We start from the raw sequence: 72,089 nt of genomic DNA, 5'->3' as shown, positions 1-72,089 counted from the left end.
TTTAGTCTGCTTTTCCCTTTCGAGGGAATATACATTGACTGTGCCCGAAAAACCTATTCTTGGAATTCGTCCAATTTCCAGGTTCTGTTTTCCCGCCAATGTATCTATTCAGGCGCGTTATTATCCAGTTGAATTGGCATTTTCGTTAATCATTCTTCTCTGGATTGTGATTTGTGCTTCTCCATATCCAACATAAAGCTAATGGTACAATGACCACTGCCCCCTTAATGTTCTCCCACTGATGCTTGATACACTTGTCATGAAGCACTTGTAGCATTGCCTCCTTTCTCCTTGGATAGGGAACATCCCGCTTTAGAGAAAAAAAATAATCTCAACAAAGTCTAGGAACTCTTTACCCTCTCTGCCCTTTATATGACTGGGGAAGGAGTCATTGGAAGGGATAAAGAGCGACGAATGGGGAGGGACTTTATAATTGGTCCGTATTCTGATGGGGGCGAGGGTGAACAGGTTGGAAACATATTTCAGCGCGGGATGGATCGCGGCATCATCAAGAGTTGGGGTGAGGCTCATTGATCCATATCTGGGATGGGGGTTGGATCGGTCCATACTGACAAGCAGAAGCGGGGTAATGCTTCGGTCCATACCCAGTGCTTACAGGGGTGGGGAACATGAACAGTCTGTTGTCTAGCCTGGGGGAACTGAGTCGTCTCATGCGTCAGTCGATATGATTGCAAACAGTTTGTGTTTCCTTGAAGGGGAAAGGATATTTTGGACAAGGCCAGATTCCGTTCAGTGCGGAGTACGTTTGGACAGGTCTATTATCAGGGGAAATGGTGGCTTCTAACTTCGTGAATGGGAACTGCACATTGAGGGGAAGGGGAGAATTTGGGTGGGACCCTCATGAGTCCATTTCCTCGGGATTCGGGGCGGGGGAGAATGGGGCCAGGCCATTTACCTGGGTGTTGGGTGGCTCTGGGCAGATGCATTTTCCAAAGGCTTGACCCCATTCAGACGGGACGGGGGCCATTTTGACCCATGGGGGTAAGTGGTTTGGAAGGGGTGGAAATCTGCCTGGGGAATCTCACCCGGTGTATCTTTCCCTCCACTCTCCCTGTCCCGCCCCGCTCAGGCCTGTCCCCGATGTATCACAGGGAGGAAGGACACTGTGCTGACCAAGTGTTTCCACCTCTTCTGCTTCGAGCGGGTCAAGACACCGGGTTGACCCGCGGCGGCGCAGGTGTCCTGAGTGTATCACTACCATTGGGGCCAATGGCTCCCAGCGTATCGACACCCGATGAGGCTGAGGTGTCCCCCCATCCAGGGGGAGCAATTGGAGGGGGTGATGTTTCCGGGCAGCACGGCTCCCAAAGCCAAGGGCAGGTCCGAGGGTGACCAATCCCCTGGCTCCTCCTTCTCTGGACCAGTTGGAGGGTCTCTATATGTGTGAGGGTCAATATTAGTTGGAGGCTCCCTGTCAGTTTAAAGTTCTGTATCAGTTCAGGGGTGTGAATCATGTAGAGCCTCTCGATCAGTTGGAGATTCTGTATCATAGAATCACAGAATCACAGAATCACACAGTGCAGGAGAGGCCCTTCGGCCCATCGAGTCTGCACCGACACGTGAGAAACACCTGACCTACCTACCTAACCCCATTGACCAGCACTTGGCCCGTAGCCTTGAACGTTATGACGTGTCAAGTGCTCATCCAGGTACTTTTTAAAGGATGTGAGGCAACCCGCCTCCACCACCTTCCCAGGCAGCTCATTCCAGACCCTCACCACCCTCTGGGTACAGAAGTTTTTCCTATCATCCCCCCCTAAACCTCCTGCCCCTCACCTTGAAATAATGTCCCCTCGTGACTGACCCTACAACTAAGGGGAACAGCTGCTCCCTTTACACCCTGTCCATGTCCCTCATAATCTTCTGCACCTCGATCAGGTCACCCCTCAGTCTTCTCTGCTCCAACGAAAACAACCCAAGTCTATCCAACCTCTTTTCATAACTTAAATGTTTCATCCCAGGCAACATCCTGGTGAATCTCCTCCGCAACCCCTCCAGTGCAATCACATGCTTCCTATAATGTAGCGACCCGAACTGCATACAGTACTCCAGCTGTGGCCTCACCAAGGTTCTGTACAACTCCAACATGACCTCCCTACTTTTGTAATCTATGCCTTGATTGATAAAGGCAACTGTCAAATATGCCTTTTTCACCACCCCACTAACATGCCCCTCCGCCTTCAGAGATCTATGGACACAGACGCCAAGTTGCTTTTTTTCCTCAGAACTTCCTAGTGTCATGCCGTTCATTGAATACTTCCTTGTCAAATTATTCCTTCCAAAGTGTATCACCTCACACTTTTCAGGGTTAAATTCCATCTGCCACTTATCTGCCCATTTGACCTTCCCGTCAATATCTTCCTGTAGCCCAAGACACTCAACCTCACTGTTAACCACCCGTCCAACCTTTGTGTCACCCGCAAACTTACTAATCCTACTCCCCACATAGTCATCTATGTCGTTTATATAAATGACAAATAATAGGGGACCGAGCACAGATCCCTGTGATAAGCCACTGGACACTGGCTTCCAGACACTAAAGCAGCCTTCTGTCATCATCCTTTGCCTCCCACAACTAAGCCAATTTTGAATCCACCTTATCAAATTACCCTGTATCCCATGTCAGATTCATCAGTTGGAGATTCTGTATCAGTTGGTGATTCTGTATCAGTCGGACATTCCGTATCAGTTGGTGAATCTGTATCAGGTGGAGATTGTGTATCATTTGGAGATTCTGTATCAGTTGGAGATTCTTTATTAGTTGGTGATTCTGTATCAGTCGGACATTCTGTATCAGTTTGTGATTCTGTATCAGTCGGAGATTCTGTATCAGTCGGTGATTCCACTTTAATCACTGAGCATCATGTCCACATTTAAAGAGTGCAGCTACATTCCAGAGTGCAGGATAACAGCTCAGTTATGTGTGCGTGTGTATGTATATGATATTTATATATATACATATATATATATATATATATATATATTGGTCAGCCGTGTGAAGGACATCAGTGAAACATTAGGAGATCTCGAGATGGAACTGATGGTCTTTGTGTGTTGAACACCATCGCAGCAGAATACAACTTCTAATTTTAAAGGTTCACTAAATGTGAACAGAATTGTCCACATTTTGAAGATTTCTAATTTAACCTCTGAAATAAATTTTAAAAATATCACTTCACGGATTGAAGCCAATGTCGTAATCTGTTCACTTTAAAATAAAATCTAAGTTGCACAATGATGCATTCTCAATATCCCCAGAGGTGATCCCACAGGGTATAAATTAAGGGCTTTGGGAATGTGTCACCTCACAGTTTAATACAGAAAGATTGTGCACAGCATGAAGGGACACATCACTGCTCAGTGAAAATGTGGGAGACTTTTGAAATTTTGAATAAAACGTTCTATTTGATTCTTGCCATCATTGGTGTACCTGGTAAGTGACAGTAACATTGAAGCTGCATAAATCTGTGTGTGAGCTTCTCTCTGGTTTCATTCTGTGACTGATAATATTGTATCACCTTATTAAGTAGAATTCCTTGCAGTGTCTCAGCAGCTATTTCCGAGTTCCTCAGATCGCAATAAAACTGTTTTTGTAACTCACAGTGTCTCTGAATTATTAAGTTATTGCATTCAGTGAAATGTCGTACAATTTGAATCAGACCTCTGTAAAGACAAACTCTCTGAAGGCAGGTATTAGTGCCTGTCAGGATACAATCACACTGAGCGTGGGCCACTACACAGAGTGACCGTGTATCACTGGGAGTATCTGTCAGTGTAAAATTATACTGAATGTGGGTCATTGACCAGAGTGGAATTCTTGACCCTAGTGACCTTGTATCATTGGGAGTATTTGTGAGTGTAAAATTGTACTGAATGTTGATCATTAACCAGAGTGGAATAACTCATTCTAGTGACCATGTATCATTGGGAGTATCTGTCAGTGTAGAACTGTACTGAGTGTGGGCCACTACACAGAGTGACCATGTATCACTGGGAGTATCTGTTGGTGTAAAATTATACTGAATGTGGGTCATTGACCAGAGTGGAATACTTGACCCTAGTGATCTTGTATCATTGGGAGTATTTGTCAGTGTGAAATTGTACTGAATGTTGGTCATTGACCAGAGTGGAATACTTGACCCTAGTGACCATGTATCACTGGGTAATCTGTCAGTGAAGAACGGTACTGAGTGTGGGGCATTGAACCAGAGTTGAATACGTGACCCCAGTGAACATGTATTACTGGGAGCATTCGGCAGTGTAGAATTGTACTGACTGTGGGTCACCAACTGGAATGAAATAAGTTTGTTCTATTTGAAATCATGCTTTATTTGCTGTGTGATCTCTCCGTTCCATGAAGCCTCTGTGTTTTACCAATGTAATAAATGGAAGAAATGAATAGTTTTGCTGTTTGTTCTAGGTGTTTGGTAATGAGTGTGCAAAGAGCACTGTCGCAATAATTCTCACTTCCCTATTGAACTGCTCCAACAGGAATATATATCAACCAGGCACTGCCATTTTAACAACCCAGCAACACTGTTACGTTATTTGGATCCTCTTCACAATGACTGATTCTTAAACTGTGTATATTTACAGTAAATACTTTACTTTTTCGCATTATTTGATGTCTTTTCCCCTAAATGGTGCTGACAATCTCTGGATTCAAATTTGGCTCAGGTCATTGAATCACCCACTTCTAGGATTGATTGAGGTTTTCCAGATCAGTTCTTCTCAATGTTTCAGAGTGTTTACATGTATCACCTGTACCAATATCTCTCCTTATCTCAGTGAGGTGTGCCCTTGTGAGGACACAAGCCTATAACTGAGGAACAGATATAACGGATTTTCAGAATAGAGAGATCAGACCGAGTGCAGTAATTAATAAGCTCGGTCATTTTCTAATGATGAAATAAACTGTTCAATTGTCTCAATTATGAAGTCATCCTGGGTAAAATAATTGCACCCTCTCCAGTGTATCGATTCCATTTTTTTAATGTAATACAGAGAATGCGCTCTGAGCAGTAATCTCAATTTTGCATAACCAAGATTCTATGTCAGTCAGTCACAGAGCATCGATTTCTTTTCAATCTCATTGATCTAGAAATGGACCCAATTCTTTGTTTGAGTTGTTGAGAGTCTTGATTTGACGTGTGAATGATTCACCTGTTCCCCTGAACCCCGAAGCCCTTGACCCGAATCAGATCTTTATTTTCCATGAAATATTTTAAGAACTTATGTTTCCAGCCGCAATGCATCTGGTGTTGCTTAGCTATATTGAAATTATTGAGCCATTATTTAAAATAATTTTGAAAATTATTAATCTTCCATAATAAATTCAACTTCCTATTAACGTTTCAAGTACACATGACTCTTCTTGAGAGCTAAAGAGAAGTGGAAATGTGATGGCTTTAAACCATAAGAGAGGATGGAACAGGTGGAGTGGGGTTAGGTGACAGCCAAGGAGAGATTGACAAAGATGTGATGGGCACAAGACAAAGGGAATGTTAATGGTAGCGGTAAAGATTAAAGGAGGTGCTGAAAGTGGCATAAAAGTAAGATAGCAGAAGGTGTTAAAAGTAGAACAAGGGGCAGTTCTCTGTGAAAGCACAACTTAGAAACACGAGACAGATGGCCCTGTGTGGGAGGGGATGTGTGGGGAGGAGGGATTAAAAAATGCAAAACATCAAATACAATTAAAAAACCATAAAAAGTAATTGAATAAATAAATAAAAGTTGGATTAAAAAATGGGGTCAGGATGGGGGAGAGAGTTCATGGTCTGAAGTTGTTGAACTCAATATTCAGTCCGGAAGGCTGTAAAGTGCCTAGTCGGAAGATGAGGTGCTGTTCCTCCAGTTTGCTTTGGGCTTCACTGGAACAATGCAGCAGGCCAAGGACGGACATGTGGGCAAGAGAGCAGGGCGGAGTGTTAAAATGGCAAGCGACAGGGAGGTCTGGGTGATGCTTGCGGACAGACCGAAGGTGTTCTGCAAAGTGGTCACCCAGTCTGCGTTTGGTCTCTCCAATGTAGAGGAAACTGCATTGGGAGCAATGAATGCAGTAGACTAGACTGAGAGAAGTGCAAGTGAAATGCTGCTTCACTTGAAAGGAGTGTTTGGGCCCTTGGACAGTGAGGAGAGGGGAGGTAAATGGGCTGGTGCAGCACCTTCTGCGATAGCATGGGAAGGTGCCGTGGGTGGAGGTGGGGAGTAGGGGGTGATGGAGGAGTGGCCCAGAGTGTTAAGGAGCGAGTGGTCTCTATGGAATGCAGACGGGGGCGGTGGTGAGGGAGACATGTGTTGGTGGTGACATCATGCTGGATTTGATGGAAATGGGGAAGGATGATCTTTTGAATGCGGAGGCTGGTGGGGTGAAAAGTGAGGACAAGGGGGACCCTATCATGGTTCCGGGAGAGAGAGGAAGGTCTGAGAGCAGAAGTGATGGAGGAACTGAACCTGAGCTATCTAAAATCATGGCCGATTTCTGATTCTGCACGGGATCCAGTCCTGGGTGGGAACAAATCCAAGGGAATATCTGAATCTGGGAATGGGTCGGGCAATGCAGAACAAGTTAGATCAAATCCTATGGCGTGGTCTTAACCTGGTGATGTTCCGAACGTAGTGAGGGTCTGGATCTGGGGAGGGTCTGAACCCGGGGATGGTCAGCCTCGGGGATGGTCCAAACCCAACCTCATTACAGCCTTGGTTCAAACATGGCCAAAACAGCTGAATTCCCGAGGTGAGGTGACTGTGACTGCACTTGACATCATGGCAGCATTTGACCGAAAATGGCATCAAGGAGCCCTAGCAAAACTGGGGTCTATGGGAATCAGGGGGGACACTCTCCGCTGGTTGGAGTCATACTGAGCACAAAGGAAGATGTGGGTAGGTGCTATGGTTCTGAACACCAATCGCAGATGGCTCTGGATGGGTTGGAGGGTCCGATGAGGAAACACAGAGAGTCAGAGTTAAACCCGAAAAGCAACCTCAATAAAATATTTACATTGGCATCAGGTCACGGCTGTGATTTTAAATTTCAAACTCTGATAATCCATTCCCCCACCCCCACCCTCTCCTCCCTCTCCCATACACATACACACACACGCGCGCAGGCACACAGAGATACACAGACACACAAACACACACACACACAGACTCACACACACACAGACTCACAGACATACACAGACACAGAATCACACAAACACACACACACAAACACACTCAAAGACGTACACACAGGATTATACAGACCCTCATACACACACACACACACACACACAGACTCACAGACATACACAGGAACAGAATCACACAAACACAAACACACAAACAACCTCAAAGACGTACACACAGGATTATACAGACCCACATACACACACACACACACACACAGACTCACAGACACACACACATACACACACACAGACACATACCGAAACACTAATACTCACATAAACACACAAACACTCACAGACAGACACACACACAGACCACCCATATTACACGTTATGTGACGCTAAATTCCTGCCCTTAATGTCTGGGTCTGATGCAAAGTATGGTGGATCAATAATTTCCTGTATCCTTTACCTTCTCTCTCTTACAGTTAATTTACTGGCAATTCTGATACTTTCCCGGGGAAAGTGTGGTCTCTCCACCTGCACCACTCGCTACCTGGTGGCCATGGCAACGGCGGATCTACTGGTCATCGTCACTGAGGTCATACTGGGACACCTCAATTTTTATTATTTCCCACTTTCGTTCCTGGACATCACCCCTGTGTGTAGTGTTCACACTGCCCTGCTTCATGCAGCCACAGACTGTTCTGTCTGGTTCACCGTCACTTTCTCCTTTGACCGATTTGTGGCCATTTGTTGCCAGAAACTGAAAAGAAAATATTGTACTGAGAAAACCGCGGCTGTGGTTCTAGCAACAACCGGCGTTCTGCTCTGTTTAAAAAACATTCCACACTACTTTCCACAGGGACCTGGAGAGATAGTCGACAATGTACCCTGGTTCTGTTCAACAAAACCAAGCTATTTTACTGACCCCAGATGGGTGGGATTTCACTGGTTTGGTACGGTTTTAACCCCACTGCTCCCGTTCGCTTTAATCCTGTCGCTCAACGCTCTGACAGTCAGACACATTTTAGTGGCCAGTCGGGTACGTCAGGGACTGAGGGGTCAGAGGCAGGGAGAGAATCGCAGTGACCCAGAGATGGAGAGCAGGAGGAGGTCTGCGATTTTACTCTTCACCATCTCCGGCAGCTTCATTCTCCTGTGGTCGGTGTATGTTATAGATTTCTTATATTACACCATCGCAGGAAGAAAACCCACTGATTACTCCGAGTCTGAATATATATTTGGTCAAGCCGGATTTGTGCTGAATAATCTCAGTTGCTGCACAAACACATTTATTTATGGGGTGACTCAGTCCAAGTTCAGAGTGCAGGTCAAGAATTTGGTGAAATATCCACTTACACCCATTATTCAATTAATGAAGAAACAAAACAACTGAGAAGGTCAGCGATAGATGGAGGCAAAGGAGAGATCGTCAATGACGTCATGGACAAAAGGACAGAGGGGGTGTTAATGGTGGCGGTAAGGACTAGAGGAGGTGCTGATAGCGACCTCAAGGTAAGAAAGCAGAATGTGGTCATAGCAGGACAAGGGTAAACACCATGTGAAAGAACGACATGAACCAATGACAGGCGGGCCTTGTGGGCGGTGGGGTGGGATGGGGGGGGGTGGGGACTGTTGGCGGGGGGAAAAAGATCGAAAATAGGATAAAATGTGGGAATAAAACAATGAATGAATGAATAAAAATTCAAAAAAATGAAAATAAAAATAAGTGGATTATAGACAAAAACAAAATGAGAGTGAATATTGCAATACGGGATAAAACGAGGGTGAGGATGGAGGAGAGTTAGTTCATGGTCTGAAGCTGTTGAACTCAATGTTAAGCCCGGAAGGCTGTGCCTAATCGAAACAGGTTATAAATGCAGTAAAGGTCCGTCTGCACCATCCCCAGAGCACGAGCAGAGTGGGTGCAGCACGGGGTTAGGTACCAAGTCAATCTCTCTCTCCACAAAGACCCCATCAAACCACCATTCTTCATCAATGTGTTTGCCAGACTTTCATTAGCTTTTTACAGATTTGCTTAAAAATATTTTCAGAAGTTTTATTTCTAAGCACTTCCCTAATTAACTTACACTTCTTACTACGATTTCCGTAAAACACTGATCACCTCTCTATCTTCGCACTGAACTGTGTTGATGTTCCTGTCATATTGATGGACGCTGTGTGATGTTCTCACCTCCCTGATGGAATATTTGTCGAATTTCCCACTCCGCATGTGTAGGCGCGTCCATCAGCCAGCACAGGGTCACGTTGTATCACTAAAATAACAACATAGAGGAAAAGGTTTCAGAGAGAGAGGCTTTGACAGATTTTTGTTTTTAAATATATTCGCCCCCCACCCCCACCCCAGATATAAGATCTCGCATTGCACAGAGAGATATATACACCGAGACAAACACACAGAGAGATATACACAGAGACAAAGACACATAGAGATATACACAGAGACAGACACACAGAGAGATATACACAGAGCCAAACACACAGAGATATACACAGAGACAGACACACAGAGAGATATACACAGAGACAAACACACAGAGAGATATACAGAGACAGACACACAGAGAGATATACACAGAGACAAACACACAGAGAGATATACACAGAGACAAACACACAGAGAGATATACACAGAGAGAAACACACAGAGAGATATACACAGAGACAGACACACAGAGAGACATACACAGAGACAGACACACAGAGAGATATACACAGAGACAAACACACAGAGAGATATACACAGAGACAAACACACAGAGAGATATACACAGAGACAAACGCACATAGAGATATACACAGAGACAAACACACAGAGAGATATACACAGAGACAAACACACAGAGAGATATACACAGAGACAAACACACAGAGAGATATACACAGAGACAGTCACACAGAGAGATATACACAGAGACAGACAGACAGAGAGATGTACACAGAGACAAACACACATAGAGATATACACAGAGACAGACACAGAGAGATAAACACAGAGACAGGCACACATGGAGATATAAACAGAGACAGACACACATAGAGATATACACAGAGACAAACACACAGAGAGATATACACAGAGACAAACACACATAGAGATATACACAGAGACAAACACACAGAGAGATATACACAGAGACAGACACACATGGAGATATAAACAGAGACAGACACACATAGAGATATACACAGAGACAAACACACAGATAGATATACACAGAGACAGACACACAGAGAGATATACACAGAGACAGACACACATAGAGAGATACACAGAGAGAAACACACATAGAGAGATACACAGAGAGAAACACACAGAGATATACACAGAGACAAACACACATAGAGATATACAAAGAGACAGGCACACACATAGAGATATACACAGAGACAAACACACAGAGATATACACAGAGACAAACATACAGAGATATACACAGAGACAAACACACAGAGAGATATACACAGACACAAACACACACAGAGATATACACAGAGACAGACACACATAGAGATATATACCAAATGATAGGGAGTGATACAGAGACAAGAACACACACAGATATATACCGAGTAATAGAGAGATACACAGAGACAGACACAAAGATACAGAGATGCACTCAGGGAGATACAAGATGCACACACATACACACAAACACACACACACACACACACAGATGTACCAAGTGACACAGAGAGATACAGAAACACAAACAAAGATACAGAGATACACACAAAGACACACACACACACTGACATACGGAGTGATACAGAGACATACACAGAGACATACACAGAGATATAGAGATTCACACAGAGAAATACGCAGAGACAAACACACAGAGGTATACGGAGTGATACAGAGATACACAGGCACGGAGATACAAAGATACACACAGAGAGGTACACATTGACAAACGCACACAAAACTATACTGAGAGATGCAGAGAGACAGACACAGAGGTACAGAGATACAAACAGATTTACACTGAGACACGCACACACACACACACATACACACACAGATATACAGAGTGATACAGAGAGATACACAGAGACAGACACACACACAGATATACGGAGCGATACAGAGAGATACACAGAGACAGACACACACACAGATATACGGAGTGATACAGAGAGATACACAGAGGCAGACACACACAGAGATATACAGAGTGATACAGAGAGATACACAGAGATAGACACACACACAGATATACAGAGTGATACAGAGAGATACACAGAGTCAGACACACACACAGATATACGGAGTGATACAGAGAGGTACACAGAGGCAGACACACACACAGATATACGGAGTGATACAGAGAGGTACACAGAGGCAGACACACACAGATATACAGAGTGATACAGAGAGATACACAGAGACAGACACACACACAGATATACGGAGCGATACAGAGAGATACACAGAGACAGACACACACACAGATATACGGAGTGATACAGAGAGATACACAGAGACAGACACACACACAGATATACGGAGTGATACAGAGAGATACACAGAGACAGACACACACACAGATATACAGAGTGATACAGAGAGATACACAGAGATAGACACAGAGGGCAGAGTTTTCCATTTGTGAGATTAAGTGAGATATTGGGTGGTTTTGGCGGTACCCACCAGGCTAGCCAGAATGACGAGCACTCGTGCCCGATTCCCTGCTTGGAAGCTCATTAATTCTGCCTGGGCGAGTATCGGACCCATTCACCCGATGGGGTTAGAGCTGAAACGTCAGCTGATGGGGTCAAAGGTCCAGGTGCCATATTTAAATGCCAGCCCAACAAATACTGGGTCTAAATCATGGAACGCCCCTCCTAACAGCACTGTGGCTGAACTACTCTCCACACCCTTGTGCGATGCCAGGGAGATGTGTTTAAATCTTTATTGGAAGTGTGTGGTGTAAGTGTCTCTTCCCTTCTTCCTCAAGGAACACTACTGAGTGAGGGCAGCTCATCAGGATTGATATTCTAGCGACATGTGTGCCTTCTCAGTGGTAGTGGCACAAGGGAAGACATGCACGGGAGGAGGAGATCCCTAGGCATGTCCACATCTCAGTTGCAGTAGTGTTTGCATCATTAGATAGCGGTGAAGACTTCAAGTCTTCTCTCGCATCGATCTTGTTCCTCAGGGGACTCTCAGATCCCAGTTCTCACTCACAGGGCCCCACGGACCAAAGCAAAGCCCATGGCCTGGCCATTCCTAAGCTCAGAACGTGCAAGTGTGAATGCGGGGCTCGTTCTGACTGAAAGTGGGCAGGGACAGGCCCTGAGTTGAATGAAAGTGGCATTGAGGGCGAAGAGAGATGTGCCCCTTTGCCCTCACTTAACTTCACCATTCCTGGGACCTGTCAGCGATCAATGTATCACGGGCACGTCTCCCACATCTTCCCTCCTCCATGGTGTGATGGCACTCACACTGACCCTCAGCAGCCCCCTGAAGTTCCTGGACCTCCGGGTCATCATCCTCTGATCAGCTCCCATCCTCCTCCAGGTCATCCTCTGGCAGGGAGTCACCTCTTTGCATAGCCAGATTGTGAAGGGAGCACCACACCTGCGATGATGCGGGGGACCCTGTCGGGAGTGTATTGGAGTGAGCCACCTGAGCGGTCCAAGTATCTGAAACTGCATCTTCAGGCGCCCTCTGGCCTGCTCTGTAAGGGAGTGTGTGGAGCTGTGAGCAGCGTTGCACCTCTCCTCGGGACGACTATGAGGGCGACACACTGGTCTCACCCGCCAGCTCTTCAGTGGGTACCCCTTAACCCAAAGCCTCCTTCCTTGTAGACATAATGGTCCCTCGAAAATCTCAGGCACCTGGGAGTGACTCAGGATGTAGGAGTCTTGGCAACGCCCAGGGCACCGTGCACAAACGTGCTGTACGTTCTTCCGGTGACCACCTGACAGTTGTTCACTGATGGAATGATAGCTCTTGCGGTCTATAAAAATTAGGGGCTGCTGCCATGAAGCCTGTATAGCCACATTTGTACAGTCTGTTGCACCCTGCACTCTTGGGAAGCCTGAGATGGTGGTGAAGCTGGTGAATCTCGCAGCCTGGCTGTCTTCATCCAGAGCAAATCTGGCATAATGATGGGCCTTCCTGCAAAGCCTGCACAACCCTCCCTATCTCTGTAACTTCCTCCAGCCCCTACAACCCTCCCTATCTCTCTAATCTCCTCCAGCACCTACAACCCTCCCTATCTCTGTAACCTCCACCAGCCCCTAAAACCTTCCCTATATCTGTAGCCTCCTCCAGCCCCTAAAACCCTCCCTATCTGTGTAACCGCCTCCAGCCCCTACAACCCTCCCTATCTCTGTAACCTCTTCCAGCCGCCGCTAAAAACCTCACTATTTCTGTAGCGTCCTACAGACCTGACAGCGATCCTTAACTCTCTAACCTCCGCCAGCCCCTAAACTCCCCCTTTCTCTCAAACCTCCTCCAGCCCCTACTATCCTCCCTATCTCTGTAGCCTCCTGCAGCCCTTACAACCATCCCTATCTCTGTAGCCTCCTCCAGCCCCTACAACTCTCCCTATCTCTGTAACCACGTCCAGCCCCTACAACCCTCCCTATCTCTGTCACCTCCTCCAGCCTATACAACCCTCCCTATCTCTGTAGCCTCCTCCAGCCCATGCAACGCTCCCTATCTCTGTAAACTCCTCCAGCCCCTACAAACCTCGCTATCTCTGTAGCCTCCTCCAGCCACTGCAACGCTCCCTATCTCTGTAGCCTCCTCCAGCCCCTACAACACTCCCTATCTCTGTAACCTCCTCCAGCCCTGGCAACACTCCTTAACTCTGTAACCTCCTCCAGCCCTATACTCCTCCCTATCTCTGTAACATCCTCCAGCCCCTACACCCCTCTCTATCTCAGTAACCTCCTCCAGCCCCTACAGACCTATATATTTCTGTAACCTCCTCCAGCCCCTACAACCCTCCCTATCACTGTAACCTCCTCCAGCCCCTAGACCCCTCCCTAAGACTGTAAAATGCCCGAGCACCTAAACCATTCTCTATCCCTGTAACCTCCTCCAGCCCCTACACCCTTCCTTATCCCTGTAACCTCCTCCAGCCCCTACAACCCTCCCTATCTCTGTAACTTACTCCAGTCATTACAACCCTCCCTATTTCTGTAACCTCCTCCTGCCCCTACTACCCTCCCTGTCTCTATAACCTCCTCTAGCACCAACACCCCTCCCTGTCTCTGTAAGCTCCTCAAGCCCCTACATACCTCCCTATCTCTGTAACCACCTCCAGCCCCTACAACCCTCCCTATCTCTGTAACCTCCTCCAGCCCGCTACAACCCTCCCTATCTCTGTAACCTCCTCCAGCCCCTACAACCCTCCCTACTCTTTAACCTCCTCCAGTCACTACAACACTCACTATCTCTTTAACCTCCTCCAACCCACGAAAACCCTCCCTATATCTGTAACCTCCTCCAGCCCCTACAACCCTCACTATCTATGTAACCTCCTCCAGCCCCTACCACCATCCCTATCTCTGTAACCTCCTCCAGCCCCCTACAACCCTCCCTATCCCTGTAACCTCCTCCAGCACCCTACAACCCTCCCTATCTCTGTAACCTCCTGCAGCCCCTACAACCCTCCCTATCTCTGTAACATCCTCCAGCCCCCTACAACCCTCCCTATCTCTGTAACCTCCTCCAGCCACCTGCCGCCCTCCGAGATATCTTCACTTCTCCAATTCTGGCCTCTTGAACATCCCGAATCATTACCGCTCGCACATTGGTGGGTTGTGCGTCCAGTCGCCTGGGTCCTTCAGCTCTGGAATCCCCACCTCCCAAATCTCTCCACCTCTCTCTCCCTCACTTCCCTGCTTTGCGTCGATCCTTTAACCTACCTCTTTGAAACAAGGTTTCCTGTTGAATCCTGAGGCACTGGACAGGTTTCAACAAGAAACAGACAAACTTTATGCCAGAGGAGTTGTCATTTGCTACATTCTTGAGCTGGCTCCCTCGACAAGAAGCCCCGCCCTTGGATTACCCGCGCTTGGAGCTCATTGGTCACCAACCACATCACGTGATCCCTGATAAACAGGAGGTAGAGGCTGTACCTTCAGATGCCACAGGTCTGGTCACTGGAGCTCATTTCTCCTCATGGGGCTCCCTGGTTTAATTTGTTTTATAAAGTTCCTTTGCCGCGCCCTGGGACTTTTCCTGATGTTTAGGCTGATACGTAAATTGGAAGTTGTTGTTGCTATGAAACTCTTTGGGACATTCTGGCGCGGTGAAGGACTCTTTACCCAGGGGGAGTTCTGTCTTTCTGGTTGGCAGCTCAAGGTTGGGACATTTCCCAACTCAGTGGTGAGAGGGTGGGGGGTGGGGTGAGGGGGAAGATGTCACCTCCAAAGGCAACAGAAGAGCTGAACTTGGAAGAAAATTTGGCCACGTCTTATTTCTCGCCGGAGGGCAGATTGGGACAACATTTCGGCCAAGCCCCTCGAGGAACAGGTGGGAGGAACACGTTGTTTGGGGTAATTTTGGGATGAGTCCGGGGGCGCCTGGAGAGGGGAGTATCTCCCAGTTCCTGCGGGTCTGTGGCGAAGAGCACATGCCTGCGATAAACGCTTAGCCCATCGTGCACCTATGTCCGATTGGGCGATCGACGGGACTCAAAGGTACGGAGACATCACCAAATACAATGCTGAGCTTGAACTCAAGAGTTTTCACTATCCCCGAACCATTTCTCCATGGACACTGAGAGGTTAGTCCAGAGAATCCCGGGTTTTTCGGAGGATGGATGAATCCAACGGGCCAAAGAGACGAGATTCGGGAGATTCACTTCCAGGTCCCTCCATAGGGGAAAGGGCCTGGAAGTTTGTAAATAAGACATTCCTTGTGCCAATTATAACTTACGGTGTGGCCGTCTGCAAATACTCATTCAAGGAAAGGCAAGAGGGAGCCTTACTCCCTCATGATGACAACTGTGGGGTCAGGCGGGTGTTGCATCTTAACCCTCCACTCGAGAGGTAATGAAGGAGTTGAGGTGGGGCTGCGGTGGGGCGAGTTTGGTCCTTTGACAGTTCACCACCAGACATTTCCCTGGCGGGACTGTTTTCTGATCACCATGGAGACCATGGTCACTCTGGGTAGATCAGGATTATGTCTCTACAAGTGATGCTGCATGAAAAATTCACCCACCCGCCCCTTCTCAAGCTACCAAACCCTCAACCCCCATCCCATCTGCCGAACGCCCCCCTGACCCCATCCCCACACTCCCGCCTCCCCTTCACACACCACCAGCTCTCCTTGTTCCTAAAGATCAAAACACTGCCCTCACCAAAATCACCAAACCATCCCCTTTCCAAACCGACATAGAAAGCTGGAAGGGGTGAATGGCCTCCCCCAGTTCCTGTGTAACAGGCTGGTGATTGGGGTTGTGGTGGGTAAATGGCCTCCTACTCTTTGTGTGTAACACGCTGGTGAAAGGGATGAATGACCACCTCCTGTTCCTGTGTAAAAGACTCGAGGGGCTATATCACCTCCCGTTGATGTTTAACAAGCTCCAATAGAGGCCAGACCAGGTAAGGATGGCAGATTTCCTTTCCTAAAGGACATCTGGTCTTCCTGGTGGTGACAGGTGGACAGTAGAGCGGTAGTTGTCAGAGAAGAACACTGATTGACTTTGATGAATCTGACTGTGAATACTCGGGACTCAAACAGCAAGTCTATCCGGGAGTTGGACAATTCAGGCCACGTGACCAGGTGTATGTACACTGTGCTCCATCTACCATGACCAGGTGTATGTACACTGTGCTCCATCTACCATGACCAGGTGTATGTACAATGTGCTCCATCTACCGTGACCAGGTGTATGTACACTGTGCTCCATCTAATCTCAACAGGTGTATGTACACTGTGCTCCATCTACCATGACCAGGTGCATGTACACTGCGCTCCATCTACTACACCCAGTTGTATGTACACTGTGCTCCATCTACCGTGACCAGGTTTATGTACACTGTGCTCCATCTACCGTGACCAGGTGTATGTACACTGTGCTCCATCTACTACACCCAGTTGTATGTACACTGTGCTCCATCTACCGTGACCAGGTGTATGTACACTGTGCTCCATTTACCGTGACCAGGTGTATGTACACTGTGCTCCATTTACCGTGACCAGGTGCATGTACATTGTGCTCCATCAACCGTGACCACGTGTATGTACGTTGCCCTATGGCAACTACACAGATACTGACACACACACACACACACACACACACACACACACGCACGCTGGGTTTTAATTGAATTGCAGACAGTCCGCCTGGAACTTTGAGTTTTCAAAAGGGAAGCTGGGTTCGAAATGCTAAATACGTAAACATGGCTGCAGTTTTGGAATGTGAGGTGTAAGAAACATTACATTTTTAGATAAACCAGAGTAGTTTGAATTTCAAAGAAATGATAAGGTGTTACACTTATCCTAAACAAGTTAAGCCAAACAGCGTGATTATTTTTTCCATAGGTTACTGATAATATGAGTGCTATGGAAGATGTGTATTATGGGAAAAGTTAAGTTGCAAATGCATATTGGAACAATGGAATTTACATTAAAAAGGGAGAAACATGTATAAAGGAGGTGACATTATGTGTAAGGAGGAAGGAATTCTAAGATCTAACACAAGTGCGAAAATTCTCCAGCCTCTGTGCATTAAGTTGCTGTCTACAGGAACCGAAGCTAAGGAATCTCACTGGAAATATCTCTGTCCAGGGTATTGTGTGATGTGCCTGAGTCTGTTGAAATCTGTTTCGTTTTACTGCTGGTATAACTGGGAGCTAGGTTAATTAGATTTATGATTTATTATAGTAATGTTTTGTAGGCCTACGTATGTGCTTAAAATATTTTCTGCCATTAATAAATGGTTAATTTAGTTTTGTAAAAAAAAACTCTAAGACTGGGTGGCCTTGTTAATATTGAATTCAAGGCTTGCATCTCGAAATAAACATACAAATTGCAAAGCAGTTGCGGCAACTGGTTGAAGTATCCCACTAGGATTTGAACAGCTCGCTATTTTCCATCGGTTGCGCCATAACACACATACACACACACGCACGCACAGAGAAACACACACACATATAAACATGCACACAGACACAGGCATGCACACACACACACATGCACACACACAACCCTAATCTTCAGCAATCTCCCATTGCCCCTCGGGCCTTCTCCACCATCCAATAGGATCATGGCTGATCTGATTGCAATCTCCCCGCTAACTGCAACAAAACTCCGCCACCTTGTTTATCCAGACTCTTTCTAACTCCAACTTCAATCAGTCAAAGGCCCTGCTTCCACATCCCTTAGAGGAAGGGACTTCCAAAGACTCACTCACCTCGGAGTGAAAGAAAAATCTCCTAACTTCTGTTTTAAATGAGCGACCACCTTATTTTAAACAGTGACTCCCCTCGTTCCAGAATCTCCCACAAGAGGGAACACCCTCTCCACATCCCCCCCTGTCAAGGAACCCTCAGGATGTTTCATGTTTCAATCAAATCAATATTCAAAAAGTCATAATCACACACAATCACTACTCACCAGTGTATAAGCTGGTATTTAATTACTAAATGTGAATTGATAACCAATGCAGAGGAATAAAGTTGCAGTTCTATGCTTTATTGGACATGATAACTGATCCACAGGGTCTATACTTAGATCTTCCTTGTTAAAGTGAGCTTGGCAGCCAACACTCCGAGGGGTAAATTGACTGCGAATTGTGAATTGGACATTATGATCATTACACAGAATATAAACTTGCAGCTCATTGTTATAGGGGGCTTGAAAACACCACGTGGGGTGAAAACTGCAGGCAGTTCTGACTTGGAGCTTATATGCCAGTAACATTGCAAGCGCTGTGGACTGTGAGGAGGACTGTCCCGAATTTCAAAAGGACATCGGGAAAGTTGGTGCAATGAGCGGACAGTGGGCGGGTGAAGTACAACACAGAGAAATGTGAAGTGAATCAATTTGGTATAATCGTATAAAATAGAGGGTGCGACTGTAAAGGGGGTGCAGGATCAGAAGTACCTAGGGGTACATGTGCCAGAGTCATTGAAGGTGGCAGGGCTGGTTGACAGTGCGCCCAGTGAAGCTTACCTGGGTTTCATTAATATGTGCATGGAGTACAAGAACATGGGTTGTGGGTGAACTTGGAAAGACAGTAGCTCTTTTCCGATTTTTATTCTTTCATTGGATGTGGGCACTGCTGGCTATGGCTGCAGTTATTGCCCATTCTTATTTGCCCTTTGAGAAGGTGGTGGGTGAGCTGCGTTCTTGAACCGCTGCAGTCCCATGTGGTGTAGGTACACCCACAGTGCTGTTAGGGAGGGATCTCCAGAATTGTGACTCAGCGACATTGAAGGAACGGCCGATATATTCCCAAGTCGGGATGGTGAGTGGCTCGGAGGGGAACTTCCAGGTGGTGGTGTTCCCCATGTGTCTGCTGCCCTTGTCCTTCTACGCTGTAAAGGTTGTGGGTTTGGAAGTTGCTGTCTAAGGAGGCTTGGTGAGTTTGTGCAGTGCATCTTGTAGATGGTGCACACACTGCTGCTACTGTGGTGGATGGGGTGCCAAGCAAGCGGGGCTCCTTTGTCCTGGATGGTGTCGAGCTTCTCGAGTGTTGTTGGATCTGTACACATCCAGGCAAGTGGGGAGTATTCTATACGAAACTGTTCCCATCCGTGACAGGTTCGGGACCCAGAAGGTACAGATTGAATACAATTAGTAAAAGAGGCAAATACGCTGTGAGGAGAAACCTTTTCACACAGCGAGTGGTTAAGGAATGGAAATCACTGCCTGAAAGCGTGGTCGAGGCAGGTACAATTGAAGCATTTAAGGAGGGAATTAGACTGTTATCTGCCGGGTTACAAAGAGGAGGTGGGATAATGTCAACGAGGGAACTGCTCATCCGGAAGCCGGAAGCAGACAAGATGGGCTGAAAGGCATCTTTTTGCAACTTGTGATCAGCACGGATCATGGCCCCAACTTACTTACGGACATATTCAAGTTTAAAGTAAGGAATGTGCTTTTTAAGAAAGGAACTACAAGCAAAAGTTGTGCGAGACTGTAAAGTACCCATTCGCAGGGAAATTCCTGTGTGGATTACACTTGGCCAACTATCCAGAGAATGGAATGTCACAACGAAAATTCATCAAGGCCGACATCAGACAGAGGCACTTCAAAGGAAGAGATGCAAAGCAAATTTTTTTTTAAAAAATGGATCACTCTCTCAACATGAATGATCTCCTGTTGAGTTTTCTCCCAGACTGTGGAAGGGATCTGAGTTAAAACAAAGCAGTTTCTGGGCAAATGACGTGTTTGTTCTATTTGTTTCCCTTCCAGGAATACACAAGAAAAGGGGTTAAAAAACCAACTGCAACCCTGGTCGCTGTGTGCTAGTGTTGATGTTCCTGGCCTGGTGTGGGAGGATGTGCTGTGAAGGTCACAGCTGAAGAACACAAACTAGGCATCCCTGCACTTGTGGCTAAAGAAGTCCTTTCTCTCTGTTCGCAGGGACCAAGTCACAATCAGCAAAGCCACAGCGGAAACGGGGAGCAGGACAACCCCTTTCAGCCCACCTGCAGAACCGAGAATCCCCAAACCCACTGCATAACTGGCAAAGTCAACTCTACCGGAATCACCCAACTTAATGGCCGCAATGCTTCACCTCATGGACAAGACAAAGACTCATTCATATTGGAAGTTTGTGGATAAATATTCCATTCAGATGTTTTCCTTCTTCATTAATTGAACAATGGGTGTATTGGACATTTCACCACCTTCTTGACCTGTTCTCTGAACTTGGACTGAGTCACCACATAAATAAATGTGTTTGTGCAGCAACTTAGATTATTCAGCATATACCCGACTTGCCCAAATATATATTTGGGACCGGAGTAATCACTGGGATCTATTCCTGTAATGACGTAATATAAGAAATATATAACATACACCGACCACAGGAGTATGAAGCTGCCGGAGATGGTGAAGAGTAAAATCACAGACTTCCTCCTGCTCTCCATCTCTGGGTCACTGCGATTCTCTCCCTGGCTCTGACCCCTCAGTCCCTTACGTACAAGACTGGCCACTAAAATGTGTCTGACTGTCAGAGCGTTGAGTGACAGGATTAAAGCGAAGGGCAGCAGTGGGGTTAAAACCGTATCAAACCAGTCAAATCCCACCCATCCGGGATCAGTGTAATAACTTGGGTTTGGGTAACAGCCCCACGGTACATTGTCGATGATCTCTCCAGGTTCCTGTGGAAAGTAGTGTGGGGTGTTTTTTAAACAGAGGAGAACGCCGGTTGTTGCTAAAACCACAGCCGCAGTTTTCTCAGTGCAATATTTTGTTCTCAGCTTCTGGCAACAAATGGCCACAAATCGGTCAAAGGAGATCGTGACAGTGAACCAGACGGAACAGTCTGTGGCTGCACGAAGCAGGACCGTGACAACACTACACACAGGGGTGATGTTCAGGAAGCACCGTGGGAAATAGTAATAACTGAGCCTCCACGTTAGGACCTCAGAGAAAATGAGCAGTAGATACTCCGTTGCCATGGCCACAAGGTAGCGAGTGGTGCAGGTGGAGAGGCCACACTTTCCCCGGGACAGGTTCACAATCGCCAGGAAATTAACTGTAAGAGGGAGAAGGGAAAAGAGACTGGAAATTAAATGATCAAACATACCCTGTGTCTGACACGGACACTAGGGGATGGGCTGAAGCACCAAAAGAGGTCGGTTGGGAAAGTGTGAGAGGCTGATATTTGAAAATAAAAACCCTCACCTCGCACCAACCCATCACCATCCTGCACAATTCCGAGTTGAACAAATTCAGACCAGGAACCATTAAACATTATTATTTCAGACATACAGAACAGACTCAGGCTATTCGTCCTGACCAGCTCATTTCAGTGTTTTTGATCCACTGGAGTACCTGCCCATATTTCATCACGTAAATCTGACAAAATAAACCTCTATTCCTTTCCCCGCCACATCTTTGTCACGCTTCCCATAAACGAATTTAAACTATTCACATCAAACACTCTGTGTGATAGCCACTTGCACATTCTCACCGGTCCTGAGTGAAGCAGATCCCTCTGAACCACCTATCGGCTTCCCTGGTAACTATCTCTTATGGATGACCTCCGGTTATGCCCCTTCGCACAAGAAGAAATATTCCCTCTGTACCCACTCTATCAAAATCGTTCATCATTTTACATTTCTAATTACCGCACCCCTCAGACTTCTTATCCCAAGAGAAAAATGCAAAGCCTGTCAATCCGCTCCTGATATTTATACCCAGGCATATCTGATATGATCCAAGTAAATCATCTCTCACCCCTCTCCGGTGCCTGTATATCTTTTGTAGATATAATATCCGAGCAGAACTGTATCCACTGCTCAAAATGTAGTTTAACCAAGGTTCGATATAGGTATAGCATATCTGCTCAACTTTTCAATTCTTTCCCTCCGAAATTAATTCATGTGTATGGTCCTGCTAATCTGCCACACAACATTTAGTGATTCATCTATTTGTATTGCGAGATCCCTTTCTAACTCTCCCACAATTAGCTGTGCACACCCCAAGTAACAAGTGACCTCAATGTTTTCCCCACCAAAATTACCACTTCATATTTATCTGTGTCGAACTTAATTTGTCAAGTGATCCCCTTCGGTTAGTGACCTACACTCAGTACAATTCTACACTGATAGATACTCCCACTAATACACAGTGACTGGGGTCAGGTATTTCACTCCGATAGTGACCCATCCTCAGTACAATTCTACATTGATAGCTACTCCCTGTAATACACGGTGACTGGTGTCAACCGGACCCTCACTGATTACCGTTCTACACGGGTAGATACTCCCAGTAATAGTTTTTCTGTGAGTTGCCTGAACTGATTCTAGAGCTCCTGATATTCCACTGGAGAACATAAGGTGATATTTCACTGTGTGTGAGAGTTATTGGCAACGCCTGATTTTCAGTTGAAGCAATGGAACGAATCGATAGACATAATCCAGGTTATTTGACTGTAGAAGATGCTTCCACTGATCGGTCTCTGGATAACTCCACCACTAGGTTAACATGTAACATTATGAGTTTCAGAATAAAATCACAGATCAGCTCACATACAGCTTTACAGACATTCAATGCACACATCCGCTTACCCGGTACACCCATGATTGCCAGGATCAGGTAAAATATTTTCTTGAAACTGTTAAATGTTTCAAGCATATTCTCTGTGAAGTGATGTGTTCCTTCGTGCAGCCGGCAATCCCTCTGTATTAATCTGTGGGGCGATACATTCCCAATGCCTTTAATTTATACCCTGTGAGAGTGCCTCGGGGAATTTGAAGTTGCACCTTTATTTAAACTTGAACAAGCAGACCAGGAAAGTGACTTAATTCCCTGTTGTGTTAGCATGTATTTAGCACAGAGACTCTATTGGACGATTCTGATCGCATCAATTAGCTAACAAAAAAACACTGAATTTCTTATTCATGCAGAATTGATCTGCTCACTGAAAAAAAAACACATTTTGAAAACAACATTCAGAAATTGAATGGTACACCTTCTCTGTCTCTGTCCCTCTCCCTCTCTCTCTCACACACACACACACACACTCTGTCTCTATCACTCTCAGGGATGTGACTGCCCTCATTAATTGTAGTTCTGCATTCAAAGTGTAGAATGCGTCAGTGAGGGTCACAGATTTACACAATCTAAATTTTTGCCCTACAATAGAACATTTCAAATGAGGTCTCAAAAGGAATAGGTAAAACTTGTGTAAAAAAAGGAGCTGCTGGTCAATCTCAGTTGGGATAAAGCGGCTATTTCCCATCTGGCAGGCTGATAGTACTGGGATTCTACACGGATCTTTGCAAAGACCGAAGCGATTAACAATATACATCAGAGACTCAGATGAAGGGTCCGAATGTAACGTATCCAGGATTATCAGCTTCCCGGCCTTTTGGCTAAGATCAAGTGTATTGGTGAAGCGATGGCTGTAACCAGTCCAGCCCCATACTATGGGGGACCTAACACCGTCCGGGTGAGGGTGAAGGACAGTGAAGGAGGAGAACCCATGGATCGGGCCTTCTTCATCAAGCGGGTCCTATTGAAGGGCTTTTGGATTTGAAGCGGAGGAGATCTACTCCCTGCAGGACCCTGGATGTTTCAAGGTGACTTTCAAGCGAGTGGCAACTGGCGTCCAGTTCCTGAAGGTGTTCGAGGAGAAGAGAGACCAGCCGGAGATGAAGATCCTTACGGTGCTCTGCCGTTGCAACGGGACCGGGTGGTGACGGGGCACCTCTACAACCCCCACGTCCCTGTCGCCGACGTGTTCACCTTCCTCACCGGGTACGTCGACAAGGTTGGGAGCTGCACCGAGGTTAGAGACGCCTTTGGGATTTGTACATGCCAACGCGAGGTTAAGGTCACGCTCAAGACCGACGGTAAGGGAGCCATCTTCCACCCTCCTTCCAGCTTCGCTATCGGGGGAAGCCGTGGCTACCTTGTCTAGGCTGGGCAGCCTCAAACTTTGTCGCTCATGTGGCAAGTCTGGTCATGCGGCAGCCAACTGCAGCGCTGCCCTCTGTAAGAACTGCAAACAGGAAGGGGCACCAGACAAAGGATTGCAAACAGACTAAGTGCTGCAACCTCTGTGGCGAGGCAGGTCACCTCTACAGGACATGCCCCAAACGCTGCCTCACTTATGCACAGGCAGCCAAATCCAACGAGGGGGAAGCAGAGGAAATGCTGAGTGTCACTCCTACCAAGGACCCTTGCAACCCTCCAACCACCAAGGCCCCCAGTGAGAACAACGGGACAAAGGAGGACACAGGGAGAGAGACAAGGTGGAGGAAAAGATTGAGGCGGCAGACAGCCAATCAACAGCACTGCCCCCTGAACCTCCCACTGCTCAGGAGAGCGAATCAATGGAGGAGGAGGAAGCAGTGGAAAATCAGCAGGGGGAGTGGCAGCTGGTGAATAAAGCCAAAAAGAAGAAGGGGCTAAGAAGGGACCGAGCCACTTCCCAAACAAGTGGCAAGAGGCGTCTCCCATCCGACACGGAGTACAAGGGCAGCTGCACTTCGGACGAAGAAGGGCAAGGGCGGCACATACAGAAGAAGCGGCAATGCTCTAGGGAGTTGGAGGACGAGACACCCGAGCTCCAGAACATTGGAGACAATGAGGAGACCAGCGCACCCTCCCAACTTTTCCCACAACCTGAACAGGCCAGTGCACCCCAGCCCCAGGAATCTGGGAGCAGTGAGGGGCTCAGCGCACCCCCAGCTCCGGGAAGCCGGGAGCAGCAATGCCCCAGAGGGGGAGAGGAATGGAGAAGCTTCTCTAACAGAGGACAATTCAAATCCCGCTCTCTGCACCAACCCCCAGATGACACCTGAGTGGAACATCTCCAATTGGGAGGTTCAGGACAGTTTCCTCAGCCCATCCAAAGTGCGGCAATTTGTGAACACTATGGGTATGAAGGAGCAGACCGAAGATCTGGGACTCTCAGAGACAACAGGTTTGGTAAGAGACTAAATGCTTTAAAATGGGTGTAAAGATTGTATCCATAAATGTGCACAGCATTAAATCTACTATGCGATGTGTTGCAACCTTGGACTACCTTTCCAAGGTCAAAGCTGACCTGTTGTTTCTGCAGCAGTGTGCAATACCGCACCTCAGCTCCTACAGGCAATGGTCACCATGGTGGGTCCCATGGGCCATCGATCTGGTCGGGTGGAAGCGACTCTCGTTCCTCCGGCCTGGGTATTCTGCTGCGGGGAGGCAACTTCACCGTCTCCGAGGTTAAGGAGGTGGTGGGCGGGCGCCTCCTCGTAGCAGACGTAATGTAGAACAATGCTCCACTCCGATTAATTAACTTCCACCCCCCGGCACAAGGGGCCGAGCGTCTGGAGGTTTTTCAGCAGCTCCCACTGCTGCTGGCGACCTCCAGGCCGGTCATTCTGGGCGGTGACTTCAACTGCATCATCGATGCGGCTGGAAGATCCGGCAAGGCCGACAGCAGATTGGACGCTACGTCCAGATCCCTGATGGAAACAGTTAAGGATGCCAAGCTGCACGACGTCTTCAGCAACCCTGCAGACGGAGCGCAGCGTAGATACACCTGGTCGCGGCCAGACGGGTCCATCCGTTCCAGGATTGACTTCCTGTTTGTGTCCCGTGCATTTGCAGTCAGATCCACGGACGTCAAGCCGGTGTTCTTCTCTGACCACTGCCTCCTACTGGCTGACTGTCACTTAGCGGAAGACCAGAGGGTGGGCAGGGGGGCATGGAAGCTAAACGTGCAACTGCTGACCGCAGAGAACATTGAGGAGCTCAAGAGGGATTACAAAGGTTGGAGATCCGTGAAACCCCTCTTTGAGTCCCTGACACACTGGTGGGAAGCGATAAAGGGATACATCAAGAGGTTTTTCATCCTCAAAGGCACCCAGAAAGCTTGAAAGGAACAGAGGGAAATGTCCCGACTCCAGAACAACATGCAGAACCTGCTGCGGCTGCAGTGGATGGGGGTCTATGTCATGGAGGAACTCCAAGAGGTGAAGAGCCAGCAATCCTCGCTCTTTGCCTCGGAGGCCTCCAAGATCATCTTCCGGTCCAGAGTCCGCTCCATGGAGCAGGATGAGACGTGCTCACGTTTCTTCTTCCAAAAGGTACACAGAGAGAGCTCTATAATTAGCAGCTTGAAGGAAGAAGATGCCTCAGTAAAGTCATCGCAGTCCAACATTTTGAGGATCAGCAAATCCTTTGATGCCGGATTGTATGACGTGAAGCCCACAGACAGCACGGCCTCCCATTCCTGCCAGTCCCCTATCACGGAGAGATCTTAGACGACAGTACACGGGAGAGCCTGGACAAACCGCTAACTCCTGATGAACTGACTAAGGCCCTTGAGTCCTTCGAAAAGAGTAAAACTCCCGGAAGCAACGGCTTGCCGGCGGAGTTGTATTCGGCTCTGTGGGACTGGATGGGCCCAGACCTGCTAGAAGTGTACGAGAGTATGCTCCTGGCCGGCAGCATGTCAGAATCCATGAGGAAAGGCATTATCAACCTCATCTACAAGCACAAGGGGGAAAGGGAGGAAATTAGAAATTGGCGACCCATTTCACTGTTGAATGTGGACAATAAGATTCTGTCCAAAGTCATCGCCAATCGTTCAAGTCCGCTCTGGAATTGGTGATTCACCCTGACCAGACCTGCATTGTGCCGGGCAGGAAGATCTCTGACAGCCTCGCGCTGCTCAGGGATACGATTGCCTATGTACAGGACAGGGGTGTGGATACCTGCCTCTTCAGCCTGGATCAGGAGAGGGCCTTTGACAGAATATCGCACACCTACATGGTGGACGTGCTCTCCAAAATGGGGTTTGGGGAGGGAATTCGCAATTGGATCCAACTGCTCTACACTAACATCAGTAGCGCAGTCTCAATCAATGGGTGGGAATCAGATAGTTTCCCGATTAAATCTGGAGTCAGGCAGGGCTGTCCTCTCTCTCCTGTCCTGTTTGTGTGTTGCATAGAAACCTTTGCTGAGTCCATCAGGAAGGATCCGGGCATAAGAGGAGCGACGATCGCAGGCAGTGGAGGCACTCAGGTCAAAGCCTCCCTGTACATGGACGATGTCGCCGTCTTCTGCTCGGATCTGCTGTCGGTGCGCAGATTGATCCACATCTGCGACCAGTTCAAACTGGCCTCGGGAGCCAAGGTAAATCGTGAGAAGAGCGAGTCCATGTTCTTTGGGAACTGGCCTGACCAATACTTTGTCCCCTTCACCGTCAGGGCTGACGGCTGAAGGTACTGGGGATATGGTTCGGAGGGACCGGGGCATGTGTTAGAAACTGGAAGGAGCGAGTGCCTATGGTGAAAAGGAAACTGGGCATGTGGGAGCGACGCTCACACTCCATTGCAGGTAAGAACCTGGTCATCACGTGTGAGGCACTCTCGCTGTTGCTGTACGTGGCGCAGGTCTGGCCCATTCCACACTCATGCGTGATGGAGGTCACCGGAACGATCTTCCGCTTTATCTGGTGTTCGAAAATGGATCGTGTCCGCAGGGACGCGATGTACAAGCCTCTAGATAAAGGGGGAAAAAAAGTGACCAACATCGCCCTCATACTGATGGCCACCTTTGTGTGCGGCTGCATTAAGCTGTGCGTAGACCCTCGGTACGCAAACACCAAGTGTCAACACATGCTGAGGTTCTACCTGTCCCCGGTTTTGCAAAGGATGGGTCTGGCCACGCTGCCACGGAACGCTCCAAGTAGTTGGACCGTGCCAGACCACCTGTCCCTCGTGGAAAAATTTATGCAAAGAAACACCTTTGATCACAAGTCCATCAGGCAGTGGTCAGCACGTAACGTCTTAGAGGCCCTGCGGGAAATGGAGAGGGTGGATCCTGTGGGATGGTTCCCCCAGCAGACTGTCAAAGTCATTTGGCAGAATGCCTCATGGCCAGAACTTTCCAAAAAGCACCAAGACGTAGCTTGGCTGGTGGTGAGAAAGGCCCTCCCCGTCAGATCCTTCCAACGCGCCAGGAGTCTCATCCCCTCTGCAAGTTGCCCTCGAGGTGACTGTGCTGGGGACGAGACCGTTGTTCACCTCCTTGTCGATTGTGCCTTTGCAAAGAAGGTCCGGACAGTGATGCAGTGGTTTCTGTCGAGGTTCATCCCGAGCAGTTCTGTGACACAGGATTCTGTGCTCTACGGGCTGTTCCCAGGGACACACACCGAGACAAACATCAACTGCAGCTGGAGGATCACCAACTCGGTGAAAGACTCTCTTTGGTCCGCCCGAAACTTGTTGGTCTTCCAGGGCAAAGACTTGTCCCCGAGCGAGTGTTGCAGACTGGCACATTCCAAGGTCCAGGACTACGTGCTGAGGGACGCACTAAAGCTTGGGGCAGCTGCTGCAAAGGCACATTGGGGAAAGGTCGCTGTCTAAGACCTTTCAGCCCACAGTGCACGAGGGGCCAGGAACTGTTGAGAGCCCCTAGGGCTGCACAGCTCACAATGAATGTCTGCATTGAATACTAATTGTGTGATAATTGTATTGAAGCACCTCAGAGTGCAACATGATGTTTGTTGATAACTCCAATCCCATTGTCTGATTGTCTGCATTGACCAGATTGAAATGATTGTAATATTCATTGATTGTATTGATGCACCTAGTGATCCATGTGTGAAAGTTGAGTCTGATTGTACTTTTGTGAGGGTGATTTTGAAATGGTTTGGAATGTTCTTCCAGATATTTAGTGAATAAAGTATATTTTTCCAAATAAAAGTCTCCAGGATTATCAGCTTTCCAGCGTTATGGGCTGACTGTGAGCTGTGAGGAGGACATACAAAGGCATATGGAGACGTGAATTCGGTGGGTAAATAAGGGGGTGATGGAATAGAACATCGAGCATTGGGAGGTTATTCACTTTGGTGTGAAGAATGGAATAAAATCAGGATACTGGAGTTCAGAGGGAATTGTGCATCCTCATACACAAAGCACAGAAAGTTAACTTGCCGATACAGCCAGCAATTAGGAAGGTTAATGGTCTGTTGGCCTTTGTAACAACGAATAATGAAACACCATTAGAAAAATCTCACTTATATTGTCAACGACTCTGGTGTAATCAGACCTGGAATACTGGGCACTGTATATTGAATGTGGACCTTAATTGAAAACTGTTTCATGCTAATGAGTATCCATGTCATGTAAATATATTACATGTAGAAACCCGCCACAGGCCGGTGTAAATATCCATATTCCACAATGACGCCACGGTCTTAATCGTTGCATTCCAACACGCCGTCCCCAAATCCAAATTTATCATCCTGCCTAAAGATTCACCCTCACCACACTTTTCCCGCTCCTGTGGACTCCATATTTCTCTCACACATACACGCACACACACACTCGCACACACATTCACACTCTCTCATACACACACTCTCTCTCACACACACACACACCCGCACACGCACACACACTCTCTCATACACACACTCTCTCTCACACACACACACACACACACCCGCACACGCACACACACTCTCTCACACACACACTCGCACACACACACACACTCTCTCACACACACACTCACATACACACACACACTCGCACACACACACACACCCGCACACACACACACACTCTCTCACACACACACTCACATACACACACACACTCGCACACACACACACACCCACACACACACACACTCTCTCACACACACACTCACATACACACACACACTCGCACACACACACACACTCGCACACACACACACACTCACACACACTCGCGCACACACACACACTCGCACACACACACACACACACTCTCTCACACACACACACACTCGCACACACACAGAAATAAAAGCACGCACACTCAAAAGCACCCACCCACACAAAGGCACACAAAAACACGCACACACAACCACACACATGCGCGCGCACACACACACACCCACACACGGGCGCGCACACACACACACACACACAGAAAGGCACGTATATCAAAATTTATCATCCCGCCTCAAGATTCACCCTCACCACACTTTTCCCGCTCCTGTGGACACCATAAAATACCACCCATACAGACACTGGCAGATACACACACACAAAGGCACAGAGACACACACACACACACACACACTCACTCACACACACGCACTCACTCACGCACACACACACTCGCACACACATACACACTCTTTAACACACACAAACAAACTCTCTCACCCACACATACACACTCTCTCACACACACACAAACTCTCTCACACACACATACACACACTCGCACACACACACACTCTCTCACACACACATACACACTTTCTCACACACACATACACACTCTCTCACACACACACATACAAACACGCACACACATACAGAAACAAAAGCATGCCCACACACAAACACGCGAACGCACCCACCCACACACACACAAAGGCACACAAAATTACACACATACACACACACACACACAAAGGCACACATAAACACTTACACGCACACACACACACACACGTGAGCAAACACACAGACACACAAAGGGGCACAAACATACACCCGTGCACACACACACGTACACACAAACACACACACACACACACGCACACACACAAAAATGCTCACACACAGAAAATAAAGAGTATCTGCCTGGTAACAGTTGAGGGCAGTTTACTGACCCTGGAGGATAAACAGGCAGTTCACAGAGCGTGTTGATCTCAGTCGCTTGTGATAACAGCATCCCGCTCTCCGGCTGAAGTGTTGGAAAGTTTTCCCTCCATTTCCCTCATCCTCCTCTGGCCCATCTTCCACCTGAAGAAGGGAGCTGCCCAATGGGAACGGCCACCTCACCAGCACCTCGGCAGCACCCCTCACCAGGACCCCTCACCAGGAGCCCATACCAGGACGCGTCACCAGGACCCCTCACCAGGACCCCACACCAGGTCCCCTCACCAGGACCCCTGACCAGGAACACTCACCAGGACACCTCACCAGGACCTCTTACCAGGTCCCCTTACCAGGTCCCCTAACCAGGACCCCTCATCAGGTCCCCTCACCAGCACCTCGGCAGGGCCCCTCACCAGGATCCCTCGCCAGGACCCCTCGCCAGGACCCCTCACCAGGACCCCTCACCAGAACCCCTCGCCAGGACCCCTCGCCAGGACCCCTCACCAGGACCCCTCGCCAGGACCCCTCGCCAGGACCCCTCACCAGGACCCCTCACCTGGACCCCTCAGCAGGACCCCTCCCCAGGACCCCTCCCCAGGACCCCTCGCCAGGACCCCTCACCAGAACCCCTCACCAGGACCCCTCACCAGGACCCCTCACCAGGACTCCTCACCTTGACCCCTCACCAGGACACGAACCGGCCCCCTGCGCCTGAGAGCTTGTCAATATACCTTTTACCTGGGGACTGGCAGCTTACCCCGTGTCCGACACCTATCTAACTAACTATTCTGACCATCAGATACAGGACATGTTTTGTTTTTATTCATTCATGGGATGTGGGCATCGCTGGCTAGGCCCAGCATTTATTACCCATCCCTAATTGCTCTTGTTCTGAGGGCAGTTAAGAGTGAACCAAGCTACTGGTGGAATTTAAATTCAATTAATAAAATCTGGGCCATCCACTCAGATGGGCGATGCCCACATCACATGACAGAATAAATGTTTTTTTAAAATAGTGAGGAAAGAGAACTTCAATGGGGTAAGAATGGATCAAGGCTGAATAAATTGGAGTCAAAGGTTGGTGGAAGAAACTGCAGCAGAACAATGGGCTACATTCGAAGAAGGGGTAATTCCGACAAAGTCAATAGGTATTCCCTGGAAAGGGAGGGCAAAATTCCAATGATCCCTGTCTGACTACGGAGGTAGAAATTAAGCTAAAGCAGAAAAGCTGTGCTTATGGTCAGTGGTCAGTGAGAAAATACAATCGAGAACCAGACTGAGGGAAGTGAGAGTGGAAATTGCAGAGACACTGGCCATAAATGTTCAGCTTTCCTTAGACTCAGGGGTGGTGCCAGAGGGCTGGAGAATTTCAAACTTCACATTCTTGTTCAAAAAAGGGTGTAAAGATAATCCCGGCTAATGGCGGACAGTCAGATGGACTTGGGTGGCGGGGAAACTTCTAGAAAAATGATTCTGAAGAAAGGAAATAGACAGATGGACAAATTGGTATTAATTAAGGAAGACCAGCATGGATTTTTAAAAGAGAAATTGTGTTTAACCAGTTTGCGGACTGTCTTGAAGAAGTAACAGGGCAGGTTGATGAGGGCAATGCTGTAGATGTGGTGTACACGGGCTTCCAAAAGCCATCTGATAAAGCACTGCACAAAAGACTTGTGAGAAAAGTTATAGCTCATGGAAGAAAAGGGTCAGGAGCAACGCAGAACCAACTGACTGGAAACAGCGAGTAGTGGTGAATGGATTTCTCTTTACCGTGCGAGATGAAGAATTGTAGTGAAGTTCCTCAGGTGTGAGTGTTGGAAACTCCTGCTTTTCCTGATAGTCATTAATAACACAGACCTTGGTGTTTCAAAATTTGCGGATGGATCACAACTTTGAATCATTGTGAACTGTGAGGAGGATGATGTAAAACTTCAAAATGCCAGAGACAAGTTAGTGAGATGGGTGGCCAGAGGAAGGTCAATGCAGAGAAAGGTGAAGTGATTCATTTTGGTATGAAGAGCACGGAGAGACAAAGTAATGTAAATGGGGACAACTCTGAAGGGGGTGCAGCAGCAGAGTGACCTGTGTGTATATGTGCTTCATTCATTGAAGGGGGCAGGGCAGTTTGAGAGTGTGGTTAATAAAGTATACACTATCCTCAGCCTTATTAATAAGGGCATAGAGCACAAGAACAAGGAGGTTATGTTGAACATGTAGCAGACACTAGATCAGTCTCAGCTGGAGTTATGCATCCAGTGCCGGGCACTACACAATTAAAGTGAGAAGGCGTTCGGGAGAGCACAGAAAGGACTCACTAGAATAGTTCCAGGAATGAGAAACTTTTCAAGGTAGATTGGAGTAGATTGGACTCTTTTTCAGAGAGGAAAGAGGAGATTTGATATACGTTTTCAAATGCCATGATGATACTGGACAGAATAGATATGGAGAAAATGTTCCCAATGGTGAAATGATCGAGAACGAGAGGGCACAGATATAAGGACATTGCCAAAAGAAGCAATGAAGACATGAAGGAAACAATCAGGCAGCGAGGGGTTAAGGTCTGGAACGCACTGCCTGAGAGTGTGGTGGAGACAGGGTCAATCGAGTGTTTAGGAAATGGAATGCACTGTCTGGGAGTGTGGTGGAGACAGGATCAATTGAGTGGTTAGGATCTGGAATGCACTGTCTGAGAGTGAGGTGGAGACAGGTTCAATCGAGTGGTTAGGATCTGGAATGCACTGTCTGAGAGTGTGGAGGAGACAGGGTCAATCGAGTGGTTAGGATCTGGAATGCACTGTCTGAGAGTGTGATGCAGACAGGGTCAATCGAGTGGTTAGGATCTGGAATGCACTGCTTTGGCGAGAAAGAGAGAGAGAGAGAGAGGGTGATAAAGAGAGCGGGTGGGGAGAGAGATATACGGTGATGGATTGAGTGACTGGATGGAAAACAGAGAGAGAGACTCAGAGAGCGGCAGAGCGAGAGACTGTGAGAGTGGGGCTGAGGACAAGGGTGCACGAACCTGGGAGGAAAAAAGTTCCTGTTAATGATGTTAATAGTGAGTGGCAGGCAGGAAGGCTCCAGATTTCAGATTCAAAGAGACAAAAGCTGCAGAAAGCAATTTCAAAGTGAGAACAGCTTGCAAGAGGCAAGAAAGCCCAAAGAGATGACTAAACTACTGTAACTGTTTCCGATGTGAAACGTGAAGCAGTGGGGTGCTGTGGAGGTAGCGTTGGTGAGACAGAGAGAGAGAGTGTGTGGAAGACAGCTTGAATGCATGTGGTGACCCAGGGAAGAGGAGCATTGGAAGGAGAGTTCGAATCCCTGGAGGTGATCCCTTGCGGAAGGCGTCTGAGAGAAAACGTCAGTTTGGGAGAAGGTTCGAAGGTGAGGTCTTGGAGAGCGGAGATTGGAAACCTTCGTGAGAAGGACGGAGTTTCGCGAGACTGAAGGTTGGCTCATGGTGTAATAAGCGGGAATTGAAGAGAGGGCCATAGGATCTGGTTGAGGTGATATCTGTCACTTGGTTTCAGAGTGTTAGGCTTACTTGGACTGTGTATTTACAGTGAATATTAGAGTATAAGGTAACTTTTGTAACTTGTACTGGCCTTACAAATCTGTATATATCTGTAAAGGTATAGCTGTGGGAGAAGGAGTATTGTGATACAGTTCATCTTTTATTATTAAATCAATGTTTTATTTTTTTGTTCAAAGTTCATCAGCTGACTCTGGTGAATCTGTTCAGTCGCCACTCTCCACGTATTTAAACAATCAAATAACAGTTAGGGTCTATCAAGCTGGGATCCACGCTGGGATCAGGCTTGTCCATTGATAACCTCAGCTGGGAGCGTCAGACCGGGCACAGGTTCCTGATTGGCTGAGGATGCTGTGCGTGTCCTAAGGGTGTTGATCCCCGGTTGGTTGTGGGGGGGGGGGGGCATCAGTCACCGGCGGAGCTCCGTGATTGGATGGGGCTGCTGTCCATCTCAGGGTGGCAGGAGCTGATTGGGAGTTTGTGGATAAATATTCCACTCATGGCCTGGAAACGCTGGGAGGCGACTCTGGTCTGTTCTCAGTTGTTCTGTTTCTTCATTAATTGAATAATGGGTGTAAGTGGATATTTCACCAAACTCTTCACCTGCTCTCTGAACTTGGACTGAGTCACCCCATAAATAAATGTGCAGCAACTTAAGTTCACCAGCATCCATCCGACTTGTGCAAATGTATATTCAGAATGCGTGTAATCACTGGGATCGGTTCCTGTGATGGTGTAATATAAGAATTCAATAACCTACACCGACCACAGGAGAATGAAGCTGCCGGAGGTGGTGAAGAGTAAAATCACAGATTTCCTCCTGCTCTCCATCTCTGGGTCACTGCGATTCTCTCCCTGGCTCTGACCCCTCAGTCCCTTACGTACCCAACTGGCCACTATAATGTGTCTGACTGTCAGAGCGTTGAGCGACAGGATTAAAGCGAACGGGAGCAATGGGGTTATAACCGTATCAAACCTGTCAAATCCCACCCATCCGGGGTCAGTAAAATAGCTAGGCTTTCTATAACAGAACCAGGGTACATTGTCGATGATCTCTCCAGCTTCTTGTGTAAAGTAGCGTGGGGTGTTTTTTAAACAGAGGAGAACGCCGGTTGTTGCTAGAACCACAGCCGCAGTTTTCTCGGTGCAATACTTTCTTTTCAGCCTGTGGCAACAAATGGCCACAAATCGGTCAAAGGAGAAAGTGACGGTGAACCAGACAGAACAGTCAGTGGCTGCACGAATTAGGACAATGAGAACACTACACACGGGGGTGATTTCCAGGAAAGACTCTGGGAAATAATAATAACTGAGCTGCCTCAATACAACCTCAGTGATAATGAGCACTAGATCCGCCGTTGCCATGGCCACCAGGTAGCGAGTGGTGCAATTGGTGAGACCACACTTTCTCCGGGAAAGTATCAGAATTGTCAGTAAATTAGCTATAAGAGAGAGAAGGGAAAGGAAACTGGGAATTAATGATGAACACTTGTCCCTGTCAGGCTCAGAAAATAAGGGCAGGAATTTACCACCAGATAACGTGTGGTATGAGTGGTCAGTGTGCGTGTGTGTGTGTGTGTGTGTCTGTATGTGTGTGTCTGGGTGGTTTATGTGGTGTGGGGATAGGGAATGGATTAGCAGGGTTTGAAATTCAAAAATCATAGCCGTGACATGAACCCAATGTAAATATTTTACTGAGGTTGCGTTCCAGGTTTAACTCTGAACCTCTGTGTTTCCTCATGGGACCCTCCACCCCATCCACAGCCATCTGAGATTGGCGGTCGGAACCAGAGCACCTACCATACCCCCAACACAAACCCCCAGTTTTGGAGCTTCCCCAGGATTGGGACCTCTCCCAGAATTTGACCACAGCCCAGCTTCAGACCCTCGCTGGATCGGATCATTCTCGCGATCGGAGCCTGGGTGGGGCTGGACTGCTCTCTCCCTTTACTGGTATCGCTGTGTTCAGACTATCCCCGAGTTCTGACCTTCCCAGTTCGGGACCCTCACCAGGTTCGGACCCTCCGAGGTTCGTACCCTCCCAGGTCGGGACCCTCACCAGGTTCGGTCCCTCGCTAGGTTCAGAACCCCCACCAGGTTAGGACCACTGGCCACAAGTCAGGAGCGTGATGGAATAGTCCCCACTTGCCTGGATGAGTGCAGCGCCCACAGCTCTGAGGAAGCTGGACACCCTCCAGGACAAGGCAGCCCCGCTTGATCGGCACCACATCCACAAATATTCACTCCCTCCACCACCGATGCACTGTTGCAGCAGTATGTGTACCATCTACAAGATGCACGGCAGCAACTCACCAAGGCTCCTTCCACACCTATGCCCACTACCATTTAGAAGTGCAGGAGCAGCAGACACATGGGGAACACCACCACCTGGAACTCACTCACCATCCCGACTTGAAAATATATCGGCCGTTCCTTCACTGTCGCTGAGTCAAAATCCTGAAACTCCCTCCCTAACAGTGCTGTGGGTGTACCTACACCGCACGGGGACTGCAGCGGTTCAAGAAGGAAGCTCAACACCCACCTTCTCAAGGGACAATTAGGGATGGGCAATAAATGCTGGCCCAGCCAGCGAAGCCCACATCCCGAGAATGAATAAAAGGAAAACACTCCCCATGTTCGGTCCCTCAGTAGGAATGCCCACTCCCTATTTTTTACCCCACTCAGACACCGACCCCTCCCCCAAACCCAGTAGTTTTCAAGTGTATTTGCATTCGGACCATCATCCGGTTCGGACATTCCTCAGGTTCTGACTCCCACAGGTTAGGACACTTGCCATGTTAGTATCCACACCAGGATTGGGCTCCCCGGGTTCAGACCCTCCCCGGGTTCAGACTCCCCCACCCCGGGTTCAGATTCTTACTGGTTCAGTCCATTCCAGGGATCAGATTCTCCCCATATTCTGACTCTCCCCAGGTTCAGACTCTCCCCGGATTCAGTCTCTCCCCATGTTCAGACCCTCCGCTGTTTCAGACTCTCCCTGGGTTCCGTTCCTCCCAGGGATCAGACCCTCCCCGTGTTCAGACCCTCCCCGGGTTCAGATTCTTACTGGTTCAGTCCCTTCCAGGGATCAGATTCTCCCCATGTTCTGACTCTCCCCAGGTTCATACCCTCCACTGTTTCAGACTCTCCCTGGGTTCCGTCTCTCCCCAGGTTCAGACCCTCCCCTGGTTCAGACCCTCCCCGGGTTCAGATTCTTACTGGTTCAATCCCTTCCAGGGATCAGACTCTACCCATGTTCTCACTCTCCCCAGGTTCAGACCCTGACTAGCATCAGGCCCTACCCGGTTCAGATTCTCCCCGGGTTAAGGCACTCCGCAGATTCACGCCCTCCTCAAGTTCAGACTCGCTCCAAGTTCACATTATCTGCGGCTTGGACTCTTCCCGTGTTAAGACTCCCCCTGGGTTAAGGCTCTTCCCGGGTTCATACTCACCCTGGGTTAAGGCTCTTCCCGGGTTCATACTCACCCTGGGTTCGCCTCTTCTCGGGTTCAGACTCTCCCCAGGTTCAGACCCTCCTCAGGTTCAGACTAACTCCGGGTTCAGACTCTCCCCGGGTTCAGGCTCTCCCAAGGTTCAGACCCTCCCCAGGTTCAGACCCTCCCTGTTTTCAGAATCTACCCGGGTTCAGACCACCCCCGGATTCAGAGCCTCACCAGGTTCAGAGCCTTACCAGGTTCATACTCTCCCAAAGATTCGGACCCTCCCCAGGTTTGGACCTTCCCCATAATCATAACATTCTATTAACTTTCCTAATTACCCGCTGTACCTGCACACTAACCTTTTGAGTTTCATGCACTAGGACACCCAGATCCCTCTGAATCTCAGAGCTCTGCAATCTCTCACCATTTAGATAATAAGCTTCTTTTTTATTCTTCCTGCCAAAATGAACAATTTCACATTTGCCCACATTATTCTCCATTTGCCAGATCTTTGCCCATTCACTTTCTATGTCCCTTTGTAGCCTCCCTACGTCCTCTTCACAATTTACTTTCCCACCTATCTTTGTGTCATCAGTAAATTTAGCCACCATTCCTTCGGTCCCTGCATCCAAGTCATTGATATAAATTGTAAAACGTTGAGGTCCCAGCACTGATCCCTGTGACACACCACTCGTCACATCCTGTCAGCCAGAAAAAAGACCTATTTATGCCTACTCTCTGCTTCCTGTTAACCAGCCAATCTTCTATCCACGCCAATATGTTACCCCCTACACCATGAGCTTTTATTTTCTGCAATAGTCTTTCATGTGGCACTTTATCAAATGTCTTCTGCAAATGTACGTACAGAACATCCACCGGTTCCCCTTTATCCACAGCACATTTGACTCCTGCAAAGAACTCCAATAAATTGGTGAAACATGATTTCCCTTTTTCAAAACCACATCGACTCTGCCTGATTAACTTGAAGTTTTCTAAGTGCCCGACTATGAAGATTTGAAATTATAGCTTCTAACATTTTATTTGTCACAGATGTTAGGCTAACTAGCCTATATTTTCCTGCTTTCTGTCTCCCTCCCTTTTTGAATAAAGGATTTCCATTTACTATTTTCCAGTCTAATGGAATCTATGGCATTTAGCAAAATTAAAACCAGCGCATCAACTATCTCACCTGCTGCTTCTTTCCAGACCTTTAGGGTGAAGCCCATCCAGACCTGGGGATTTGTCAGCCCTCAGCACCAACAATTAGCTTAATACCACTTCCCTGGTGATTGTAATTTTCCCCAGTTCCTCCCTCCCTTTACAGTTATTTGCGGGTTGTTACTAGTGCGCTTTATAGTGAAGACCAAAGCTAAATACCTGTATAATTCATTCGCCATCTCCCTACTTTCCATTATCAATTCTCCAAACGCACTCCCTATAGGACCAATTCTCACTTTGTTAACTCTTTTCCGATTTAAATATCTATAGAAGCTTGCACTACCCATCTCGATATTACTAGCGAGCTTTCACTCACACACTAATTTTTCTCCCTTCATTAATATTTTTCTCATCCTTTGCTGTTCCTTATGTTCTTTCCAATCTTCTGACCTGCCACCCATCTTTGCGTAATTATATTGTTATTCTTTAAGTTTGGTACTGTCTTTAACTTTTGTAGTTAACCACAGAGGGTGGGTCCTCCCCTTGGAACTTGTCTTTCTGATTGGAATGTATCTATTCTGTGCACTCTGAAATGTCCCTTTAAATGTCTGCCACTGAACCTCTCTTGACCTGTCCCTTAACCTTGTTTGTCAGTTCACTTTAGCTAGCTCCACTTTCATGTCCTCATAATTGCCCTTATTTAAGTCTAAAATCCCAGTTTTAGGCGCACTCGTTTCTCCCTCGAAATGAATGTAAAATCCAATCATATTCTGATCGTTGCATCCAGGGGTGTCTTCACCGTGAGGTTATTAATTAATCCTACCCAGTCAATCTTTACCAGGTTCAGTATAGCCTGCTCTCCGGTTGGCTCCTGAAGGTGCTCTTCTAAGAAACAACATCGAAAACATTCCATGAACTCTACATTAACGACAACTTTGCCCATCTGATTTTTCACCACCAGGTTCAGACACTCCCTGGTTTCGAAAACTCACCAGAATCGGACCCACACCAGCATCGGACCATCACCAGCATCAGACCCTCACCAGTATCGGACACTCACCAGCATCGGACCCTCACCAGGCTCAGACGCTCACCTGGCTCAGACCCTCACCAGGCTCAGACCCTCACCTGGCTCAGGCCCTCAGCATGCTCAGACCCTTACCAGGCTCAGACCCTCACCTGGCTCAGACCCTACCCAGGTTCGGGCCGTTGCTGGATTCAGGCCCCCTCATTGTTTCGAGAATCCACAGGTTCAGAGCCTACCCAGGTTTGGACCTTCCAAAGACTCGGACCCTCCCCGGGTCCATGCACTCTCTGCGTTTGGACCTTCCTAAGTTCAAACCTTCATCAGGAGCGTAACTCTCACTAGGTTCCGATCCTCCCCAGATTCGGGCACTTCCCAGTCTAGAACCTTCTCAGGGATCCGAGCATCGGCCGATGGGACTAAAGGCTCTGGGGAATGATGAAGGAGTTTCAGAAGCACTGGTGTGGAAGGCAGCATTGTCAGAACAGATGGAGCGGAGGAGGGGAATTTGGGAGATATTGAAACAGAATCATCCCAGGAACTGGGGAGGGAGGAAGTAAACTCCAGGGAGCTGTGAGAGTCGGTGAGATTAGAGTAGATATTGGTGGGAAACCCATTCCCTGAAATGGAGGTAGAGAATTCGTGTAAATGAGGGGAAGGGAAGTTCCTGAGATGGACCATGTGAAGAGAAGGAAGTGGAAATTAGGAGCAACATTTTTTGCGTTAGAATCAAAGGAAGAAGATGGCAAAACACAGTCATCAAAGCACCCAGGAACCTCAGAAAGATTGGAACAATGACTGGTCCATGCATCCTACACAAAGGTAGCATTGCGAGCACACATACAGGCTCTCTCCGCGGGACAATTGGAGTGTGTAATATCCCTATGTTTCCACCCAAGGTCCACACACCTACACTTCACCACAGGCTCCCTGTCCACAAATCAGGATGATGACCCTGTGAGGGTTCTCATTCCTGGAACAGAACCGATGAAGAGAGAGAGGAGTTCCAGCTGGAATGGAGAATGAACAAAGCTGAATGATCCCATTCCAAATGGGATCCTCGGAATGACCCAGAAGGAGATGGTGGTGGACAATTGGCCGCGAAATGGCCTGGTGATGTCTGTTAGGAAAGATCCCACCCACTGTGTGTTAAAGGAGAGCTCGGGATTCACTGGCATTTGGAGCAGAGGGAACTCGGCTTCAGGAGCACGGCTCCCAGCTCAACACGGAGGGAGTCACTTGGGTTGTAGGACGGACAGAGATCCCTGTGGGGTGGGGGGTAGTGGAAGGGAGGGAGGGGGGAGGAAATTGAGAGACCAATAGTAATGAGTAAATACAATCCAAAAACGACAACATGTTTCAGGCTGATTTTTGATAAGGTGATGAAGGAGAATGTAAATCCTCTGGGTTGGATGGAAGGCCTGGATACAGACTGAAATAAAACAGATAGGGAGAGACAGCAGGGACATTATTCGATATACATTAACCATCACTAGAACATGATTAGAGGACACAACTACAGCTCGTATAATTCATATATTAAAAACAGAACATAGACCAAGTACAAAGTACTACAGACCCGTTCACACAACGTCAGTGGTGGGAAAAATAACGGAGTCGAAAATCGAATAGAAACACATCCAGAAACAAACAATATAATGAAGTGTAGTCAGCACAGAGTCCAAAAGCCAGGTCATACTTGAGTAACTTCATTGAATTATTGACTCGTTATCAGACATTTTAGATCAGATTAGAACAATAGATGGAAAACACTGTCATTCTCTAAAGACCTTCAGTAAGTTACAACATCACCGATTGGTGACTAACCTCAGAGCTAGTGGAGTTATGGGAAAAGCAGCAGAATGGACAGGGAGCTGGCTACAAAGAACAGGAAACAGGGAACACGGGATAAAGGGGATTTACTGAGGCTGGTGGGAGGTGGGAAGTGGTTTCCACAGGGATCAGCCCTGGGATCACTGCCCTTCACCATTTACAACAAAGATATGGAATCGAGAAGCAGAAAGATAATTTCTAAATTTGCAGCCAAATCCAAATTGAGAGGATAGTGAACACAGAGCAAGAATAAAACAAAATAACTGAACACATTAATAATAACTAATAGACTTGCCCAGTGGACATTTCAATGGGTAATTCATTTTAACATAGCTAAACATCAGGTGCTGCATTTTGATAGGAACCGTGAGGGTCCCAAATAATCCTTGGAAATGACTTTCCTCAAAGGAGTGGAGAGGTTCAGGAGTTCAGGGGAACAGGTTCACAAATCATTAAAAATAGCAACACAGGTTAACAAGAAGATATAAATCCAAACAAAGCAGTGGGCTTTATTTCTAGAGGAATGGAAGTGAGAGGATATAAACACAAAGAGAATTGGAATACTGTAACAATGCTGTCGGGTCGCTCAAAAGTCAGCAACTCGGTGATGTCTGTTTATGTTCAAGTAGTTCAATAGAAAACAGAAAAATATCGAGTTATGTGACGTGATACACCCATTACCAAACACCTTCAATGAACAGCTCAACTCTTGCCTTTTTCAGCCTATTCCATTGCTAAAATACAGAGGCTCCATGGAATGGAGAGATCACTCAACAAATAAAAAACATAGAACCAACTTATTTCATTCGGGTTAGTGACCCGCAGTCAGCACAATTCTACGCTGACAGATATCCACACTAATACATGGTCGGTTGGATCAGGTATTGAACTTTGGATAGTGACCCATACTCAGAACAATTCCCCAGTGACAGATACTCCGAGTACTACATGCTCATTGGGGTCAGATTTCACCATTGGTTAGCGACCCATACTGAGTACAATTCTACACTGACAGATACTCCTCGTAATACAAGGTCATTGGGGTCAGGTATTCAGCTCTAGAAGTGACCCAAACCCAGTGTGATTTTACTCTGATTCCCCCTAATACCTTCCTTCAGGGAATCTGACTTCACTGAGTTCAGGTTCAACATTACACAATATTCCAGTAAAATCAATAACTTGATCATTCAGAAAGTCTCTCAGTTACAGAAAGATGTTTATTAACTTTTAAGGAAATGGATTGAAAATGCAGAGAACTCAAGACATTTGACTGAGGCAAATGAAATCACTGATCAGGTGTCTGTATAGTGGTGAGCACTAGATCAGCAAGTAACATTCTCAGTCACAGAGTAAAACCAGAGACCAGCTCACACACAGATTTACACAACTTCAATGGTTATAGACACTCACCAGGAACTCCAATAATAGCGAGGAAGGTGTTTTTTTAGCCATTTGAATCGGCAGATGCATTGTCAGTGTGAAGTGATGTGTCCCATTGTGCCGCAGGTAATCTCTGTTTTGAACTCTGAGGCGATACCTTCCCAAAGCCTTTCATTTATACCCTGTGGGATCACCTCTGGGGATATGGAGATTGGAGCATCCTTCAACTTTGCTTTCAACAATGAAGAAACAGATTGTGACATGGAGTTCGGTGATGGAACATGTCTACTCCTGAGATTGAACTGCCACATCCCAAAGACTGGACAATGTGGAGCACATTGTTTAAATAAAATGAGAAGCTGTATTCTCCCAACAATGGCGATGTCACCTCAAACACCACATCAGCCCCATCCCTGGGTCTCATTTTGTTTCAGTGACATCCTTCACTTGACTGCGACCCATTCAGTAATTACATTCCAAATGTTCGAGTGTCTCTCTCGAAGCTGTTCCACTACACTCTGTGATATAGCTGCCCTCTCTCAATGTGGACATTCAGTGAAATGATGGAAGTTCGTTAGTTTTGATTATTCATTGTAGAATTCAAACCATAATGGACCTGAAGCTAATTCAACAGGCACAAAATGCTTCCATATCTCAACCCAATACAGCAACTCAAACTGGTCCATGACTTTAACCCAGTGGAAAAGTACAGTCCTTCCAACACATAACAAACACATCAACTGATACAGCCCGAGAACTGGTAAAGATGTAACAATGGATGCAGACCCTCAAACTGGTACAGACCCTCCAACCGTGACGGTTTCTGATTCATTTTTGTGATTCTTTTCTCTGGCTTCTTTTTCTGACATTTTCATTCTGACTTTTCTTTGACCTTTTTACAAGATGCACAGCAGGAATTCACCAAGGCTCCTTCGACAGCACCTTCCAAGCCCATGACCTCTACCCTCTCGAAGGACAAGGGCAGCAGACACATGGGGAACACCACCACCTGGAAGTTCCCCTCCGAGCCCCTCACCATCCTGACTTGGAAATATATCGGCCGTTCCTTCACTGTCGTTAGGTCAAAATCCTGGAACTCCCTCTCTAACAGCACTGTGGGTGTACCTACACCACATGGGACTGCAGCGGTTCAAGAAGGCAGCTCACCACCATCTTCTCAAGGGGGAAATTAGGGGTGGGCAATAAATGTTGGGCCCAGCCAGCGACGCCCACATCCCGTAAATGAATTTTTAAAAATGTGAGTGTTTTAAGACCTTTTTACAACTCTATTTTCAGAATTTATTTGACACAAGTTCTCCCCTAAGCCTCAATTTGGGGGTGGCGCTGTCACTGCCTTTTTTTGTGTGCGCTGTAATTTCGGGACGCTCCCTCAATTTTTCCCTCCCCTCAATATTTGGGGTGCTCGCTAATTTTTGGGGTTCCCTTCCTAAATATCCACCCCCACCACTAACATTTAAGGCCCTTCTATGAATGCTGTAGCCTTGCCTCTTTGCCTCACACACACCCCGCCACCCACAGACAACTTGGAGCCTCCATTTAAAGCCATCTGCATTTTCCTGTCTCCCTCAAGTTAAGGGCTCCCCCACCCCTTCAATTTTTTCCCTCCTTTTTTTTCCCGCTTACACACTCCCCCCTGTCTCAATGTTTGGGTGTTCCCACCCTCAGTGATGGGGAACCCCCACAATATTGTGGGGCTCTCCGTCAAGGCTGCCGCTACTCTATTTTTGGGTGACCCGTCAATTTACAGCGGTGCACCCCAAATTTTGGGCCACTCTTTAAATTGGGCTAGTCCCCAATTTAGCCCCACCATTCCGCCACCCACCCCACCCCCCAAAATCTTCCCTCCCAACCCCGTCCCTGCCACACCCTCAATTTACGCAGCATTTTTCAGGCCCGCTCAATACTTCCTGACTTTCCTTCTGACATATTTTCCTGACAATCTGTGCTCCCGCCTCAGTTTTGGGGTTCCCTCACCTCATTTTCAGGGGGCCGCCATCATTTTATTTCCACATGCGCTGCAATTTTTGACCACCCTCTGAATTTTCCTATCCACTCAATCAATATTTGGAGATTAGACCTCAATTCTTGGGACACACATCCTCAATATCAACCACCACCCCCCCCACCCCACCTTCACTGTGGCAGGCCAGCTCCTGTTCCCCTGCCCCCACCCCTCACCCCACACTTTTGGCCACCTCAATTTGACAGCAATCTGCATTTTCTAGGCTCCCTCAATTTATGCCGCCGATTTCATATATTTACTGATGGTTCTGTTCCAAACTCTTTGCTTTTGACTCTCCTCCACCTCAACTTTGCAGTGTTCCCACCCTCAGCAGAGTGGCTCCCCCTTAAATATCGGCCCCCAATCCACAATTCTGCTCCCCTCAATTTTGGACGGCCCCTCACTTCATTGGCGTCCATGCGAATTTTGGGCCATGCCGTCAGATTTGGGATTGTCCATCAATTTGGCACACCCTTCCCCCACCCACGCCCCTTTCCACGCTCCCCACCCCTGGACACTTCAATGTAGGGTGCCCCTACTCAATATTCCCTCCCCCTCAACTTTGGGTCCGACCATCAATTTTCCAGTCCTCCCATCTACTCCCAACCCACCCCCTCCAGCTCCGAGGGCCCCTCATTCATTTTTCAACATCCTTCATATGCGATTTTCCTCTCCCTGCAAATCGCCCCTTCCCGGAACATTCCTTCTGCAACATTTTCTCCTTTCAATTTATTTCCTGAAAATCTACACTTCCCCTCCCCTCCTCCCAATTCAGGACAAAATTTATCAACCCCTCAAATATTGTCCCAATTCTATTCTGAATTTTTAAATTCATTCACGGGATGTGGGCTTCACTGGCTGGGCGCAGCATTTGTTGCCCATCCCTAATTGCCCCTTGAGAAGGTGGTGGTGAGCTGCCTTCTTGAGCCGCTGCAGTCCCTTGTGGTGTAGGTACATCCACAGTGCTGTTAGGGAGGGAGTTCCAGGATTTTGACCCAGCGACAGTGAAGGAACGGCCGATATATTCCCAAGTCAGGATGGTGAGTGGTTTGGAGGGGAACTTCCAGGTGGTGGTGTTCCCCATGTGTCTGCTGCGCTTGTCCATCTAGATGGTAGTGGTTGTGGGCTTGGAAGGTGCTGTCGAAGGAGCCTTGGTGAGTTCCTGCAGTGCATCTTGTAGATGGTACACACACTGCTGCTACTGTGCGTCGGTGGTGGAGGGAGTGAATGTTTGTGGATGCGGTGCCAATCAAGCAGGGCTGCTTTGTCGTGGATGGTGTCGAGCTTCTTGAGTGTTGTGGGAGCTGCACTCATCCATGCAAGTGGAGAGTATTCCATCATGCTCCGGACATGTGCCTTGTAGATGGTGGACAGACTTTGGGGAGTCAGGAGGTGTGTTACTCATTGCAGTATCTGAGGAGTCTTGAATGGTGCTGAACATTGTGTGATCATCAGCGAACATCCCCACTTCTGACCTTACGATGGAAGGAAGGTCATTGATGAAGCAGCTGAAGGTGGTGGGGCCGAGGATACTCTCCTGAGGAACTCTTGCATTGATGTCCTGGAGCTAAGGTGACTGACCTCCAACAACCACAACCATCTTCCTTTGTGCTCGGTATGACCCCAACCAGCGATGAGTGTCCCCCCTGATTCCCATTGATCTCAGTTTTGCTCGGGCTCCTTGATGCCACACTCGGTAAAATGTTGCCTTAATGTCAAGTGCAGTCACTCTCACCTCACTGTTTTTGATAACGGCACGGCATTTACCAGTGCTGAGTTTCAACGGTTTATAATCCTCAATGGTATCACTCATTTAAAAACTGGGCTCTCTCACCAATCTCCAAACGGACTGGCTGAAAGGGCAGTTCAAACTTTCAACGCACGCTTGAAGAAGCTAACTGGAGATTCCTTAGCAACCAACCTAGGCCGCTTTCTTTTCCATTATAGGTCCACCCCTCACACAACAGCAGGCGTCTCAGCTGAGGAGTTATTGTCGAAACACCGTCTCAGGACCAGATTGAGCTTAATAATGTCGAATTTAGAGGGGAAGGTGGAAAGGAGCCAGGGAAGACAGAAAACAACACACGACTGGCATAGTCGCAAGAGGAAATTTACCGTGGGAGAGATGGTATACGTGAAAAACTTCGGGGAAGGACCAAAGTAGTTACCGGGGAAATAACTGCGGTGACTGGACCTCTCTCTTACCACGTGGGGGTGGCAGACTGAGTCACACAGAGACACGCGGACCATTTAAGGAAGAGAGGGACAAGTCACCAAGACTTGGTTCCAGCAGTGACCATGGCTGGTTCAGCATTTCCTGTTGAGTGAACTCAACCCAAGACTGACATGTCTGACCCTGTAAGGGTTATGGATACAGAACTGCAAGTGCCACCGAAACACCTGATGTTCAAGCATCTCCGGAAAAGGAGATTCCTAACAAAGAATCTGAAGTTGTGGAGCTGAGATGCTCCACACGTACCAGGAAACTACCTGAAAGACGGGTCTTGTAATTTGCTTACCCAGTGTAAATACTTTGCTGCCTTGAGAAAGTTGTACTTGTAAATATAAAACCTACGTCCGAGTAAAAGTTGTGGAATGTGGTAATCGTGCTTTTATTTAGTGTGTAATATACCTTTAGGAAAAATTCTTGTAAGTAGGATCACATGATCTTTAGTACCGAATATGAGAGTAACGTGGGCTAACTTAGCATTTCGTAATTAGTGGTCAGCCGTGTGGAGATAGAGTTTGAGTTGAAAGCACACATGTAGTTGCTTCTGATCACCTTTGTAAATAAAGTTAAGGTTTCCACCTACGAAGTGTCTGCTAATCAACTCTATCAATCACAGCAACTCGGCCACTACTCACAACATCTCCCCTCAACCTTCTATTCTCCAAGGAGAAGAATTTCATCTTCTCCAATCTCTCTTCGTAACTGAAGTTCCTCTTCCCTGGAATCATTCTGGTGAATCTTTTCTGCACTCTCTTCATACCTTCACGTCCGTCCTGAAGTGAGGGGCCCACAACTGGACACAATACTCCAGCTGAGGATGAACTTGTGTCACCTACAAGTTCAACATAACCTCCTTGACCTTGGGCTCGATGTCCCTTTTAATAAATGCTAGAGTGCCGAATGCTTTGTTCACCACGATCTCAACCTGTCCTTCCACCTTCACTGACTCATGCACATCTATTCCCGGAACCCTCCATTATTGGATACGTGCTCTTTATTTTATATTGCCTCCCCATGTTCTTCCTAACAAAACAAAATACTTAATATTTCTCTGCATTGAACATCAGCTGCCACTTGCCTGCCCGTTCCACCAAATTCCCTACGTCCTTTCCAGAAGTTCCAGACTATCCTTGCCACAATTGTCAACGCTCCCAAGTCTCGCATCGTCCACCAATATTCAAACTGTGCCCTGCAACACCAATGTCTCGATCATGAGTGAATACTGGGAAAAGCAAGTGTCCCAACACTGACACCCGGAGAGCTGCACACGTCAAAAAATAACTTTCCAAAATCCCGAATAAAGGAAAATAAACATGAAGCACTCTTCACTGTTTCCCTTCACTGGGCTAATTTCATATCCAGGTTGCTACTGCCCCTTTAAAATCCAGCAGCTCTCACTTTGCTCACAAGTCTGTTGTGTGGCACTGTATCAAATGCATTTTGGAAGTCCGTGTCCACCATAACAACAGCAGATCCGTCATCAACCCCTCACTGTTACCTTTTCGAAAAAGCTCCAGCAAGTCACTTAAACATGACTTTCTCTTAAGAAATGGATGCTGGCTTTCATTAATTAACCAGCGTTTGTCTGTGTGACTTTGTCCCTGCTTTTACCCCCACACACACCCCTTACCCCCCACCCCCCCCATTTCCCCCCCCCCCCCCCCTCCCACCCAGCGTCCCTATGGAGGAAAACTGGCTGGCTTGTCCTTTCTGTGCTTCAGATTTGCTATTCTCCAGCTCCATGGCACTGGCTGAGGAAGACTGAAATACTGGGGCCAGTGCCTCTGCAATTCCCACTCTCATTACCCTCAGTGCCCTAAGATGCATCGCATCCGCTCCTGGGGCCTTATTAACTTTCAGTGCAGATAGCCTATCCAAACCCACTCCTCATCAATGTTACGCCCTCCTCGTGTTCGAGTTATCTTCACTTTCACCATGGCCTGGGTAGCATCTTCTTCCTTGGTAAAGACAGATGGAAAGTGTTCATTTAATACCTCAGCTATGTCCTTTGCCTCCATGTCTCAAGGCCTTTTTAGGTCCCCAATTGGTCCCAGGCCATTGACCAACCTTTAACTATTTATATGCCTACAGATGACTTTAAGATTCTCGTTTATGTTCACTGCCTGCCTTTTTTCATAATCCCTCTTTGCTCCTCTTATTTGCTTACTCAACTCTCCTCCGAAGATTTTATATTCAGCCTGGCTCTCAATTAAAGTCCCAACTGACATCTGCTGTGGACGCACTTTCTCTTAAATTATATCCATTTGTCATCCATGGATCTCTGGATTGGTTTAGTCATCTTTTCCCTTTCGAGGGAATATACCTTGACTGTGCCCGAAAAACCTCTACTTGGAAGTTCGCCCAGTCTCCAGGTTCTGTTTTCCCATCAATGTATCGACTCAGGCGCGTTATTATCCAGTTCAATTTGACTTTTGGTTAATCATTCCTCTCTGGATTGTGATTTGTGCTTCTCCATATCCAACATAAAGCTGATGATACAATGACCACAGCCCCCTGAATCTCCTCCCACTGATGCTTGATCCACTTGTCAAGAAGCAGTTGTAGCATTGCCTCCTTTCTCCTTGGATAGGGAACATCCCGCTGTAGAGAAAAGAAAATATCTCAACCAAGTCTAGGAACTCTTTCCCCTCTCTGCCCTTTATATGACTGGGGAAGGACTCATTGGAAGGGATAAAGAGCGTTGAATGGGGAGGGAGTTTACAATCGGTCCGTATTCTGATAGGTGTCAGGGTGAACAGGTTTGAAACATATTTCAGCGTGGGATGGATCGACCCATAATCAAGAGTTGGGGGGGAGGCGCATTGATCCATATCTGGGATGGGTGTTCGATCAGTACATACTAACACACAGACGCTGGGTAACGCTTCGGTCCATACCCAGTGCTTACAGGGGTGGGGAAGGTGAACAGTCTGTTGTCTAGCCTGGGGGAACCGAGCCGTATCATGCGTCAGTCGATACAATTGCAAACAGTTTGTGTTTCCTGGAAGGGGAAAGGATATTTTGGACAAGGCCAAATTCCTTTCATTGAGGAGTGCGTTTGGACAGGTCTATTATCAGGGGAAATGGTGGCTTCTAACTTCGTGAATGGGAACTGCCCATTGAGGGGAAGGGGAGAATTTGGGTGGGACCCTCATGAGTCCATGTCCTCGGGATTCGGTGGGGGGGGGGAGGATGGGGCCAGGCCATTTACTTGGGTGTTGGGTGGGTCTGGGCAGATGCATTTTCCAAAGGCTTGACCCCTTTCAGACGGGACGGGGGCCATTTTGACCCATGGGGGTAAGTGGTTTGGAGGGGATGGAAATCTGCCTGGGGAATCTCACCCGGTGTATCTTTCCCACCCCTCTCCCCTTCCCGCCCCGCTCAGACCTGTCCCCGATGTAACACGGGGAGGAAGGACACGGTGCTGACCAAGTGTTTCCACCTCTTCTGCTTCGAGTGGGTTAAGTAACCAGGTTGACCCATGGCAGCGCAGGTGTCCGGAGTGTATCACTACCAATGGGGCCAATGGCTTCCAGCGTATCGACACCCGATGAGGCTGAAGGGACCCCCCATCCAGGGGGAGCAATTGGAGGGGGCGATGTTTCCGGGCAGCACGGCTCCCAAAGCCAAGGACAGGTCCCAGGATGACCAATCCCCTGGCTCCCCCTTCTCTGCATGTCTCACCCTCTCCCTACCCTGATGTCCCATTTCCGCAGGTCCCAGTGAAGGACACGGTCGGGTCCGGGGCTTGGATTGTGTGTGTGTTTGTTTGATTCCGTTTGAAGCATTGACTTTGGGAGTAAACATGTGGATTGAGAAGCGTGGGCGTGGAGCCTGTTTCTATCAGTCACTTTGCTGCTCTCCCACACTGAGTCCCCGAGTGTCGCTGGGTCGATTGTGAACACTTTCAGCCTCTGCACCTATTGAAGAAGATACCTCCCTTAGAGAGGGTGCAACAAAGGTTCAAAAGTTTGATTCCGGGCATGAGAATGTTCTCCTGGGCGGAGAGGTGAGTAAAATGTTCCAATATTGCCCGGAAATTAGAAGGGTCAGAGATGATCTCATTAAACCATTTATGATTGTTGGAAGATTTGACAGGGTAGATGCTGAGAGATTCATTTCCCCCTTGATGGGGAACCTAGACCATCATGTGACAGACTCAGGATACGAGGGCGGCCATTTCAGACTGAGATGAGGAGAAATTTCTTCACTCAGAGGCTTGTGAATCTTCGGTAGTCTCTACCCCAGTGAGCAGTGGATGATCAGTCGTTGAGTATGTTCAGGACTGAGATCAAGAGATCTTTGGACACTAAGTTGGGCTATGGGATATCGTGATACTGCGTGAAAATGGATTGGAGGGTGTATCAGTTGGAGATTCTGCATCAGTTGGAGATTCTGTATCAGTCGGAGATTCTGTATCAGTTGGAGATTCTGTATCAGTCGGTGATTCTGTATCAGTTGGAGATTCTGTATCAGTAGGAGATTCTGGATCAGTTGGAGATTCTGGATCAGTTGGAGATTCTGTATCAGATGGAGATTCTGGATCTGTTGGAGATTCTGCATTAGTTGGAGATTCTGGATCAGTTGGAGATTTTGGATCAGTTGGAGATTCTGGATCAGTTGGAGATTTTGGATCAGTTGGAGATTCTGGATCAGTTGGATATCTGTATCAGTTGGAGATACTGTATCAGTTGGAGATTCTGGATCAGTTGGAGATTCTGGATCAGTTGGTGATTCTGTATCAGTTGGAGATTCTGTATCAGTTGGAGATTCTGTATCAGATCGAGATTCTGGATCTGTTGGAGATTCTGTATTAGTTGGAGATTCTGCATCATTTGGAGATTCTGGATCAGTTCGAGATTCTGGATCAGTTGGAGATTCTGGATCCGTTGGAGATTCTGTATCAGTTGGAGATTCTGTATCAGGCGGAGATTCTGGATCATTTGGAGATTCTGTATCAGTTGGAGATTCTGATCGGTTGGTGATTCTGTATCAGTTGTTGATTCTGTATCAGGTGGAGATTCTGTATCAGTTGGAGATTCTGGATCGGTTGGTGATTCTGTATCAGATGTTGATTCTGGATCAGTTGGAGATTCTGTATCGGTTGGAGATTCTGTAACAGTTGTTGATTCTATATCAGTTGGCGAATCTGTATCGGCTGGTGAACTGTATCAGTTGCTGATTCTGGATCAGTTGGAGATTCTGTATCGGTTGGTGATTCTGTATCAGTTGATGATTCTGGATCAGTTGGAGATTCTGTGTCAGTTGTTGATTCTTTATCAGTTGGAGATTCTGGATCAGTTGGAGATTCTGGATCAGTTGGAGATTCTGGATCAGTTGGAGATTCTGTGCCAGCTGGAGTGCCTGTACCAGTTGAAGTATCTGAATCGATTTAAGACTCTCAATCGATGTGAGTGATTGTCTCGGTTGAAATGATTGTATTACTCAAGGCTGGTTTAAAGTGGTGCATTAATTTGATTAATACTTTTTATCTCTTTACGCTGTTGAATTAGTTTGAGAAAATTTATTAGTCGAATTCTACAACCAATGGTCACAAAGATCCACTTTAATCACTGAGCATCATGTACACATTGAAAGAGTGCAGCTACATCCCAGAGTGCAGTATAACAGCTCAGATATGTGTGCGTGTGTATGTATATGATATATATATATATATATATAGGTCACAGTCGTGTGAAGGACATCAGTGAAACATTAGGAAGATCTCGAGATCCAAGATGGAACTGATGGTCGTTGTGTGTTGAACATGATCGCAGCAGAATACAACTTCTATTTTTAAAGGTTCACTAAATGTGGACAGAATTGTCCACAATTTGAAGATTTCTATTTTAACCTCGGAAATAAATAAAAAAATATAACTTCACGGATTGAAGCCAATGTCGTAATCTGTTCACGTTAAAATAATATCTAAGTTGCATAATGTTGCATTCTCAATATCCCCAGAGGTGATCCCGCAGGGTATAAATTAAGTGCTTTGGGAATGTGTCACCTCACAGTTTAATACAGAGAGACTGTGCACAGCATGAAGGGACACATCACTGCTCATTGAAAATGTTGGAGGCTTTTGAAATTTTCGCGAAAACGTTCTATTTGATTCTTGCCATCATTGGTGTCCCTGGTAAGTGACAGTAACATTGAAGCTGCATAAATATGTGTGTGAGCTTCTCTCTGGTTCACTCTGTGACTGATCATATTATACCATCTTATTAAGTAAAATTCCTTGCAGTGTCTCAGCAGTTATACCCTATTTCCTCAAATAGCCATTAATCCATTTTTGTAACTCACAGTGTCTCTGAATTATCAAGTTATTGCATTCAGTAAAATGTTCTATAATGTGAATCAGACCTCCGGAAAGACAAACTCTCTGAAGGCAGGTATTAGTGCCTGTCAGGATACAATCGCACTGAGCGCGGGCCTCTACACAGAGTGACCGTGTATCACTGGGAGTATCTGTCAGTGTAAAATTATACTGAATGTGGGTCATTGACCAGAGTGGAATTCTTGACCCTATTGACCTTGTATCATTGGGAGTACTTGTCAGTTTAAAATTGTACTGAATGTTGGTCATTGACCAGAGTGGAATAACTCAATCTAGTGACCATGTATCACTGGGATTTTCTGTCAGTGTAGAGCTGTACTGAGTGTGGGCCACTACACAGAGTGACGATGTATCATTGGGATGATCTGTCAGTGTAAAATTATACTGAATGTGGGTCATTGACCAGAGTGGAATTCTTGACCCTAGTGACCTTGTATCATTGGGAGTATTTGTCAGTGTAAAATTGTACTGAATGTTGGTCATTGACCAGAGTGGAATACTTGACCCTAATGACCATGTATCACTGGGGATATCTGTCAGTGTAGAACTGTACTGAGTGTGGGGCATTGAACCAGAGTTCATTACGTGACCCCAGTGAACATGTATTACTGGGAGCATTCGTAGAATTGTACTGACTGTGGGTCACCAATTGGAATGAAATAAGTTTGTTCTAATTGAAATCATGCTTTATTTGCTGTGTGATCTCTCCGTTCCATGAAGCCTCTGTGTTTTACCAATGTAATAAATGGAAGAAATGAATAGTTTTGCTGCTCGTTCTAGGTGTTTGGTAATGAGTGTGCAAAGAGCACTGTCTCAATAATTCTCACTTTCCTATTGAACTGCTCCAGCAGGAAGATATATCAACCAGGCACTGCCATTTTAACAACCCAACAACACTGTTACGTTATTTGGATCCTCTTCGCAATGACTGATTCTTAAACTGTGTATATTTACAATAAATACTTTACTTTCTCGCATTATTTGATGTCTTTTCCCCTAAATGGTGCTGACAATCTCTGGTTTCATATTTGGCTCAGGTCACTGAATCACCTACTTCTAGGATTGATTGAGGTTTTACAGATCAGTTCTTCTCAATGTTTCAGAGTGTTTACATGTATCACCTGTATCAATATCTGTCCTTATCTCAGTGAGGTGTGCCCTTGTGAGGACAGAAGCCTATAATTGAGGAACAGATATAACCGATTTTCAGATTAGATAGATCAGACTGAGGGCAGTAATTAATAAGCTCAGTCACTTTCTAATGATGAAATGAACTGTTCGATTGTCTCAATTCTGACATCATCCTGGATAAAATAATTGCACCCTCTCCAGTGCATCGATTCCATATTTTAATATAATACAGAGAACGCGCTCTGAGCAGTAATCTCAATTTTGCATAACCAAGATTCTATGTCAGTCAGTCACTGAGCATCGATTTGTTTTCAAACTCATTGCTCTAGAAATGGACCCAATTCTTTGTTTGAGTTGTTGAGAGTCTTGATTTGACGTGTGAATGATTTCACCTGTTCCCTGAACTCCGAAGCCCTTGACCCGAATCAGATCTTTATTTTCCATGAAATAATTTAAGAACTTATGTTTACAGCCACAATGCATCTGCTGTTGCTTAGCTATATTGAAATTATTGAGCCATGTTTAAAAATAATTTTGAAAATGATTAATCTTCCATAATAAATTCAAATTTCTTTTAACGTTTCAAGTACACTTGACTCTTCTTGAGAGCTAAAGAGAAGTGGAAATGTGATGGGTTTTATACCGTAAGAGAGGATGGGGCAGGTGGAGTGGGGTTAGGTGAGAGCCAAGGAGAGATTGACAAAGATGTGATGGGCACAAGACAAAGGGAATGATAATGGTAGCGGTAAAGACTGAAGGATGTGCTGATAGTGGCATAAAGGTAAGATAGCAGAAGGTGTTACGAGTAGAACAATGGGCAGTGCTCTGTGAAAGCACAACTTAGAAACACGAGACAGACGGCCCTGTGTGGGAGGGGATGTGTGGGGAGGAGGGATTAAAAAATGCAAATAATCAATACATGAAAAAACCATAAAAAGTAGTTGAATAAATAAATAAAAGTTGGATTTAAAAATGGGGTCAGGATGGGGGAGAGAGTTCATGGTCTGAATGTTCAGTCCGGAAGGCTGTAAAGTGCCTAGTTGGAAGATGAGGTGCTGTTCCTCCAGTTTGCGTTGAGCTTCACTGGAACAATGCAGCAGGCCAAGGACGGACATGTGGGCAAGAGAGCAGGGTGGAGTGTTAAAATGGCAAGCGACAGGAAGGTCTGGGTAATGCTTGCAGACAGACCGAAGGTGTTCTGCAAAGCGGTCACCCAGTCTGCGTTTGGTCTCTCCAGTGTAGAGGAAACCACATTGGGAGCAGCGAATGCAGTAGAGCAAATTGAGGGAAGTGCAAGTGAAGTGCTGCTTCACCAGAAAGGAGTGTTTTGGATCTTGGACGGTGAGGAGAGGGGCGGTAAAGGGACTGGTGTTGCACCTTCTGCGATTGGATGGGATGGTCCCGTGGGAGGGGGTGAGGAGTTAGGAGTGATGGGGGAGTGGACCAGGGTGTTAAGGAGCGCATGGTCTCTATGGAATGCTGACCGGGGCGGTGGTGAGGGAGAGATTTCTTGGTGGTGACATCATGCTGGATTTGATGGAAATGGTGTAGGATTATCTTTTGAATGCGGAAGCTGGTGGGGTGAAAAGTGAGGACAAGGGGGACCCTATCATGGTTCCCGGAGAGAGAGGAAGGTCTGAGAGCAGAAGTGATGGAGGAACTGAACCTGAGCTATCTAAAATCATGGCCGATTTCTGATTCTGCACGGGATCCAGTCCTGGGTGGGAACAAATCCAAGGGAATATCTGAATCTGGGAATGGGTGGGGCACTGCGGAACAAGTTAGATCAAATCCTATGGCGTGGTCTTAACCTGGTGAGGTTCTGAACGTAGTGAGGGTCTGGATCTGGGGAGGGTCTGAACCCGGGGATGGTCAGCCTCTGGGATGGTCCAAACACAACCTCATTACAGCGTTGGTTCAAACATGGCCAAAACAGCTGAATTCCCGAGGTGAGGTGACTGTGACTGCCCTTGACATCAAGGCAGCATTTGACCAAATGTGGCATCAAGGAGCCCCAGCAAAACTGGAGTCTATGGGAATCAGGGGGGAAACTCTCCGCTGGTTGCAGTCACACTGAGCACAAAGGAAGATGGTTGTGGTTGTTGGAGGTCAGTCATCTCAGCTCCAGGACATCACTGCAGGAGTTCCTCAAGCTAGTGTCCTCGGCCCAACCATCTTCAGCTGCTTCATCCATGACCTTCCTTCCATCATAAGGTCAGAAGTGGGGATGTTCGCTGATGATTGCACAATTTTCAGCACAATTCGCGATTCCTCAGATACTGAAGCAGCCCATGTCCAAATGCAGCAAGACCTGGACAATATCCAGGCTTGGGCTGACAAGTGGCAATTATCCTGGTGCGGGACTGAACCTGAGACGTGTCTATACCCGATGAGTGGCCGAAGCCTGGGAGGATCCAAACCCGGGGAGAGTCTGAACCCAGGGTGATTCTGAAGCTGGAGAGGGTCCAAACCTGGGGAAGGTCCGAAACCAGGGAGCACCCGAGCCTGGTGAGGGTCCGAATCTGGTGATGGTCCGAATCCGCGGAGTGTCCGAACCTGGGGAGAGCAGCCCAATCCCATAGAGGCTCCAATCACGGGAATGTTCCGATCCAGCGAGGGTCTGAAGCTGGACTGTTGTCGAATCCTTGGAGAGGTCCCAATCGCTGGGAAGCTCCAAAATTGGGACATGGGGCGGGGGTTTTTGTAGGTGCTATGGTTCCGAACACCAATCCCAGATGGCTCTGGATGGGTTGGCGGGTCCGATGAGGAAACACAGAGAGTCAGAGTTAAACCCGAAAAGCAACCTCTGTAAAATATTTACATTGGCATCAGGTCACGGCTGTGAATTTAAATTTCAAACTCTGATAATCCATTCCCCACCCCCACCCTCTCCACCCTCCCTTATACACACACACACGCAGGCACACAGAGATACACAGACACACAAAAACACACACAGGCACACACACACGCACACAGACTCACAGACATACACAGACACAGAATCACACAAACACACTCAAAGACGTACACACAGGATTACACAGACCCACATACACACACACATACACACACAAACACACACAGACTCACAGACACACACACATACACACACAGACACATACCAAGACACTAACACGCACATAAACACACAAACACACACAGACAGACTCACACACAGACCACCCATATTACACGTTATGTGGCGCTAAATTCCTGCCCTTAATGTCTGGATCTGATGCAAAGTATGGTGGAACGCTAATTTCCTGTCTCCTTTACCTTCTCTCTCTTACAGTTAATTTACTGGCAATTCTGATACTTTCCCGGGGAAAGTGTGGTCTCTCCAATTGCACCACGCGCTACCTGGTGGCCATGGCAACGGTGGATCTACTGGTCATCGTCACCGAGGTCATACTGAGACAGCTCAATTTTTATTATTTCCCACTGTCGTTCCTGGACATCACCCCTGTGTGTAGTGTTCACAATGCCCTGCTTCGTGCAGCCACAGACTGTTCCGTCTGGTTCACCGTCACTTTCTCCTTTGACCGATTTGTGGCCATTTGTTGCCAGAAACTGAAAAGAAAATATTGCACTGAGAAAACTGCGGCTGTGGTTCTAGCAACAACTGGCGTTCTACTCTGTTTAAAAAACATTCCACACTACTTTCCACAGGAACCTGGAGAGATAGTCGCCAATGTATCCTGGTTCTGTTCTACAAAGCCAAGCTATTTTACTGACCCCAGATGGGTGGGATTTGACTGGTTTGATACGGTTTTAACCCCACTGCTCCCGTTCGCTTTAATCCTGTCGCTCAACGCTCTGACAGTCAGACACATTTTAGTGGCCAGTCGGGTACGTAAGGGACTGAGGGGTCAGAGCCAGGGAGAGAATCGCAGTGACCCAGAGATGGAGAGCAGGAGGAAGTCTGTGATTTTACTCTTCACCATCTCCAGCAGCTTCATACTCCTGTGGTCGATGTATGTTATAGATTTCTTATATTACACCATCGCAGGAAGAGAACCCACTGATTACTCCGAGTCTGAATATATATTTGGGCAAGCCGGATTTGTGCTGAATAATCTCAGTTGCTGCACAAACACATTTATTTATGGGGTGACTCAGTCCAAGTTCAGAGAGCAGGTCAAGAATTTGGTGAAATATCCACTTACACCCATTATTCAGTTAATGAAGAAACAAAACAACTGACAAGGTCAGCGATAGATGGAGGCAAAGGAGAGATCGTCAATTACGTCATGGACAAAAGGACAGAGGGGGTGTTAATGGTGGCGGTAAGGACCAGAGGAGGTGTTGATAGCGGCCTCAAGGTAAGAAAGCAGAATGTGGTCATAGCAGGACAAGGGTAAACACCGTGTGAAAGAACGACATGAACCAATGACAGGCGGCCCTTGTGGGGGGTGGGAAGAGGGGGAGGGGACTGTTGGCGGGGGAAAAAAGATCGAAAATAGGATAAAATGTGGGAATAAAACAATGAATGAATGAATAAAAATTCAAAAAAATGAAAATAAAAATAAGTGGATTATAGACAAAAACAAAATGAGAGTGATTATTGCAAAAAGGGATAAAACGAGGGTGAGGATGGAGGAGAGTTAGTTCATGGTCTGAAGCTGTTGAACTCAATGTTAAGCCCGGAAGGCTGTGCCTAATCGAAAGAGGTTATAAATGCAGTAAAGGTCCGTCTGCACCATCCCCAGAGCACGAGCAGGGTGGGTGCAGCACGGGGTTAGGTACCAAGTCAATCTCTCTCTCCACAAAGACCCCAGCAAACCACCATTCATCATCAATGTGTTTGCCAGACTTTCATTAGCTTTTTACAGATGTGCTTTAAAATATTTTCAGAAGTTTTCTTTCTAAGCACTTCCCTAATTAACTTTCACTTCTTACTACGATTTCCGTAAAACACTGATCACCTCTCTATCTTCGCATTGAACTGTGTTGATGTTCCTGACACATTGATGGACGCTGTGTGATGTTCTCACCTCCCTGATGGAATATTTGTCGAATTTCCCACTCCGCATGTGTAGGAGCGTCCATCAGCCAGCACAGGGTCACGTTGTATCACTAAAATAACAACATAGAGGAACAGGTTTCAGATAGAGAGGCCTTGACAGATTCTTGTTTTTAAATATATTCGCCCCCCCCACCCCACCACAGAATTAAGATCTCGCATTTCACAGAGAGATAAATACACAGAGACAAACACACAGAGAGATATACACAGAGACAAACACACATAGAGATATACACAGAGACAGACACACAGAGAGATATACACAGAGACAGGCAAACAGAGAGATATACACAGAGACAGACACACAGAGAGATATACACAGAGACAGACACACATAGAGATATACACAGAGACAAACACACAGAGAGATATACATAGAGACAAACACACATAGAGATATACACGGAGACAAATACACAGAGAGATATACACAGAGACAAACACACAGAGTGATATACACAGAGACAGTCACACAGAGAGATATACACAGAGACAAACACACAGAGAGATTTACACAGAGACAGACACACAGAGTGATGTACACAGAGACAAACACACATAGAGATTTCCACAGAGACAGACACAGAGAGATATACACAGAGACAGACACACATGGAGATATAAACAGAGACAGACACACATAGAGATATACACAGAGACAAACACACAGAGAGATATACACAGAGACAGACACACACAGAGATATACACAGAGACAGACACACATAGAGAGATACACAGAGACAAACACACATAGAGAGATACACAGAGAGAAACACACATAGAGAGATACACAGAGAGAAACACACACAGAGATATACACATTGACAAACACAGATAGAGATAAACAAAGAGACAGGCACATACATAGAGATATACACAGAGACAAACACACAGAGATATACACAGAGACAAACATACAGAGATATACACAGAGACAAACACACAGAGAGATATACACAGACACAAACACACACAGAGATATACACAGAGACAGACACACAGAGAGATATATACCAAATTATAGGGAGTGATACAGAGACAGGAACACACACAGATATATACCGAGTAATAGAGAGATACACAGAGACAGACACAAAGATACAGAGATGCACACAGGGAGATACAAAAGGCACACACATACACACAAACACACACACACACACACACAGATGTACCAAGTGACACAGAGAGATACAGAAACACAAACAAAGATACAGAGATACACACAAAGACACACACACACACTGACATACGGAGTGATACAGAGACATACACAGAGATACAGAGATTCACACAGAGAAATACGCAGAGCCAAACACACAGAGATATACGGAGTGATACAGAGATACACAGGCACGGAGATACAAAGATACACATAGAGAGGTACACATTGACAAACGCACACAAAACTATACTGAGAGATGCAGAGTGACAGACACAGAGGTACAGAGATACAAACAGATTTACACTGAGACACGCACACACACACACATACACACACAGATATACAGTTTGATACAGAGAGATACACAGAGGCAGACACACACAAAGTTATACAGAATGATACAGAGAGGTACACAGAGTCAGACACACACACAGATATACGGAGTGATACAGAGAGGTACACAGAGGCAGACACACACACAGATATACAGAGTGATACAGAGAGATACACAGAGACAGACACACACACAGAAATACAGAGTGATACAGAGAGATACACAGAGGCAGACACACACCCAGATATACAGAGTGATACAGAGAGATACACAGAGATAGACACAGAGGGCAGAGTTTTCCATTTGTGAGATTAAGTGAGATATTGGGTGGCTTTGGCGGTACCCACCAGGCTAGCCAGAATGACGAGCACTCGTGCCCGATTCCCGGCTTGGAAGCTCATTAATTCTGCCTGGGCGAGTATCAGCCCCATTCACCTGATGGGGTGAGAGCTGAAACGTCAGCTGATGGGGTCAAAGGTCCAGGTGCCATATTTAAATGCCAGCCCAACAAATACTGGGTCAAAATCCTGGAACGCCCCTCCTAACAGCACTGTGGCTGAAGTACTCTCCACACCCTTGTATGATGCTAGGGAGATATCTTTAAATTAGATTGGAACTGTGTGGTGTAAGCGTTTCTATCCCTTCTTCCTCAAGGAACACTATTGAGTGAGGGCAGCTCATCAGGATTGATATTCTGGCGGCATGTGTGCCTTCTCAGTGGTAGTGGCACAAGGAAAGACATGCACGGGAGGAGGAGATCCCTAGGCATGTCCACATCTCAGTTGCAGTAGCGTTTGCATCATTAGATAGCGGTGAAGACTTCAAGTCTTCTCTCGCATCGATCTTGTTCCTCAGGGGAATCTCAGTTCCCAGTTCCCACTCACAGGGCCCCACGGACCAAAGCAAAGCCCATGGTCTGGCGATTCCTAAGCTCAGAACGTGCAAGTGTGAATGCGGGGCTCGTTCTGACTGAAAGTGGGCAGGGACAGGCCCTGAGTTGAAAGAAAGTGGCATTGAGGGTGAGGAGAGATCTGCCCCTTTGCCCTCACTTACCTTCACCCTACTTGGAACCTGTCAGCGATCAGTGTATCACGGGCACGTCTCCCACATCTTCCCTCCTCCATGGTGTGATGGCACTCACACTGACCCTCAGCAGCCTCCCTGGGGTTCCTGGGCCTCCACGTCTTCATCCTCTGATCAGCTCCCATCCTCCTCCAGGTCATCCTCTGGCAGGGAGTCACCTCTTTGCATAGCCAGATTGTGAAGGGAGCACCACACCTGCGATGATGCGGGGGACCCTGTCGGGAGCGTATTGGAGTGAGCCACCTGAGCGGTCCAAGTATCTGAAACTGCATCTTCAGGCGCCCTCTGGCCTGCTCTGTAAGGGAGTGTGTGGAGCTGTGAGCAGCGTTGCACCTCTCCTCGGGACGACTATGAGGGCGACACACTGGTCTCACCCGCCAGCACTTCAGTGGGTACCAGTTAACCCAAAGCCCCCTTTTCTGTAGACGCAATGGTCCCTCGAAAATCTCAGGCACCTGGGAGTGACTCAGGATGTAGGAGTCTTGGCAACTCCCAGGGCACCGTGCACAAACGTGCTGTTCGTTCTTCCGGTGACCACCTGACAGTTGTTCACTGATGGAATGATAGCTCTTGCGGTTTATAAACATTAGGGGCTGCTGCCATGAAGCCTGTATAGCCACATGGGTGCCTCAATTGCACCCTGCACTCTTGGGAAGCCTGAGATGGCGGCGAAGCTGGTGAATCTCGCAGCCTGGCTATCTTCATCCAGAGCAAACCTGGCATAATGATGGGCCTCCCTGTAAAGGGCATCTGTCACCTCCCTTATGCATCAATGAGTTGCGGACTGAGCGATGCTGCACAGGCCCCCTGTTGATCACTGGAAAAACCCAGAGGGAAAGAAATTGAGCTCTGCGGTCATCCACAAAGCCACTGGCAGGAGATACCCTCAAACTCCATGTGGCATCAGGTCTACATGAAAAGTGTGGCATATGCGGCGTTCCAGAGCTCGGGACAAGCACAGACGTTGCCTCTGACAGATTAGTAAATAGGAGGCTCTTCTACCATAAACCCTTGGTCTGCAAACTCGCCCCGGTTGTCTGGGCCTCACCTCCTGACCTGTTCGTGCTCTGGCTCCCCTTGACCATGTCCCTCCCACTGGATCTGCGCACGGAGTCGCGCCTCCCTCCTTCACCTCTTCCATTACATTACCCTCTCTATCTCTGTAACCTCCTCCAGCCCAGAAAACCTTCCCTGTCATTTTAATCTCCTTCAGCCCTGACAACCCTCCCTATCTTTCTAACCTCCTCCAGCCCCTACAACCCTCCCTATCTCTGTAACCTCCTCCAAACCCTACAGCCCTCCCTAACTCTGTAAACTCCTCCAGCCCTTTCAACTCTCCCTATCTCTGTAACCACCTCCAGCCCCTACAACCCTCCCTATCTCTGTAACCTCCTCCAGCCCTGACAACGCTCCCCATCTCTGTAACCTCCTCCAGCCCCGACTACCCTCCCTATCTCTGTAACCTCCTCTAGCCCCCACTAACCTCCCTATCTCTGTAAACTCCTCCAGCCCCTGCAACCCTCCCTATCTCTGTACACTTCTCCAGCCCCTACAACCCTCCCTATCTCTGTAACCTTCTCCAGCCCCTACAACCCTCCCATTCTCTCTAACCTCCTCCAGCCCCTACAACCCTCACTATCTCGGTAACCTCCTCCAGTCCCTACAAACCTCCTTATCTCTGTAAACTCCTACAGCCCCAACAACCTCCTCCAGCCACTAAAACCCTCCCTATCTCTGTAGCCACCTCCAGCCCAGACAACCCTCCCTATCTCTGTAACCTCCTCCAGCCCCTACAACATATCCTATCTCTGTAAAATCCTCCAGCCCTGACAAATCTCCCTATGTCCGTAACCTCCTCCAGCCCCTACAACCCTCCCTATCTCTGTAGCCTCCTCCATCCCCTACAATCCTCCCTATTTGTGTAACCTCCTGCAGCCCCTACAATTCTCCCTATCTCTGTAGCCGCCTCAAGGACCTACAACCCTCCCTATCTCGGTAGCCTCCTCCAGTCCCTACAACCCTCCCTATCTCTGTAGCCTCCTCGTTTCCCTACAACCCTCCCTATTTCTATAACCTCCTCCAGTCCCTACACCCTTCCTTATCCCTGTAACATCCTCCAGCCACTACAACCCTTCCAATTTCTGTAACCTCTTCCAGACACCTACACCCCTCCATGTCCCTGTGCCCTCCTCCAGCCACCACAACCCTCCCTATACCTGACACCTCCTCCAGCCCAGACAACCTTCCCAGTCATTGTAATCTCCTTCAGCCCTGTCAACCCTCCCTATCTTTCTAAACTCCTCCAGCCCCTACAACCCTCCCTATCTCTGTAACCTCCTACAATCCCTACAACCCTCCCTATCTCTGGAACCTCCTCCAGCCCTGACAACTCTCCTTATCTCTGTAACATCCTCCAGCCCCTACAACCCTCCCTATCTCTGTAGCCTCCTCCAAGCCATACAACCTTCCCTATTTTTGTAAGCTCCTACAGCACCTACAACCCTCCCTATATCTGAATCCTCCTCCAGCCCCTACAACCCTCGCTATCTCTCTAACATCCTCCAGCAACTACAACGCTCCCTATCTCTGTAAACTCCTGCTCCTCTCTCTCTCTCACTGTGAATGGCCCCGCTGCTCCTCTCTCTCTCTAACTATAAATGGCCCCGCAGCTCCTCTCACTCTCTCACTGTTAATGGCCCCGCTAATCCTCTCTATCTCTCACTGTTAATGTCCCCGCTGTTCCTCTCACTCTCTCACTGTTAATGGCCCCGCTGATCCTGTCTCTCTCTATAACTGTTAATGGCCCCACTGCTCTTCTCACTGCCTCACTGTTAGTGGTCCCGCTAAAACTCTCTCTCTCACTCTCAATGTTAATGGCCATGCTGCTCCTTTCTCTCTTTCACGGTTGATGGGCACGCTGCTCCTCTCACTCTCTCACTGTTAATGGCCCCGCTGCTCCTCTCTCTCTCTCACTGTTAATGGCCCCGCTGCTCCTCTCTCTCTCTCACTGTTAATGGCCCCGCTGCTCCTCTCACTCTCTCACTGTTAATGGCCCCGCTGCACCATTCTCTCTCTCACGGTTAATGGACCCGCTGCTCCTCTAACTCTCTCACTGTTAATGGCCCCGCTGTTCCTCTCACTCTCTTCTCGCTGTTAATGGACCACTGCTCCTCTCACTCTCTTCTCGCTGTTAATGGCCCCGCTGCTCCTCTCACTCTCTTCTCGCTGTTAATGGCCCCACTGCTCCTCTCTCACTCTCACTGCTAATGGCCCCGCTGCTCCTCTCTCTCTCTAACTGTTAATGTCCCCACTGCTTCTCTCTCTCTCTCACTGTTAATGGACCCGCTGCTCCTCTCTCTCTCTCACTGTAAATGTCCCCGCTGCACCTCTCTCTCTCTCACTGTTAATGGCCCCTCTGCTCCTCTATCTCTCACTGTTAATGGCCCCTCTGCTCCTCTATCTCTCAATGTTAATGGCCCCGCTGCTCCTCTCTCTCTCTCACTGTTAATAGCGACGCTGCTCCTCTCTCTCACTGTTAATATCCCCGCTGCTCCTCTCTCTCTCTCTCACTGTTAACGGCCCCACTGCTTCTCTCTCTCTCTCACTGTTAATGTCCCCGATGCTCCTCTCTCTCTCTCACTGTTAATGGCTCCGCTGCTCCTCTCTCTCACTGTTAATGTCCCCGATGCTCCTATCTCTCTCTCAATGTTAATGGCCCCGCTGCTCCTCTCCCTCTATCTCTCACTGTTAATGACACAACTGCTCCTCACTCTCTCTCACTGTTAATGGCCCCGCTGCTCCTCTCTCTCTCTCACTGTTAATAGCGACGCTGCTCCTCTCTCTCACTGTTAATATCCCCGCTGCTCCTCTCTCTCTCTCTCACTGTTAACGGCCCCACTGCTTCTCTCTCTCTCTCACTGTTAATGTCCCCGATGCTCCTCTCTCTCTCTCACTGTTAATGGCTCCGCTGCTCCTCTCTCTCACTGTTAATGTCCCCGATGCTCCTATCTCTCTCTCAATGTTAATGGCCCCGCTGCTCCTCTCCCTCTATCTCTCACTGTTAATGACACAACTGCTCCTCACTCTCTCTCACTGTTAATGGCCCCGCTGCTCCTCTCTCTCTCTCACTGTTAATGGCCCCGCTGATCCTATCAATCTCTCACTGTTAATGGCCCGGCTGCTCCTCTCTCTCTCTCACTGTTAATGGCCCAGCTGCTCCTCTCTCTCTCTCACTGTTAATGGCCCCGCTGCTCCTCTCACTCTCTCACTGTTAATGGCCCCGCTGCTCCTCTCTCTACCTCACTGTTAATGGCCACGCTGCTCCTGTCTCTCTCTCACTGTTAATGTCCCCGCTGCTCCTCTCCCTCTCTCACTGTTAATGGCCCCGCTGCTCCTCTCTCTCTCTCACTGTTAATGGCCCTGGTTAACCTCTCTGCCTCACTGTGAATGGTACCGCTGCTACTCACTCTCTCTGGGTGTTAACGGCCCCACTGCTCCTCTCTCTATCTCGCTGTTAATGGCCCCGCTGCTCCTCTCTCTCTCTCTCACTGTTAATGGCCCCGCTGCTCCTCTCTGTCTCTCTCTCTGTTAATGGCCACGCTGCTCCTCTCACACTCTCACTGTTAATGGCCCCGCTGCACCACTCTCTCTCCCACTGTTAATGTCCCCGCTGCTCCTCTCTATCTCTCACTGTTAATGGCCCCGCTGCACCTCTCACTCTCTCACTGTTAATGGCCCCTCTGCTCCTCTCTATCTCTCTCACTGTTAATGGACCCGCTGCTCCTCTCTCTCTCTCACTGTTTATGTCCCCACTGCTCCACTCTCTCTCACTGTAAATGTCCCCGCTGCTCCTCTCTCTCTCACTCTGTTAATGGCCCCGCTGCTCCTCTCGCTCTCTAGCTGATAATGTCCCCGCTGTTCCTCTCTCTCTCTCACTGTTAATGGTCCCACTGCTCGACTCTCTTTCTCTCCCTATTAATGTCCCCACTGCTCCTCTCTCTCGCTCTCTGTTAATGGCCCCGCTGCTCCTCTCTCTCTCTCTCACTGTTAATGGCCCCGCAGCTCCTCTCTCACTCCCACTGTTAATGGCCCCGCTGCACTTCTCAGTTTCTCACTGTTAATGGACCCGCTGCTACTCTCGCTCTCTCAATGTTAATGTCCCCACTTCTCCTCTCACATTCTCACTGTTAATGTCCCCGCTGCTCCTCTCTCTCCAACAGTTAATGTCCCCGCTGCTCCTCTCTCTCTCTCACTGTTAATGGCCCCGCAGCTACTCTCTCTCTATCACTGTTAATGTCCGCGATGCTCCTCTCTCTCTCTCACTGTTAATGTCCCCGCTGCTCCTCTCACTCTCTCACTGTTAATGTCCCCAACGTTCCTCTCTCTCTCTCACTGTTAAAGTCCCGGCTGCTCCTCTCTCTCTCTCACTGTAAATGTCCCCGCTGCTTCTCTCTCTCTCTCACTGTTAATGTACCCGCTGCTCCTCTCTCACTCTCACTCTTAATAGCCCCAATGCTCCTCTCTCTCCGTCCCTGTTAATGGCCCAGCTGCTCTTCTCACTCTCTCACTGTTAATAGCCCCGCTGCTCATCTCGCTCTCTCACAGTTAATGTCCCCGCTGCTCCTCCCTCTCACTGTTAAGGGCCCCGCTGCTCCTCTCTCTCTCTCTCACTGTTAATGGCGACGCTACTCCTCTCTCTCACTGTTAATATCCCCGCTGCTCCTCTCTCTCTCACTGTTAATGGCCCCACTAATTCTCTCTCGCTCTCACTGTTAATGTCCCCGATGCTCATCTCTCTCTCTCAATGTTAATGGCCCCGCTGCACCTCTCTCTCTATCTCTCACTGTTAATGACACAACTGCTCCTCTCTCTCTCTCACTGTTAATGGCCCCGCTGCTCCTCTCTCTCTCTCACTGTTAATGTCCCCGATGCTCATCTCTCTCTCTCAATGTTAATGGCCCCGCTGCTCCTCTCTCTCTATCTCTCACTGTTAATGGCACAACTGCTCCTCTCTCTCTCTCACTGTTAATGGCCCCGCTGCTCCAATCTCTCTCTCACTGTTAATGGCCCCACTGATCCTCTCAATCTCTCACTGTTAATGGCCCGGCTGCTCCTCTCTCTCTCTCACACTGTTAATGGACCCGCTGCTCCTCTCTCTCTCTCCCACTCACTGTTAATGGCCCCGCTGCTCCTCTCTCTCTCTCACTGTCAATGGCCCCGCTGCTCATTTCTCTCTCTCACTGTTAATGGCCCCGCTGCTCCTCTCTCTCTCTCACTGTCAATGGCCCCGCTGCTCATTTCTCTCTCTCACTGTTAATGGCCCAACTGCTACTCTCACTCTCTCACTGTTAGTGGCCCCGCTGCTCGTCTCTCTCTCTCACTGTTAATGGCCCCGCTGCTCCTCTCTCTCTCTCGCAGATACTGGCCCTGCTGCTGCTCTCTCTCTCTCACTGTTAATGTCCACGCAGCTCCTCTTACTCTCACTGTTAATTGCACCGCTGCTCCTCTCTTTCTCACTGTTATTGACCCCGCTACTACTCTCTCTCTCTCTCACTGTTAGTGGCCACCCTGCTCCTCTCTCTCTCTCACTGTTAATGGCCCCGCTGCTCCTCTCTCTCTTTCAGTGTTAATGTCCCCGCTGCTCCTCTCACTCTCTCAATGTTAATGGCCCCGCTGCACCTCTCTCTCTATCTCTCACTGTTAATGACACAACTGCTCCTCTCTCTCTCTCACTGTTAATGGCCCCGCTGCTCCTCTCTCTCTCTCACTGTTAATGTCCCCGATGCTCATCTCTCTCTCTCAATGTTAATGGCCCCGCTGCTCCTCTCTCTCTATCTCTCACTGTTAATGGCACAACTGCTCCTCTCTCTCTCTCACTGTTAATGGCCCCGCTGCTCCAATCTCTCTCTCACTGTTAATGGCCCCACTGATCCTCTCAATCTCTCACTGTTAATGGCCCGGCTGCTCCTCTCTCTCTCTCACACTGTTAATGGACCCGCTGCTCCTCTCTCTCTCTCCCACTCACTGTTAATGGCCCCGCTGCTCCTCTCTCTCTCTCACTGTCAATGGCCCCGCTGCTCATTTCTCTCTCTCACTGTTAATGGCCCCGCTGCTCCTCTCTCTCTCTCACTGTCAATGGCCCCGCTGCTCATTTCTCTCTCTCACTGTTAATGGCCCAACTGCTCCTCTCACTCTCTCACTGTTAGTGGCCCCGCTGCTCGTCTCTCTCTCTCACTGTTAATGGCCCCGCTGCTCCTCTCTCTCTCTCGCAGATACTGGCCCTGCTGCTGCTCTCTCTCTCTCACTGTTAATGTCCACGCAGCTCCTCTTACTCTCACTGTTAATTGCACCGCTGCTCCTCTCTTTCTCACTGTTATTGACCCCGCTACTACTCTCTCTCTCTCTCACTGTTAGTGGCCACCCTGCTCCTCTCTCTCTCTCACTGTTAATGGCCCCGCTGCTCCTCTCTCTCTTTCAGTGTTAATGTCCCCGCTGCTCCTCTCACTCTCTCACTGTTAATGGCCCCGCTGCTACTCTCTCTCCCTCACTGTTAATGGCCCCGCTGCTCCTCTCTCTCTCTCACTGTTAGTGGCCCCGATGCTCCTCTCTCTCTCTCACTGTTAATGTCCCCGCTGCTCCTCTCTCTCTCTCACTGTTAATGGCCCTGGTTCTCCTCTCTGCCTCACTGTGAATGGTCCCGCTGCTACTCTCTCTCTCTCTGACTGTTAACGGCCCCACTGCTCCTCTCTCTATCTCGCTGTTAATGGCCCCGCTGCTCCTCTCTCTCTCTCTCTCACTGTTAATGGCCCCGCTGCTCCTCTCTGTCTCTCTCTCTGTTAATGGCCCCGCTGCTCCTCTCTCTCTCTCACTGTAATGGCCCCACTGCTCATCTCTCTCTCTCACTGTTAATGGCCCCGCTGCTCCTCTCTCTCTATCTCACTGTTAATGGCCCCACTGCTCCTCTCCCTCTCTCTCTCTGTTAATGGCCCCGCTGCTCCTCTCTCTCTCTCACTGTTAATGGCCCCGGTGCACCACTCTCTCTCTCACTGTTAATGTCCCCGCTGCTCCTCTCTCTCTCTCACTGTTAATGGCCCCGCTGCATCTCTCTCTCTCACTGTTAATGGCCCCTCTGCTCCTCTGTCTCACTCACACTGTTAATGGCCCCGCTGCACCTCTCTCTTTCTCACTGTTAATGGCCCCTCTGCTCCTCTCTATCTCTCTCACTGTTAATGGACCCGCTGCTCCTCTCTCTCTCTCACTGTATATGTACCCACTGCTCCTCTCTCTCTCACTGTAAATGTCCCCGCTGCTCCTCTCTCTCTCCCACTGTTAATGGCCCCACTGTTCGACTCTCTTTCTCTCGCTGTTAATGGCCCCGCTGCTCCTCTGTCTCTCTCTCTGTTAATGTCCACGCTGCTCCTCTCTCTCTCTCTCAGTGTTAAAGGCCCCGATGCTCCTCTCTCTCTCTCTCTCTGTTAATGTCCACGCTGCTCCTCTCTCTCTCTCTCACTGTTAATTTCCCCGCTGCTCCTCTCTCTCTCTCACTCTTAATGGCCCCGCTGTTCCTCTCTCTCTCTCTCTGTTAATGTCCCCCCTGCTCCTCTCACGCTCACCGTTAATGTACCCGCTGCTCCTTTCTCTCTCTAGCTGTTAATGGCCCCGCTGCTCCTTTCTCTCTCTCTCACTGTTAATGGTCCCGCTGCTCCTCTCTCTCTCCCTCACTGTTAATGTCCCCGCTGCTCCTCCCTCTCTCTCACTGTTAATATTCGCGCTGCTCCTCTCACTCTAACCGTTAATGTCCCCGCTACGCTTCTCCCTCTCTCACGGTTAACGTCCCCGCTGCGCCTATCTCACTCTCATTGTTAATGGCCACGCTGCTCCTATCTCACTCTCACTGTGAATGGCCCCGGTGCTCCTCTCACGCTCTCTCACTGTTAATGTCCCCGCTGCTCCTCTCTCTCTCACTTTT

The 72,089-nt window shown here is 47.9% G+C and overlaps 2 protein-coding genes across 2 annotated transcripts; both read left to right on the top strand.

The window, feature by feature from the left end:
- Positions 1 to 492: 492 nt before the first annotated feature.
- On the top strand, positions 493 to 8,535 carry LOC144674541 (neuropeptides capa receptor-like). Its single transcript, XM_078535842.1, has 2 exons — positions 493 to 520; positions 7,625 to 8,535. Exons 1-2 carry the CDS (start codon positions 493 to 495, stop codon positions 8,533 to 8,535), a joined length of 939 nt encoding a protein of 312 aa, XP_078391968.1.
- Positions 8,536 to 33,375: 24,840 nt separating this feature from the next.
- Positions 33,376 to 59,714, top strand: LOC144674539 (putative G-protein coupled receptor 139). Its single transcript, XM_078535841.1, has 5 exons — positions 33,376 to 33,451; positions 52,496 to 52,767; positions 53,052 to 53,140; positions 56,746 to 56,804; positions 58,804 to 59,714. The coding sequence occupies exons 1-5, from the start codon at positions 33,376 to 33,378 to the stop codon at positions 59,712 to 59,714; spliced, it is 1,407 nt and encodes a 468-aa protein (XP_078391967.1).
- Positions 59,715 to 72,089: the final 12,375 nt, after the last annotated feature.

Source organism: Cetorhinus maximus, unplaced genomic scaffold, assembly GCF_964194155.1.
Source record: "Cetorhinus maximus unplaced genomic scaffold, sCetMax3.hap1.1 HAP1_SCAFFOLD_693, whole genome shotgun sequence".
In the NCBI taxonomy this organism is placed as follows: Eukaryota; Metazoa; Chordata; class Chondrichthyes; order Lamniformes; family Cetorhinidae; genus Cetorhinus; species Cetorhinus maximus.
Note: the sequence above shows the minus strand (reverse complement) of the source record. Positions and strands in the feature narration are given on the sequence as shown.

Coding starts and splice junctions, on each gene's coding strand:
- LOC144674541 (XM_078535842.1), top strand. CDS start 493: ATGGATCGCGGCATCATCAAGAGTTGGG. Junction 521..7,624: donor CGGCATCATCAAGAGTTGGG/GTGAGGCTCATT, acceptor TCTCTCTTACAG/TTAATTTACTGGCAATTCTG.
- LOC144674539 (XM_078535841.1), top strand. CDS start 33,376: ATGGGTGGCCAGAGGAAGGTCAATGCAGAGAAAGGTGAAGTGATTCAT. Junction 52,768..53,051: donor TGGAGATTCTGGATCAGTTG/GTGATTCTGTAT, acceptor ATTCTGTATCAG/GTGGAGATTCTGTATCAGTT. Junction 56,805..58,803: donor GCAAATTGAGGGAAGTGCAA/GTGAAGTGCTGC, acceptor TCTCTCTTACAG/TTAATTTACTGGCAATTCTG.